Here is a 72,089-nt window from a genome sequence, read left to right as displayed (position 1 = left end):
ACTATTGTACCAGCAAGGCTGGTACAATATTCGTAAATCAATCAATGTGATTCATCACATAAACAAAATGAAGGAGAAAAACCATATGAAAATTTCAATAGCAGGTTGTTAAATAATGAATGGATTAAAAAAAATGAGATCAAAGAAGAAATAAAAAAATTCCTAGAAACAAATGACAATGAGCATACAACAACTCAAAATTTATGGGACACAGCAAAAGCAATACTGAGAGGGAAGTTCATAGTACTAGAGGCACACTTTAAGAAGCTAGAAAAAGCTCAAATAAACAACTTAACCCAGAATCTAAATGAACTAGAAAAAGAACAGCAAGTAAAGCCCAAATGTAGTAGAAGGAAGGAAATAATAAAGATCAGAGCAGAAATAAATGACATAGAGGCTAAAGAAACAATACAGAATATCAATGAAACTAAGAGCTGGTTCTTTGAAAAGGTAAACAAGATTGATGAACCTTTAAGTAGACTCACTAAGAAAAAGAGAGAGAGGACTCAAATAAATAAAATTAAAAATGAGAATGGAGAAATAACAACTGATACATTAGAAATACAAAATATTGTAGGAAAATACTATGAAGAACTGTATGCCAAAAAACTAGACAACCTAGATGAAATGGACAAATTCCTTGAAACATACAATCTTCCAAAAAATTAATCTAAAAGAATCAGAAAACCAAAACAGACCAATTACACCAAATGAGATCAAAACAATTATCAAAAAACTCCCAACAAAGGAAAGTCCAGGGCCTGATGGCTTCACAACTGAATTCTACCAAATATTCAAAGAAGATCTAATTCCTATCCTTCTCAAACTATTTCAAAAAATTCAAGAGGAAGGAAGACTTCCAAGCTACTTTTATGAGGTGAGCATAATTCTGATTCCAAAACCAGGCAAAGACAACACAAAGAAAGAAAATTATAGGCCAATATCTCTGATGAATATAGATGCTAAAATCCTCAACAAAATATTAGCAAACCGGATCCAACAATATATAGAAAAAATCATACACCATGATCAAGTGGGATTTATTCTGGGGAGCAAGGCTGGTACAATATTCGTAAATCAATCAATGTGATTCATCACATAAACAAAAAGAAGGAGAAAAATCACATGATAATTTCAATAGATGCAGAAAAAGCATTTGATAAAATCCAGCACCCTTTCATGATCAAAACTCTCAGCAAAGTGGGAATACAGGGAACATACCTCAACATGATAAAAGCCATCTATGGGAAACCCACAGCCAACATCATACTCAATGGGCAAAAATTAAAAGCAATACCCTTAAGATCAGGAACAAGGCAGGGGTGCCCCCTTTCACCACTCTTATTTAACATAGTCCTGGAAGTCCTAGCCACATCAATCAGACAAGAAGAAGAAATAAAAGGCATTCAAGTTGGAAAAGAAGAAGTAAAATTATCATTATTTGCAGATGATATGATATTGTATATAGAAAATCCTAAAATCTCAGTCAAAAAACTACTGGACCTGATAAATGAATTCAGCAAAGTGGCAGGATATAAAATCAATACTCAGAAATCAGAGGCATTTTTATATGCCAACAATGAACAGTCAGAAAGAGAAATTAAGGAAACAATCCCCTTCACAATTACAACCAAAAAAATAAAGTACCTAGGAGTAAACTTAACCAAGGAGACTAAAGACTTGTACTCAGAAAATTACAAAGCATTGATAAAAGAAATCAAGGAAGATACAAACAAGTGGAAGCATATACCGTGCTCATGGTTAGGAAGAATAAACATCATTAAAATGTCTATATTACCCAAAGCAATTTATAAATTCAATGCAATACCAATTAAAATACCAATTACATACTTCAAAGATATAGATCACATATTCCAAAAATTTATATGGAACCAAAAAAGAACACGAATAGCCTCAGCAATCTTAAAAAAGAAGAATAAAGGGGGAGGTATCACACTTCCTGATATCAAGTTATACTACAAGGCCATTGTACTCAAAACAGCCTGGTACTGGCATAAGAACAGATATAGATCTATGGAACAGAACAGAGAACCCAGAAATAAACCCACAGTTCTATGGACAACTGATATTTGACAAAGGAGGTAAGGAAATACAATGGAGTAAAGACAGCCTCTTTAACAAATGGTGTTGGGAAAATTGGACAGCTACCTGCAAAAAAATAAAACTAAATCACCAGCTTACACCACTCACAAAAATAAACTCAAAATGGATAAAAGACTTAAATATAAGCCTTAAAACTATAGGCATATTAGAAGAAAACATAGGCAGTAAGCTCTCTGATATCTCTTGGAGCAATATATTTGCTGATTTGTCTCCACGGGGAAGTGAAATAAAAGACAGGATAAACAAATGAGACTATATCAAACTAAAGACAACTAGAACAGAATAAAAAGAGAAACTAGACAATGGGAGAATATATTTGACAATACGTCTGATAAGGGGTTAATAACCAAAATTTATAAAGAACTTGTAAAACTTAATACCAGGAAGACAAACAATCCAATCCAAAAATGGGCAAAAGAAATGAATAGACACTTCTCCAAAGAGGACATACAGATGGCCAATAGGCATATGAAAAAATGCCCAACATCACTAATCATTAGAGAAATGCAAATTAAAACCACAAGGAGATATCACCTCACACCAGTCAGAATGGCGCTCATCAGCAAAACAACACAGAATAAGTGCTGCAAGGATGTGGAGAAAAGGGAACCCTCCTGCACTGCTGGTGGGAATGCAGACTGGTGCAGCCACTGTGGAAAACAGTATGGAGATTCCTCAAGAAATTAAAAATCGAACTGCCTTTTGACCCAGCTATACCACTGTTAGGAATATACCCCAAGAACACCATAGCACTGTATGAAAAGAAGAAATGCACCCCCATGTTTATGGCAGCATTGTTCACAATAGCAAAGATCTGGAAACAGCCCAAGTGTCCGTCAGAAGATGAGTGGATAAAAAAGCTTTGGTATATATATATACTATGGAATACTACTCAGCCATAAGAAATGATGACATCGGATCATTTACAATAACATGGATGGACCTTGATAACGTTATACGGAGTGAAATAAGTAAATCAGAAAAAAACTAAGAACTATATGAATCCATACATAGATGGGACATAAAAATGAGACTCAGAGACATGAACAAGAATGTGATGGCAACGGGGGTGGGGGGGGGGTGGGGAGAGGGAATGGGGCGAAGAAGGAGAGAGGGGTTGAGTGAGAGGAAGGGCAAAAAGAAAACCAGATAGAAGGTGACAGAGGAAAATTTGACATTGGGGGAGGGGAATACAGCACAATTAAATGTCAAAATAATCTGGAGATGTTTTCTCTCAACATATGTACCCTGATTTATCATTGTCACTGCATTAAATTTAATAAATAAATTAAAAAAAAAAGATCATCTATGTTATAATTCTCAGCAGATAAATTATCATACCATTCAAAAGTTAAATGCCTGGCACACCATTTAAAAAAAATTATTGATTGATTTAAAGAGACAGAAACATTGACCTGTTCCTGTATGTGCCCTGATGGGGGATCGAACCCACAGCCTTTATGTATGGGTATGACAACTAGCCAACTGTGCTGTCCAGCCAGGGCTCCTGGTGCATCATTTTGAAGACATATCACAGTCTAGAATAAAAATCTGGTCTCTATTTCTGGACCTTAGTCTCTGGGGCAAGGAACATAAAGACACCATAAAGTTTATCCCATTCCTTATGATGTCACTGGCTGATAAAAAAAATGAGTGCCGTCTTCTGTTAGAAGTCACTCTTGTGTTAACTCTACCTGCAGTCCTCAGTCCAGGACAAATGACTGTGTTGAAGGGAAGTTCCACTTCTGATGAGCACACTAACACTACCAGACTACACAGGACAATGTCTCATTATGGTGACTGCTCCTGTGAGGTGTTTGTGCTAAATGCATAAAAGGTCATTCTGTGGTGGCACCTGAGCCCTGCATCCCCCAGCAAGTCCCTGAGCAGTTCAGTGCATGATTACATTCTGCTCTTGCTATGAGAAAAGCGGCCAGCATGAGAGGATTTTGTCACTTCCTTTATAAATTTAGAGCCCAAAGGAAGTCCAAAATTGTTAGGAGCATCTAAGAGATGAAATCTGCACTTTAACCAGTGTCGCCCTGCATAACTAAGGGTCCGGGAATCGGTGATACTGCACTTATGTGATTAAACACAATGCCAGGTGATCAGATATAGTTGTTACCATACAAAGTGTCCCCAATAAAAGAGGTATCTTCCTGCTACAGAAAGGCTCAGCTGGTCCAAGCTTCTAGAACCCTTCAGGAGGGGTGATTGTCCTCATCTGGCAGCAAGTTGCTGAGGCAAACACCATGATGTCATGTGATGTCCCCCATCTGGCTTTATTGTGAAATTTACAAACATGTGCTCAGCAGATCCAAGACCCCTCTGCTCTCTCCTGAGAAGCAGACATGGGCGTGGCCAGGGGCCCCGGAATGGATTTGCGGTTTTCTCTTGGAGTTCCAGCCTGAACTGCTTTCACTGTAGTAAATGAAGTGGTGGGAGTTTGTGCAGGGAGACGCGATGGAGGAGAGTCAGCAGCAGCTCAGGGGAGGTGTGAGGCTGTGACTGACGTCTGTGTTCATGGCATCTGGAGACTCAAGGGAGTTAGGTCAACAGGAGAGGCAGACAGCATTCCAGGCCAGCTCAGCTCAGCCCATGCTGATCAAGAGCTTTGAGACACCTACAGAGGATTGTTTCACATATGTAAGATTTGAAGCCAGTGCAATAGCCAAACTGTACTAGCAGACAGAAAAGAGGAACAGTGATGGTGCTTCTGCTGAGCCATCACCAGGAATCTCTCAGCTCCGAACTGTAGCATCCACCGGGTACGAGAACAAACATCGGAGACTTTCAGGAGTTTAGATGTTACTTTATTGGCCAGTTTAACCTGCGCAGGGGTGAACTCCCAAGATGTCCGGAGACACCGTGCTCACAAGGAGCTGCAAACGGAAGCCGCGCCTGGCGCTTACAGCCAGGTCCTTATATATCCTAAGTGAGCAAGCATTATACAGAAGCAGATGTGGCAGTTTAGCTATTGGCTAGGGAGGTCACACGCAGCATAGCAACAGGGGCCGGCATAGCAACAGGGGCCGGTTTTAGCTTAGTGGCGAATTTCAAACATAAACTTCTGATAAGGGTCTCTGACCTTCTTTGTTCTCAGCCTCACAGGGCCATATCAGCACTACCTGTTCCTTCAATAGTTACACTCTTGGCAGCCCCAGAATATCAGTACCCCTGAATCTAACATTCCCCCATCTCTTTTGGGCATAAATCAAACCCTTGATTCTTTATTAGTGGGGAGACTGGTATAAGGCTGGGGCTCATGAGAATTTTCTACTTTAGCTGTAGCTATAAGTTAATTGGGTCAGGAGTCCTCCCTAGTATGTGCTGGCATGCTGATAGTGTGCCCTTAGTACTGCAAGCTTTACAGACTAATTTCTTTCTGCCTTGCATTTTTTTTCTCTGTACTAACTTCTTACAACTTGCACAAACCTTCTGCAACTTACATAAACCTTCAACTTTTATGCACTTTCTTATCCAGAAATAACTGGCCTTCATAACAACTTGCTTTTCCTTTTTCTTTTCAACAGTACCTCTACACCTTATACCTCCTATTATCAAAACTATACAATTCCTTTCTAACTAATCAAAATTCTTAATTCCTAAAAACCTTAACCTTTAGTGACAATTAAGGTGACTTTCTTTTTATCCTAGTTTCCCTTTTCCTAAAGCCTGATTAAAAGAGTCCTTAGTTTTTGTTTGTTTTTTTTTACTCTAGGCATTAGCCATGCGTGGACCAGTTAACTTCTGGTTTGTGGCTGAAGCAGGGCATGCTGTCCTTCTTCTAGGTTCCTATTCTTTAATCTGTTTGCAAGTATCTTAATATTCTCTCTAATTACTCTAGAGTGGTTAGCGTAAAAACAACATTCTTCTCTTAAAGCAGCACACAGTCCTCCTTGCTGAAGAAGGAGGAGGTCTAGCCCTCTCCTATTCTGAAGGGTTACCTTGGCTAGGGAGTCTATTTGCTTCTTGAAGTATATTACCTGGTTTAGGTGGACTCTATTGAAATTCACTGACTAGGGTCTCACAACCCTACTTTTTACAAAAATAACCTGAGTGAGACCCGTATATGCGACGCTGTTCGAAAGAGGGTTCAGGACAAGCATAGTGTGGAGTATACTATAAAGCCCTATTTTTTTTACATTGAGGTTACACCTATTACCTAAGGTGTATGAGCTAGGCAAATCACGAGCGAGAGGGCTCCTGGCTGAATCAGAATGTCTCTAAGCTGCTCGTGAATCACAGAACTTGTCTTCAAAGAAGTTTGATAAGTCAGCTTGGGGAGTTATGGGGTTGTTATTATCCCAGGTGTTATTCTGTGCTATAACTGTGTTATCTGCTGTCCTGATTAAAACTTATTCCTGCAACTCTAGTCCCTTGCTGGGTAAACAATCAGTCCTAAGTGGAGGAGAAGGTGAGCTTTAGTGGCTCTCCAGGGGTCCGCTTGACTTGCCATCTCCGAGATCCTTCGTCAGGTGGTTGGGCCAGCTTCACGTGGGAGAGGTGGATCCAGTAGGGCTTTTCAGCTACCTTAATAGCTGTGAGTGTACTTAGGATCACCTAAAATGGTCTATTCCACCGCGGCTCGAGGTTGCCTCATCGGTGGTTGAGAATCCACTGTCCAGGCTCCGGTGGCTCCGGTAGTCAGGAGCTGTGTTCTGCATTCGATTGGGCTGATCTCTGGAGGGCCTGCACCTCACTTCTGATGTGTTGCAGGGCCTGCAAGGACTTGAGGAAATTATAATTAGAAATCTCTAGTTCTCCTCTGGTCAATTGAGGTACAAGGGGCACAGGTTGCCCAAATAAGATTTCATAAGGGGTCTATTTATTGAGATAGGGGGTACATCTCGTTCTAAAAAGGGCAAAAGAAAGGAGCTCAACCCAGTTTTTGCCGGTCTCCCCTCTCAACTTAATTATAGTTTCCTTCAGAGTCCTGTTCATTCTTTCTACCTGTCCTGAACTTTGGAGCCTATAAATGCGATGCAATTTCTAATTAATACCTAACTTAGTGGCTAATTCCCAATTCTTTGAGAAAGCAGGGAAATAATGACATATTCATCTGACAAATAAGATGAAAATGAAAAGTTCAAACCACCCATAACATGAAATACTGATGGAAATGTTCTAAGTACTAACTAACGATTCCAGTATCAGATTAAAACTTGACACACCATTCTCATAAGTGATTTATTACATACAGTCTTTCAAGCTGGATTCCAAACTGATCAACCCTTTAATATCATAGATCATATTAGTAGATAAACAGATGAACAATATTATCTGAATACATCTGAATGAGCCTTTGAACAAATTTAAATAATTGTAAGAAAAAATACATACAGATAGAAACAGACAGAGGCATTTACACTCTCTTTATACCCATAACACTTAACCCAAAAACCTGAATCTAGGCAAAAGGGATAGGGAGAGAACATTTCCTCAAAGATCAGGAGGAAGCTGATGTGACGTTAACTCCATTATTGTTCAACACAATCCTGCAAGTTTAGACAATGCAATTAAACAAGGACAAGTCAATGGTTAGTCCTTAGCACTGATGGGAATGGACAGGGAGTCGTCCCAAGCCCCACATGTGTGACACAGCCCGAGGTGCCTGGTTTCACCACAGCAGTGACAGCAGAAACCTCCTGTGAGCAAGAAGGACAGTCCTTCATGGTGAAGACTAATGAGAGGATGACAGAGCTCTGGAACATCTGGAACTAGGTCAATGCCAATGATGGGGATGCCGGATTCCTCATCACAGTCCGGCTCTGAGATGACCACAGTCAGAACACCTCTCAAGCCCTGAGCTTCAGTGCATGGAGAGTCTGTGTCTACATGTGACAGGAAGACAGTCCTCTGTTTACTTTAAGTCCTTTTGTCTAGGGATGGGCTGTGAGGAGTGATCTGAGGACAGAGGGAGACAAGGAGCCTACACTCCCAGGTGCTGCCCCTGAATGGACCTGGCCCACAGTGACAGCAACAGAGATAACAGAAGTCACCAGCTGAGCCTGGGCAGGAGGTTACTGGGACATCCCTCACGAAAAAGTGTGCAAGGGGCACTGATGACATTTCCTCACAGGCCTACAGCTCCGTGTGCACACTGAGAACACTGTCACAGGACAGGAGTGGCACTGAGAACCAGCCTTGTCCTTAGACCTCAGCCGAGTGATCGACACACTTGTCACACTTGAGCCAGAGAATCAATCAGAGACCCTGCTGGTCAAGTTCAGAAAACAGCTGAGGGCTTTGGGGCTGCTCCTGGGAACTCTTGTTACTTGGACACATACTGGACACTATCGATGTGTCCTGACTCAGACACGGCTGTATTCTGTGTCCCTTGTTCTGTCCTGACCCATCATGGACTTTGTCCACAGAGCACCCTGCCCCATCATTCAAGAATTTCTGCTCAATTTGAGTTAATGACACAATATGTTGATGCCAAGGACAAGTACAAGGGCAGAAATCAGAGGATGTGGACAGATTGTCTAGACAAGTTCACTGAAGTGGGTCTCAGGCCCCAGTATTTGGCCAAACACAGGAAGCACCTGGGTGTCACAAGAGTGGTTTCAGCTCATGGAGCCCCACATTAAGAGGGGCAGGTGATTTTTGTCTCACTTGCTCACAGGCTGGGAACACTGTGTGACCATTAAGACTGTCATCATAGGACTCGCAGTAATAATCAGCCTCGTCCTCAGCCTGGAGCCCAGTGATGGTCAGCGTGGCTGAGCTGCCAGACTTGGAGGCAGAGAATCTGTCGGGGACCCCTGGGTCACGATTGCTATTACCCCAGATGAGGAGTTTGGGGGCTGTTCCTGGGAGCTGTTGGAACCACTGCACACTATTACCTCCAATGTTGGAGCTACTCCCAGTGCAGGAGATGGTGACCCTCTGTCCCGGGGTCCCAGACACTGAGGGCGGCTGAGTAGGCACAGACTGGGCCCAGGATCCTGGAAGAGAGAGAGAAACACAGATATAGTGATTCTGGGTCAGGGGTTAAGAGAAGAAAGCAGGGCCCCAACCATTTTCCCAGGGTCCCTTCTTCAGTCCCCACATCCAGTCACCTGAGCAGTGAGCAATGAGAGTGAGAAGAAGAGGGGACCAGGCCATGGTGGACACTGTCACTGAGTCCTGCCTTCGGTGTCTTCACTGCTAAAGCAGGGCTTCCTCCAATCTGTCCCTTCTCTTCTTTATAATCTGAGAGAATATGATCTCATGCAAATGAGAACCCCCAGCTGCTTGATCCCTCCCTGGGCCCTGGGTCAGGTCCCTCTGCCAGAGGATGGCCGTGGGTGTTTGCAGGGGTGGGGCTGTGTGAGGCCCATGGTTGAGAGGTCACAGCTGTGAGCCTGAGCAGAGCACAAGAGGCAGTGCCAGGAGGCTGGTCTCAGCTCTGATTGCCCCAGGACCCTCAGCAACAAGCCCTGAGCGCCCTCTAGTGTCCATCCCATTGTGTGTCAGGTTGACCAGAACCTACCAGAGCTGACATCTGCCTTCCCACTGCTCTGTCCACTGCCTCCTATCTCAGGGCCTGGCCATGTGTCCACTCTTGTTTCTTCCCCACCACCTCAGGGCCGTTTTTGTTCTCCTCAGGGTCCTCAGGGTGAGTCAGTCCACACCACCCATGGCTGTTCAGTGTTCAGCACTGAGGTGGTGTCTCTTACATAAACCCTGAGACCAGGATCACATCCTGAGCAGTGACTGGCTCATGGAGGCATGTCCCTTTTGGTGCAGGACAACGGTTCTTTCTCCCCTGGTGGCTAAACGTCTCCTTCCTTGTGAGTTTCCATCAGAACTGAGGAAAAAAGGGCCCTTCCCTCTAGGGATGGAAAGTTTGTGGCAAGGAGGCCCTCTCGTCCATTTCTGGTGGCGACATTGTACACATCTTTATTGTCTGTGAATGTCTCCACCTGCAGAAAGCCATAGCTCTCCTCATAATGTGAGCAGTGGGTCCCCCTCAGAGTCAATGCTCAAGCTCACAGTCAAGAGTTGGAGGGACTTTACCAAGTGACTCTGTGGGTGGCAATTATCTAAGAGTGAAAAGGGCCAACAGAAACCTGTACTTGGAGCACTGGGTTTTCACATAGATACATAAATAACTTGAGTAAAGAACAGCATGTGCCATTGCAGGTAATGGATAGACACTGACATCAGACAAGGACACTGACATCAGACAAATTGTGTCCAAATATACCCATTTTAAGTTATTTAAAAAATGGATCATTTGTGTGTGAATGTAAAGCTGTGGTTGGCTACAGTAGGTGCTCTGTGCGGTAACTATTGCTTGTATGGAATTCTTAACTATGTTTACAAGAAGGCTGCTCAGGACCTAGAAAAAACTATGTGCAACTTGCAGATCCTCAAGATGGTTAAAAAATAGGGAAATTTACATCAAATCCACAAGGAGGTACCACTGTATCCCCACTAGGATAGCTATATTTAAAATTGTATATAATCACCAATGCTGATGAGCATGTGGAGAAGTAGAACCCTCACACAGCATTGGTGGAAGTGCCAATGGGTGAAGCCACTTTGGAAAACATTCTGGCAGTTCCTCAAAAAGTGTGTCTTACAATGACCATGTGATCCTGCAGTTTCACTCCCAGGTAACTACTCGAGAAAAATAAAAACTGGTGTGCCCACAAGAACATGTACATAACTGTTTGTGGTAATCATATGCATAATTACTGAAATTTGTAAACACCCAAAATGTCCATCACTGATGAACAGATGAACAAACTGTGTCATGTTCGTAGGATGGAGCATGATCTGGCTATAAAAAGAAAAGGGACACATCCCCCCACAGCATCAGTGAGTCCAGAGTCACCATGTGAAAGCACTAAATGAAGGCACCATGTGCACAGGCCCACATATTATATGACTTAATGTGTGAACTGCACAGAAAGGTAAATTCCTAGAGATGGAAACAGATCAGTGGTTACTAACTGCTGGGTGGAGGGGGGTGCGGAGTGACTGTTATTTTGTGAGTTGTCTCCCCTTCTACAAATGATACAACTGTCAGATTCTACCACATACGCAGATTCAGGAAGGATGATTGAATTCATTTGGCACCAAGTGCAAATGCAAACACCCCAATGTCAGGTGGTATCTACCCACCCCCTGCAATTTATTGGAGAAATTTACAAGAATGGGAAAAGAAAAATCCATGGCTCTTATACCCTCTCTTGAGCCTCCTGAGAAGCAGATGAAGTAGGACCAGGAGCAGCAGGGTGGATGTGGGGTTGTCCTTCCGGACAAGTACCTGCACCTGAGATGCTGTGTCTTTAATAAATAAAGTGGGTGAGAGGTCATGACGTGAGACCTGGAGAGAAACTCAGCGGCAGCTGTAAGGAGATGTGACCATGATGGATCCATGTTCACGGCACCTGGAGACCCGGGGATTTAGGTCACCAGGGGAGACACAGCCAGCAGTCCGACCAGGTGAGGGCAGAGGACCCTGAGAGAGACTGGAGTTACCTGCAGACGGCTGCTTCACTCTAAGCAGGAAATGAAGACAGTGCAGGAGCTGACCCTGTACTAGGGGGGAAAAAGAGGAATGGGGACGATGCCCCTGATGACCATTCCAAACATCACTGAGTCCTTGACCTGTGCAGAGAGAAGGGTGAGGTGGGAGCAGCCCTGGTGAGACCGGGATTGGGTTTACGACAACTCCCATCACCTTCACGATCCTCCTTCAAACCTTAGTGGTGTGGATCTCCATCATCTGATGTTCCTAAACTTTAAATGTCCCCAGCTTTGTCAACATCTTGACATGAACCTAAATGGATCACCTAAAATGGAGAAGAGGGGGAGATCCTACAGAACCTGCACGGGTGTGAGGAAGCTGACACTGGTGTCCTGTGTGCACAAGGAGGTCACACACAGTCACATCTCACTCGGGAAAAGACGTTTTCCCCTCAGCATTCCTGTAGATGTAGAGAGTTGCATTCTCTGAGCTTTAGGAGGGACATGACAGTCCCACAGACAGGCCACAGTGAGCAGATGAAGAGGGAAGGTGACAGAACTCTTAGTGCTGGTCCCTGAGGGATTCACGTGGGGCAACTGGACCCAGTGATCGACTGGAAACACTCAGATCATCCCCTTCTGTGAGTCAGACTTTGACCCTGACTTGGTGAGAAAAGAGACCTCATCTTCACCATCATACCCAAGGGAGGTCACTGCCTTAAATCTAATGCATGCCTCTGTGGACATGATCAGAGTAAGAAGGTGTTAGTAACGAGTGAATGAATGTTTCAAATAAGAAAAATGAGAAGACATTTGTGAACCCACAGCTATAAGGAAAAAAGTTGCTGACTAAAGAGGTGACAATTCATGTCACTCTGAGTTAGACTTGGTCCCAGCCAGGGAGAGCACAGAGAGGTTTTAGTCTCACTTCTCCATGACCCTAGAGCACTGTGGTACTATTGTTGTCATCATGCCATGTGTAACAGTAATAGTTCGCCTCGTCCTCAGGCGGGAGCCCAGAGATGAGCAGGAACCCTGTATTGGCCGAGGCATCTTTGGATCCAGAGAAGCAGCTGGGGACCCCAGAGCCCTGGTGCTTATCTGAGTCTGATTTGTAACTCAGGAAATGCCTGGGAGTGCTCCGTGGCTTCTGTTGGTACCAGAGTATCTTGTACCCACCAACACTGAATCCACTGCTCAGGGTGTAGGTGAGTCTGGCTGATGCTCCAGGAGATGCAGAGAGGGAGGGCAGCTGAGTCATCACAGGCTGGGACAGGGAACCTGCAGACACAAATGGCACATGGGGCAAGAACCAAAGGAAAGTTCCTTAGGGTCTGAGCCAAAGTGGCTGATCCAGGTTGGACAGCTGCCCTTGTCTGTGAGGCAGCTGAATTTCTTGACCCTGGTTCTGCCCCCACCTCTCATGAACTCTGTCCCCAGGGCAGCCTGCCCCATCATTTATGAATTTCTGCTCAATATGAGAAAATCACACAATGTGTTGATGCCAAGGACAGGTGCTGGGGCAGAATATAAACAGTGTGGACAGATTTTCTAGACAAGTTCAGTAAAGAGTGTTTCAGGCCCCAGTCTTTGGCCAAAGGAACACAGGAAGCAGCTGGCTGTCACAGAAGTGGGATCAGCCTTGGGGACCCCATAACAAGAGGGACAGCAGGATCTTTTCTGACTTTCCCACAGGTCTGCAGCACTGTGGGAACACTGAGACTTCTGTCCAATGTGGAGAAATAATAATTGGCCTCGTCCTCAGCCTGGAGCCCAGCGATGGTCAGCGTGGCTGAGCTGCCAGACTTGGAGCCAGAGAATCGATCAGGGACCCCCGGGTCATGATTGCTATCACCATAGATGAGGCGTGTAGGGGCTGTTTCTGGGAAATGTTGGAACCACTGCACAGCATAACTTCCAATGTTGTCACTTCTCCCGGTGCAGGAGATGGTGACCCTCTGTCCCGCAGACCCAGACACTGAGGGCAGCTGAGTCAGCACAGCCTGGGCCCAGGATTGTGGAAGAGGGAGAGACACAGAGATGGTGATTCTGGGTAGAGAGACAAGACAGGGAAGCAGGGCACTACCCATATTCCCAGGTTCCCTTTTTCAGTCCCCACATCCAGTCACCTAAGCAGTGAGCAAAAAGAGTGAGGAGAAGAAAGGACCAGGGCATGGTGGACATTGTCTTGCGTCCTGCCTTCAGTGTCTTCACTGCTAAAGCAGAACTTCCTCCGATCTCTCCCTTCTCTTCTTTATAATCTGAGAGAGGGTGACCCACTCATGTAAACGAGAACTCCCAGCTACTTGATCCCTCCCTGGGCCCTGGGTCAGGTCCCTCTGCCTGAGGATGGCCATGGGTGTTTGCAGGGTGGGGCTGTGTGAGGCCCGTGGTTGGGAGGTCTCAGCTGTGAGCCTGAGCAGAGAGCACTAGGCAGGGCCAGGAGGCTGGTCTCAGCTCTCATCACCCCAGATCCCTCAGCAATATGCTCCGAGCACCCTCTAGTGTCTAGGCCCAGACACACCATTGTGTGATATGGTGACTAGAACCCATCAAATAGAACTTCTTTCTTATTATGTTCTGCTCTCTGTCCCCTGCATTAGGTCCAGGCCAGGTGTCTCCTCTTGTTTCCTCTCCATCACCGCAGTGCAGTTTTTGCTCTACTCAGGGTCCTCAGGGTGAGTCTACTGACACCTCTTTTGACCGTTCAGTGGTTAGGACAGAGATTGTGTTTCTTACATAAACCCAGAGACCAGCATCAAGTCCAGAGCAGTGACTGGCCCATGGAGGCATGTCCCCTTCTGCGCAGGAAATGGGTTCTTTTTTCCCTAGTAGATAAAAGCCTCCTTTCTTTGAGTCCCCAGGAGAAGAGAAGAGAACAGGGCCGTTCTCTCTAGGGATGTGGTGGTGTGAGGAGAAGTCCTCACGTCCATTTCTGATGGGCGACGCTGTGTACATATGCCTTTATAGTCTGTCAATGTCCCCACCTGCAGGAAGTCATGGCTCTCCTCATACTATGAGCAGCGGGTCCCCCTAGGATTCTATTATCCTGTTCACAGTAAAATTTTGTCAGAGTGTCTTGCCAAGTAACCTTGTGTGTGGCATTTATCTAAGAATAAAAACAGCAAACATGCAGAAATTTTAAGCAAAAACTTTAAATTGCTGCGATAGAGTTTTATTATAACAGTTTACATTAGTCATCACTTACCTAACTTAAAATGCATGTATGTTATTGTATATAAATGCCACCTCAATAAGATTTATTCAACAATTCAATGATGAATAATATAAATTTGCTTAAAATAGAAATAAAAGAGCATTGGAAATACAATGCCTTCTGTATTTGGTTGAAAATGTATATATACAATATAAAATTTTCCAAAATCATGAGTTCATCATGAGTGTATGATCTGTTTACCGGGGTCTGGTCTTACAGTCGGGACCTCGAGCTGGTGCCAGTGAAACCCCACGGAGGGTTCTTTCCGTGAGCTTCAGGTCCATCCCAGTAACAGGAACTCCAGCCACAGAGAGAGGTGCCAGGGCAGAGTGGTGCTGGTTCAGACCTGTGTGTGGGGTGGGCACAGCTACAGTCCCTGTACTTGTGTCCAGCATATTCACAAGAGAAAAATTGTTCATTCAGCCACCCGGTGACAGCCACCCTAGGACAACTGGTGTCATAACTTTCTGTCAATGATCTCATACCTGGGTCACAAAAAGGTCGAGACAAGATGGGAATATTCCCTTATGTCACAAGCCCTGTGCCTGTAATTGGGACAGAAGACTCCTCAGACAACCCAGCCCTGAGAACAAGGCCCCATGAACAGTGAGGACCTGTGAGCAACACTGAAGGTCTCTCAACATTGATTATCGAGGTCACCTCTGATCACTTCATTAAGCAACATTAGAGCCGTTACCTCAAATGAGGTCATCTTTTCTATGAAGATATTTATACAAATATCAGATTGTTTCTAAACATCATGGCTAATATATGATCCCATTGGTGGAATTTAAAATGTTTATGTTTTTTTAAAATCCCTTTTTATTGTTCAAATACAGTTGACATGAAATATTATATTAGTTCAAGTGTATACCCAGTAATTACAGATTATATAAACTTATTAAGTGATCATCCCGATAAATCGTGTACCCATCTGACACGATAACTAGTTAGTAGATATTATTGACTATATTCCTTTTGCTGTACTTTACATCCTTATGGATGCTTGTTTAAAGGTTATCCATTTAGAAAGTTTTTCTTTTATATTAAAATAATTTATTTGACCAACTCTTTGATAATTTTTTCTAATATTTATGATTTTTGTAACAGTTTACCCACTGAAAAACATTTTCAATTCCTAGCTATTTGTGAGCCATTTAAGCAGTGGCTATAATCTTTTTATCAGTATAAAGCACATTTGTCCTTCAATACTATATATATTTAATAGAAAAAAACATTTTTGGACTAAAAGTTTTTAAAGATTATTTATTGATTGAGTTTAGAGAGAGGTGCAAAAAAGAAAGAGGGAGGAGCAGGAAGCATCAACTCATATCAGTTGCTTCTCACATGCGCCTTGACCAGGCATGCCCAGGGTTTCATACCAGTAACCTCAGCATTGCAGGCTGATGCTATGTCCACTGCGCGACCACAGGTCATGCTGGACAAACATTTTTAATTAAAAGTTACAACCAAGCAGCTTTCTGAAAGTAAACACGTAGCTCATGGAACGAACCCATAATGAACATTGTACATTTACTACTGAAATATCGTCCAGCAATCCAGAATCAGGATCCTTCACCAGGAAGACAGCAAAAGCCCCCTTTCCCCCTTTCACGGCCTTGGATTTGAGAGACTGCAGAGCTCTTGGTCTCTGAATATTTGGGAAGAAGTGATGAGAGTATTTGCAGTACTTTGTAAGATCTTTTTCTTTAAGACTCTTTTAAACTGTTATGTTGTAAATATTAAAAATAAAACCTTACAATTCAACTTAATTTTTTATGCTTAAATATCCAGTATAAAAATATGCACAAATACATAAAAATATGAGTACGTAGAAATATTTACATCAACTACAACAGATAAAATGCCAGCATTTTTTTTTTACTAAATAATTTACTAGTTTAGTACCATTTATTAAGTGATCTCAGCTGTTGTTGCAGCTTCTGCGTGTCAGCCTGCTCTTAAAACATAAAATACGCTTCCAATTTCTCTTGTCCAGGACAGAAGGATCTTCCAGGTAGCACGCCAACAGAACAAGAGCCTCCGATGATACCAGCTTCAATGATGGTGCCATCCAGAGGGGGAGAGGGTCATGGCACATTCAACCGCGGCTTCCAGAGGTTTTGAAAAAGGAGACTTTGGGGGCTCAGCCTGCCTGGCATTTTGATGCTGTCGGTGTGGGTTTTGTATTTCATAATGGTGTTGGGAGGTAGGCTAAGCACTTGCCGAAGTGTATCCCGGATACGGGCTGTGGTTGGTTGCTGGCCGTCTTATTCCATATTGAAATGATGACCTCCTGGAAGTGGACAGAGACCATGGCCCCACAGATCTCCTTCCCGACCATGAACTTCTCGACCAGCATGGCCAGGATGAGGTTCTCCCAGCAGTGGGACGGCAGGCCCTTCCGCAGCCGGATAACCCAGTGCCGCCGTTCTTATTTGCATCATCCTCCCACATGGGTTTAATTCCTTCTTTGAAGAGATGGAAGTCACTGTGGCCTGTCAGGTACCCGGGATGCACCATGTGGCTGTAGAACCTCCAGAACTGCTCCACAGAGGCAAAGGTGCCAATCTGTTTGATGTTCTGCTCATAGCTCTGGGAGCTGGTGGGCCAGCTGGGGGTTCTCCTGGAGTACCAGAAAGTGTAGTTGTACTGCAAGGGGTGCTCCACAGGACCAGGGACAATGCCTTCCTCTTGCCCTTTGTCTCATTCTGTTTTTTCCTTCTCACCATCTTTCTGTGTGCTGTTTTCTTCATTTTGGTCATGGTCCCCACTGTCATCATCTTTCAATGCGTCAAACTTGTTGTTCATCCTCTCATCGTCGCCACTGCCTCCTGGAGTCCCAAGCAGTTTTTGATTTTTTTTACAGAGACAGAGAAAGAGTCAGAGAGTGGGATAGATAGGGACAGACAGACAGGAACGGAGAGAGACAAGAAGCACCAATCATCCGTTTTGCATTACAACACCTTAGTTATTCATTGATTGCTTTCTCATATGTGCCTTGACCGTGGGCCTTCAGCAGACCGAGTAACCCCTCGCTCAAGCCAGTGACCTTGGGTCCAAGCAGGTGAGCTTTGCTCAAACCACATAAACCTGCGCTCAAGCTGGAGACCTCAGGGTCTCGAACCTGGGTTCTCCGCATCCCAGTCCAATGCTCTATCCACTGCACCACTGCCTGGTCAGGCTAAAACGCCAGTATTTAACTAAGCATTTCAATGTACATAAATACGAAGACCTACTGGGCGAACAGGCAGAAGTTACCAAGTCAGAAGACAACTTTAAATTATTTCAGAAGATTTACTCTTATTAAAATATAATAATTTCAAATTAATAAGTATCTTTTAAATTTTATAAACTTAACCACTACTAATTTAAAAATAATATTATTGATGATAGGAATTACATGCTGGCAAAATGTGTTGACACCAATGTAGACTTATGTTTCTGATGACAGTTTAATATGGTTACCGTGTTTTAGAAGACATAATAATAAAAATAAAAGTCCTCCATTATAACATTTTGTAGATACAGAGGTCTTCAGGCTCTGTAATCTTATGTGTAAATTTTTTTCTTAAAAGCCTAAAACAAACAGGTCAAGAGAAATGGAAAATTTATATACCGGTATTCTGTTCACACAGTTCCCCCACCCCACACCCCTGTCCTCTGGCAACATTTCTCAGGTCAGACTCTGGAAGGAAAGTGTCCCAAATAGGAAGGCAATGATGGCAGCAGGATGGTCAAGCTGTGGTCCTGGGGCAGGAGGAAGGCGTCCTGGAGGGCGGAGGGAGAGCAGGTGCAGCTCAGCGTCTGCCGTGAACCCTGGACAAACAAGTACAACACATGGCACCGCCCTCTGCGCTCCCTGCTCCTCATGGGGCAGAGGGAGGGACCCTGATCCTGGATGTGCTCCAGCCTCCAGACCTTTGGGGGCCTAGAAGCAGGACCCAGGACCCAGTCCCACATCTTTCCTGTATCCTGTGAGAAGGGCTTTAGACCCAAGGCCCTGCTTCCAGCACCAAGTGACCCTGTCTCCCGTGGACAAGACCTTCCTGGGTAGAGCAGCACTACTGTCCCTTCATAAACTGCTTCACAGGCTCCTGCTGAGCCCTGTTCTGAGGGCCAAGCTCTCCTGAGCGGGACGGACACGATTCCCGGAATGGAACTTCCTGCCCAGTGCAGCATTTTCTAGCTCTGGATTCTGTAAGCACCACAGAGATATTAGGAGGACATGGAAACATGCACTTAGAGGTAGTGGTTTCCACATTTATTATATAAGCAATTAATTTGATTAAAGAACATTATTTAGCATTGTAGTTAATGGATAGACACTGACATCAGACAAACTGAGTCCAAACATACCTATTTCTAATGATTTAACAAAGATATCATGTGTGTGTGAATGGTACTTAGACCTGTGGTTGGCTTGCAGTAGGAGCTCTGAACATTAACTATCACCTGTATGGAATTCTTAACAATGGTTAAGTCACTGCTGCTCAGGACTTGAGAAATACTATGTCGTACTTGTAGATCCTCAACATGATCAGTAACTAGGGAAATTCATATCGAGTCCACAGTGAGATACCATATTACCTCCACTAAGATAGCTATCCTTAAAAATATATATATATAAATGTTGGTGAGTATATGGAAAAAAGAACCCTCACACAGCATTGGTGGAAATGTCAACAGATGAAGCCACTTTGGGAAACAGACTGAGAGTTGCTCAAAAAGTGTATTTTACACTGACAATGTGATCCAGCCATTCCACTCTTGAGTAACTACTCAAGAAAAACAAAAACATATGTGCACACAATAAAGTATATATAAATGTTCATGGCATCCATATTCTAATTTCTAAAAAGTGTAAGTAATTCACAATGTCCATGAGTGATGAACGGATACACTAATTGTGCCATGTCGGAACCATGGGGCCTTGTGTGGCAATAAAAATTAAGAGGCACACATCCCTCCACAACATGGTGCCTCCAACGCTGTCATGTGAAAGCACTCAATAAAGGAACCAACGTGCAGAGGACCACATGTTATATAGCTTAACAGTGTAAACTGCACAAAAAAGTAAATTTGTGGACATGGAAATAGATCAGTAATTACTGAGTGCCGGGTGAAGGTGGCAATGGCAGTGACTGTTAATTTGTGAGTTGTCTCCCCTTCCTCAAAAGACACAACAGAAAGATTCTACAAATACCCACATTATGCAGGGGTCATTGAACTCATATGGTCACAAGTGAAAACACAAACACCATAATGAGAACAGGTGACCCTTCCATCTGACATTACTGGGGAAATTTACAATGGATTCAACAAAATCCATGGCCCTTTCTCCTCTCTTCTGAGTCTTATGAAAAGCACACATGGGTGTGACCAGGGCAGCATGGTGGATGTCAGGTTTCCCTTCCAGACAAGAACTAAAACCTGAGATGCCGTGTCTTTAATAAATGAAAAAGGTGAGTGGCCATGATGTGAGACCTGGAGAAAGAGACTCAGCAGTGGATCCAAGGAGATGCGTGACCATGATGGATCCGTGTTCATGGCACCTGGTATCCCGGGTAGTTAGGTCACTGGGGGAGGCACAGACAGCAGTCTGGCCCAGCTCAGGGCAGGGCACCCTGAGAGAGACTAGTGAGTCACCTGCAGACGTCTGCTTCACTCTAAGTAGAAAGTGAACATGCACAAGGGCTGATCTGGTACTAGGGACAGGAAAAGAGGGACAGGGACGGGGTCCTGGTGACCATTTCCAGAACGCCCTCAGCCCTTCACCTGTGCAGAGAGAAGGGTAAGGAGAGAGGACCCTGGGTCAGGGCTGCAGTGTCCCCAGAGTTGGGACCCTACAACTCTCCAATTTTCATTATCCTTCTTTAAAGCTTTGTGGGGTGGATCTCCGTCACCTGATGTTCCTAAACCTTAATTGTTCTCAGCTCCTTTGACATCTTGGCATGAGTTTCAGATCACCTTGAGATAGAGAAGAGAGGGGACTCTCACAGAACCTGCACGGGTGTGAGGAAGCTGACACTGGTGTCCCTTGTGCACAAAGAGGTCACACACGTCTCACGTCTTACTCTGGAAAAGTGACTCAGCATCCCTGGAGCCACAGGCACATGCTTCCTCTGAGCCTCAGGAGGAAAATGACAGTTCCCACAGACAGGCCACAATGAGCAGATATAAGGAGAAGATGAGAGAACTCTTTGGACTGGTCCCTGAGAGATAAGTGAGGCATAATCTGCACCCAGTGACCAACCAGAAGCACTCAGACCAAACCCTTCTGTGAGTCAGACTTCAACCCTGAATTGGGCATGGGTGAGGTCAGACACATCCTTCCTCAGCTGTCATCCCCAAGGAGAGGAGCACAGCCCCAGACCTGGTGTAAGCCTGTGTGCACATGATCAGGGTGAGGAGGTGTTAGCAATAAATGAATAAATATTTTGACTTAGGAAAATGAGAAGACATTGCCCAGGCACAGGTACAAGGTAAGGAGTTGCTCAGAACAGTCACTCTGAATTAGACTTTAACACAAGTAGAGCAATGTTGACAGCCTCAGGCAGGGAGAGCACACTGAGGTTTTAGTATCACTTCCCCATGACTCTGGAGCACTGTGTAACTCTTACTGTCACTGTGCCAGATCACACAGTAATAGTCTGCCTCATCCTCAGGCTGGAGCCCAGAGATGAGCAGGAGCCCCGCATTGGCCGAGGCATCTTTGGATCCAGAGAAGCGGCTGGGGACCCCGGAGCCCTGGTTTTTATCTGAGTCTGACTTGTAACTCAGGAGATACCTGGGAGAGCTCCCTGGCTTCTGCTGGAGCCAGTTTATCCAGTACCCACTAACACTGAAGCCACTGCTCAGGGTGCAGGTGAGTCTGGCTGATGCTCCCGGAGAGGCAGAGAGGGAGGGCGGCTGAGTCAGCACAGGCTGGGACAGGGAACCTGCAGACACAAATGGCACATGGGGCAAGAAACCAAGTGAAGCTTAGGATCTGAACCAAAGAAGCTGATACACGATTAAGGCTGCTGTGTGTCTGTGAAGGCTGTTCCTACCTGTGCAGTGAGAGAGGAGCACGAGGAGGAGAGGGGTCCAAGCCATGGTGCTCACAGCCCTGAGCCCACAGTGGGGCTGGGCTGCCCCAGGCCTCCTTTTCTTCTCCCCCCTCTGCCAGAGGAGGGGCTGTCCATGCAAATGTGTGCCCCTCAGTTACTGCCCAGCCCCTCCCTGAGCTCAGTTCACACCCCCATTGATAAAACAGATTGGCTCCGCCTCTTGCGAGAGTCCTTGGAGGAAGCACCTGCTAAGACCACACCAAGTCGTGTTCAGAGGATCTGCCAGGAAGGAGAAGACAGAGCAGCTTGACACCGTCCATGACCTCAGGGTTCAGCCTTGATAGAGGCCCAGGGGTTTTTATTTTTAAGTGAATGGTCCTCACAGAGTAGTTGTGTAGTGGTTAAAGGGCAGCATAACAATGTCCTCTCCTGGTCAAACATGTAAATATAGAAAATTCATAAAAATTGACATAACATCAATTAAAAATAGAAAAAAATACACACTTTTTTGGAATATAAAACATTGGCATTAGAAGAAACAAAATATTAAAAAGATCAATTTTCATAGAAAACTAAAAACTGTAAAGAAACCACTGCTCTGAAGAGCATACGACACAGAGATTTTCACAGGAAACCAACAAAAACTTCAGAAATTAGGTGGGTCCGACTTAATTGCTTCATATTTTTCCATAATATCTAAAAAAAACCAGAGTGTTGTAATTTTTTATAATATTTAGATACACACTTTACACATATACAGAGAGAAATATTAGATTAATAAATTAAATATTAGATATGTTTCATATATTTAAAATAAAATATTAACCAATAACCTAGTACCAGATAAATAATTTCTGTTGTATTATGAAATGTGATCTATACCAATGATACAAGTTTTGCACATATTAATAAATTTTATATAATATTATATGTTAATACATCAATATATTTGCTCATATTGTCTCTATTGACATAGAAAAAGACTTTGGGCAGATTTAACTCCAATTCCTAAAAAGCCATATAAAATGCAAATATATGTTATGGCCTTAGACATGCTGGTGCTGGTGCATAAGTGAGAGCAGAGACTTCCCCGCAACAAGTATTGGTAACTGGGTGACAGATGCATGATGGGGGGAACAAGAAGAGTGACAGGTGATCTTGGCCCTCCTCCCAGGAGGAAGAGCATGTTGAGGGACCTGAGGCATCACCCAATCTGATGTCATAATCTGCCGTTCACGCGGGCTGCATCACATTCATGAGGCTTCTGTCCCAGAGTCGTCCCCGCACTGCAGAGGCTCCCGGTGCAGACAGGGGGAGCTTCTTCCCAAGGGACCAACAGGCTGACACAGAAGGATGGGAGTCTGTTGTCACAGGACCTGCTCTGTGAGACATCAGATCTTGACTGACGCCAGGTGCTCCTTTCTCTAAGTCTGATGTAAGCTCAATATTTAAGGGAATAAAATTGAAAGACTGCACAACACAGTGGAGACACCTCGAGCTCTGTGTCCTGAGGAAATATAACAATGAGCTGATTCTTATCTTGCACAGACATTCTTAGCAACCCGTCTCCCTCGTAAATTCACTGTGGGTCCTCATTGTCTATCAGCTCCATATGTATCAGATTTTGCCAAAGATGCCATAGAGAACAAGTAGATGACAGCAATTTAGAGCCATGTGACGAGAAAGCCATACTCAGGACCTCATGAGGTGATGAGGACCTCACAGGGCCAGGAAAGTCACACATCAGTGAGGACACAGTTTGCTCAGTTGCCCTCGATGAAGCTAAGTGGGTTCTCCACAGTCTGACGTGCTGGCCACAGCGACCACACCCTCCACAGGGTGAGACAGGAGTAAGGAACAGTTTCTCAGGAAGGGCCGAGCTGAACGTGCACCGGGGCAATGGCATTTCTGGGGAAATTGACCAAAGGGACAAGGGGTGCCTCGTGGAATCACAAGTGCAGGTCAGAGTTCCTTCTTGTCCTCAGAGAATAAGAGGTTCATAATTTGGGGAGAAATAGGTAAATTACACTGAAGAACAAGAGCTCAAGGTATTGGGTTCAACTGGGGAGGTAGAGACGGTCACCAAGAAAGAGTTGGAGAGGGAGGTCACTAAGGCAGAGAGAATGAACCCCTCTGCTTGTCTCTCGTGGGTCCGACACAGAGCCCTCACCCTCCACACAGCTTGTCTCTGCAGAACCCGGAGGTGTGCTGGAATGAGTGACAGAGGACACGAGGAAGCTGAGAGGACAGAGAACCTGCGAGAAGACTGGTCCAGTCACAGTGCGGCCCAGTCTCAGCTCAGAGCAGTCTCTATGAGCTCAGGCTCCTGGCCCCTGTCATCCACCTCGTGTCTTTTAATCTGAATAGCCCTTCCTTCCCTTCTCGCAGGGCCCCTACATGCCTCCTTCCCATCAGAAGAGCACTGTCCTCCCTGCCTTCCTTGACATTTTTCATTAGGGCAGGGAAGTACATTGTGCTGAAAAATTTGGCTGCTCCTGCTGCTGCTCCAGTCCTGACAGAGAGTTGGGGACAGTCTTGGGACCCACACAGGATGGGCTGGTGGGCAGCGCCTCATGGCAGGTGAGGGTCAGAACGGGTTTCTAAGCTGCACTTGCACAGCTGGCAGTGTTCCCAGGGTTCTCACGTGGCTGCTCTTTGTGCATGAACATGGAGCCCTGTGGGAGACCCTCATAGCACAGCCTGCTGATGTCCACGGGGACATAAGAATATTGAGTTTCTCTCCTTCTTAACCTTTATTTTTAATAATAAAGTAAATTTTTACAAATATATTGCTGTTTCTCCACATACCAGTCTTTGGATTATTCTGTGCTGAGTAATGATACTACTTACATGGGGAAGGCAGAGAGGACCTGGGGTTCCCATGGGCGGAGAGAGACCAGCACCCGGGTTCTCCTTGGGTTTAGAGCAGTCACAGCTGCAGGAGACTCACACATGGGTGACGTTTACTGCTCCCAGTCCCACATGAGCAGACCCAGGCTTCTCCCACATGGGAGTGAAGTCTGGGCATTGGCAGCCTCTCACACCCTTGTGAGACCCACGGGGCCACACTGCGGGCAGCAGAACCACAGCCTTGTGTTTATAGTGCACAGTGTGCTCTTTAATCAGAGTAGTGGTAGATGACATCTTTTCCTGCATCTAGGGAGGGAAGTTTGGGTTCCTCAGGTGCCCTCTCCCTGGAGATCCCACAGCCTGGAGGATGCCCAGTTGGCCAATTTCATTAACTGCCAACCAATGTGTCCTGCCTCAGACACAGCTGGATTTTTTGTCCCTGGTTCTGCCCTGACCCATCATAAACTCTACCATTAACTAAGTTTCTTTTCTGTAGTGGCCATGAGCAAATAATGTTGTTGAGTAAATATTTCATGCCATGAGAGAGACAAAATTACCTCATAGAATTGTATCCTAGAGAGTCTCTGTGTTCTAGTCTATGAATCGATGTCCTCATAAAGGTGGACAGAATGTCCTATAGTACTATTGTAGACATTCTCTAAGTGACAGTTCCATTACAGGGCTGCAGAATCTCAGAAGTGAGACATGAGTGACTGGAGTTGTCACCTGAAGCTGGCTGTTCACCCGCAGTGAGGACCCAGTGAGAGGCCTGGCAACACAGGCAGAAGGGTGGCCTCACTTCTCCAGGGATGAGGCACAGTGGTTACAGTGACATCATGAGTGGCTTTATCCTCGGGGAGAAGATCACAGGTGAGCTCACAGCCCGAGTTGCTGAGGCATCTCTGGCCCCAGAGGAGCAGCTGGGACAGCAGCGCCCTGGCTCCCACTGAGCTGAGTGCAGGCTCAGAAGGTACTGGGAGGGGCCCTGGCGTCTGGTGGAGCCCGGTGACAACTGGCAAAGCTGTCAAGAAGGAGACATTGAGCATTCTGCCAGATACTAGAATAGAAAAAGGAAAAGAAGAAAAAACCCCAAAGCTTCCTCATTATGGTAATGTAACAACAAATGAGGGAGACATTACAAAAACAGTAGATCTAATTGACACATCAGAATGTAGTTTTCAAATGACGGAATAGAACAACCACTTACTGACTCTGAATGAAATGGTACTTTGAGATATGAGTTTAATTTTTTCCGGAACCAAGCTCGTAAGTCAGTCAACTCATATATCAAACAAATTTCTCCCATTTAAAGTAACTGAAATAGATTTAATTCGTTCCAGTCCTGTGAAACATCCCAAAACCATCCTAAATTATGAAAAAGACATGTTTATAATAAAGAAACACACATGTATACTTTACCAATGTATAACAAAATATATGAAATAAAAGAAAAAAAGTGTTATTTAGTACTGTATTCTCACCTTGGAGACAGATGAGTGCAGCTAACGGAGGTGAATGGTGGAGGAGGAGGGAGGGAGGGGGAAAGGGATGCAGGCACTGTAGACACATAAACTAAAACTGCAGTTTCTTAACACTAAATGTAAACTAAAACTGCATTTTCTTTAGTTTAAACAAAACTAAAACTGCACTTTCTTTACATAAAATAAAAGCACAAAAACTTAATTGTAAAAAAAATGCACTTTCTTAACTTTAAACTTAAGCTAAGCTTAACATTACTTAATTTTTATTTCATCATCACCTGTTTTTGCCTTTTTGGCTGCACTTTTGGCACTTTCACTTGCAGGACTTTTGAATAAAAATCTATCCAAAGAGGTTTGCTTTTGTCTGCCTTTAAAATGTTGCAGAAATGTGACAAACAAATGTCGCTAAAATGTGCTGAAGCACGACCTGTTGAAACTTTTTCTGGGTGTTTCTTTTCAATGAAACTTGAAAGCTTCTCCCACATTGCCAGCATGTCTTTAATTTCACTTGTAGAAATCACTTCCTCTAACTCTACCTTCTCCTCACTACTAATCTCTTGCAGAAGCTCCGTATGTTGCATCATCTGTAGCTCCTTCAACTCCTCAGTTGAGAGTTCCTCCTCATGTTCCTCGATGAGCTCGTTTAAGTCACCTTCATCTACCTCCAGACCCATTGACTTTCCGAGGGACACAATCTCCTCCAACGCTTCTACCTCAGTCTCGGTCTCTGGTTCAAATACTTCGAAGTCCCTGTCTGCAACAACATCAGGCCATAACTTTTCCATGCCGAGTTCAAGGTTCTTCTTGTAACCTCTTGCCATGTCAAGTCAATACTGCATAAACATATCATGATGTTGTAGTGATCTTTCCAAAAATCTCAAAGGGTTAGAATTGTATTCTCAGTCATCTCAAAGCAGCGGCAGAACAAGTGCTTTGTGTAAAGCTTTTTAAGGTTGGCAATGACCTGCTGATTCATAGGTTGCAAGATTGAAGTCGTGTTGGTTGGGAGGTACAGGACTTTCACGAATTTGAACACATCGAGAATGTCATCTTAAAGACCAGGTGGGTGGGCTGGAGCATTTTCAAGGATTAGTAATGTTTTCATAGGGAGTTTATTTTCTTGAAGATATTTCTTCACTGCAGGACCAAAGATGAAATTTGCCCATTCAATAAAAAACTGCTGTGTAACCCATGCCCTAGCATTGGCGCACCACATAACCTGCAGTTTTTCTTTAAGATTTTTGTGAGTCTTAAAGGCTCGAGGATTTTTGGAATGATACACTAGCAGTGGCTTTACTTTACAGTCACCGCTAGCATTTGCACACAATGCAAGGGTCAGACGTTCCTTCATGGGTTTATGGCCTGGCAGCTTCTTCTCCTCTGTGGTGATGAAAGTCCTCCGGGGCATTTTTTCCAAAACAATCCTGTTTCATCACAGTTGAACACTGTTGGGGGATGTAGCCTTCCTTTGCAATAAGTACAGCAAAACATGCGATGTACTCCTCAGCTGCCTTTATGTCAGCATTCGCAGCTTCACCATGCCTCACCACCGAGTGGATGCCAGATCTCTTGAAATTTTCAAACCAGCTGTGACTTGCCTTAAATATATCTTCTACTGCCTCTTTTGAGGTTGATTGTTCTTTCTTCTTTAAGTTGCCATAAATGATAAGTGCCTTTTTGCATATTACAGTCTTCGTCACTGTATCTCCTGCCAGCTCTTTCTTTTTCGCCCACACCAGCAGAAGCTTCTCCATTTCTTCATGGATATTTGTCCTTAATTGGGACAAAATTGTAGTTCCTTTCTCTGGATTTGTGCTTTTGATGGCACCTTTCTGTTTAAGGATGGTACAAATTGTAGATGTATTGCGGTCTTACAGCCTTGTCAGTTGAATCACTCGTATACCACGCTCATGTTTTTCTATTATTTCTTGCTTTATGTCTATCAACATCACTCTCCTTTTTTTCTCACCACTGTCCTTTACACTCATTTTCTTCGGCCTCATGTTAGCACACACAAGAAGTTAGTAAAAACTGCAAAAATGATGCAAGAATGAGTACAGTGCACGAGATTCAACTTGATTCTGAGGGTAACAGGAGAGAAAGAATGAGATGCTGGTGTTGTGCTGCCGGTACTGGCCCTGTGCACCAACGCGCCAACTAGCAGCAGCTTCCCACATTACAACTTGTATCTCGGAATTTCACTCAGATCTCGAACAAAAATACAGACCGAGTCGCAGCTCATATCTTAAAAAAATTTGTGTGTTGGTCTGCTTGTATCTCAAGGTATCACTGTACACAAAACAAGAAGTAACAAGTAGAAATAATATTTAAAAGTAAATATGTGTTATAACACCATTGGAACTAGACAATAGCATATTTTCCTAATAACATAAAATAAATGCCTACATTTAAAGAAAATGAATAAAATATCAACTTTTAAGAAAAAATAACATTATTATAGATCTCTTTCACAAACATATAAGAATACAGTTAGCATCACAGAAAGTACCTACACAGCTTCCCAATTCAGAGGGTTCTATTTGCTTGATTCACATACATTTTTTTCTTTTAAAATATTAAGAATAGAAAAAATTTTCCAATTCTTTGAGAAAGCAGGACAATAATGACATATTCATCTGACAAAAGAGTCATAGAAAATGAAAATTGCAAACCCACCCATAACATGAAATACTGATAGAAACGTTCTAAACACTCACTAATGGATTCCAATATTAGATTAACAAGTTGACACACCATTCTCATAAGTTATTTATTACATACAGTCTTTCAAGCTGAGTTCCAAACTGATCAATCCTTTAATATCATAGATTATATTGGTAGATAAATAGATGAACAATATTATCTCAATACATCTGAATGAGCCTTTAAACAAATTTAAATAATTGTAAGAAAAAATACATACAGATAGAAACAGAGGCATTTACACTCTCTCTATACCCATAACACTTAATGCAACAACCTGCATCTAGGCAAAAAGGGATGGAGAGAAGACATTTCCACAAATATCAGGAGGAAGCTGATGTGATTAACTCCATTATTGCTCAACACAATTCTGCAAGTTTAGATAGTGCAATTAAACAAGTAGAAATCAATGATTAGTCCTTAGCACTAATGGGAATGGACAGGGAGTTGTCCCAAGCCCCACATGTGTGACACAGCCCAAGGCACCTGGTGCCCCCACAGCAGTGACAGCAGAAACCTCCTGTGAGCGAGAAGGACAGACCTTCATGGTGAAGACTAATGAGAGGATGACAGAGCTCTGGAACATCTGTAACTAGGTCAATGGCCAATGATGGGGATGCCAGCTTTCTCATCACAGTTCAGCTCTGAGATGACCTCAGTCGGAACACCTCTCAAGCCCTGAGCTTCAGTGCATGGAGAGTCTGTGTCTACATGTGACAGGAAGACAGTCCTCTGTTTACTTTAAGTCCTTTTGTCTAGGGATGGGCTGTAAGGAGTGATCTGAGGACAGAGGGAGACAAGGAGCCTTCACTCCCAGATGCTGCCCCTGGATGGTACTGGCCCATGAGGGCAGCAACAGATATAACAGAAGTCACAAGCTGAGCCTGGGAAGGAGGTTGCTGGGACATCCTTCACCAACAAGTGTGCAAGGGGCACTCGTGACATTTCCTCACAGGCCTACAGCTCCGTGTGCACACTGAGAACACTGTCACAGGACAGGAGTGGCACTGAGAACCAGCCTCGTCCTTAGACCTCAGTTGAGTGATGGACACACTTGTCACACTTGAGCCAGAGAATCAATCAGAGACCCTGCTGGTCAAGTTCATAAAATAGCTGAGGGCTTTGGGGCTGCTCCTGGGAACTCTTGTTACCCGGACACACACTGGACACTATCGATGTGTTCCTTGTTCTGCCCTGACCCATCATGGACTCTGTCCTCAGAGCACTTTGCCCCATGTTCCAGGAATTTCTGCTCAGTTTGAGAAAATCATACAATGGGTTTCCAAGGACAGGTGCAGGGGCAGAATGTAAAGGACATGGACAGACTGTCTAGATGAGCTGAATGAAGTAGCTCTCAAGCCCCAGTACTTGGCACACAAACCCAGGAAGCAGCTGCTGTTAGAAGAGCAGGGTCCACTCAGGGAACCCCACTTCAAGAGGGACAGCTGGCTTTTATCTCAATTCCCCACAGGCCTGCAGCACTGTGCGACCATTGAGACCACTGTCCCATGCTAAGCAGTAATAATCAGCCTCGTCCTCAGCCTGGAGCCCAACGATGGTCAGTGTGGCTGAGCTGCCAGACTTGGAGCCAGAGAATCTGTCAGGGACCCCCGGGTCACAATTGCTATTACCCTAGATGAGACATTTGGGGACTGTTCCTGGGAACTGTTGGAACTACTGCACACTATTACTCCCGATGTTGGAGCTGCTCCCAGTGCAGGAGATGGTGACCTGTTGTCCCAGGGCTCCAGACACTGAGGGTGGCTGAGTCAGCACAACCTGGGCCCAGGATCCTGGAAGAGGGAGAGACACAGAGATGATGATTCTGGGTCGGGAGGCAAGAGGAGGAAGCAGACCCCATGTGTCTTCCCAAGGTCCCTTCTTTTGTCCCCTTCCTTATCCAGTCACCTGTGAAGTGAGCAATAAAGGTGAGGAGGAGAGGGGACCAGGCCATGGTGGGGACCATCCCTGAGTCCTGTCTCTGTGGCCCCACAGCTGAAGCAGAGCTTCCCCCACATCTCTCCCTGCCCCTCTTCATGCTCTGCAAGGGGGAGGGGCTACTCATGCAAATGAAACTCCTCCAGATTTTTTTATCCCTCACTGGACTTGGGTCACATTCCTGTGCCAGAGGATGTTAGAGAATGAGTAGGGTGGGGCTCTGTGTTGCCCAGGGGGTGACAAGGTCACAGCTGTGAGTCCTGAGCAGAGAGCCTCAGGCAATGCCATGTAACAGGTCCCAGCACTGATTCCCCCAGACCTTCAGGAACAGTCCTTGTGCGCCCCCTGCTGCCCAGGCCTAGATACAGCATGGTGTAGCATGGTGACTAAGGCCCATTAGAGACAGCCCCTGCTTCCCACAACTATGTTGCTGCAGCTGTCTACTTACCTCAAATTGGGCAGAGGAGACATGCCAAGAGACCCCCCCTGGAAGTCAAACCTAATGTGTTCAAGCAGCATAACTCCCCTTGAGCAGGATCATTTCCTGAAGGTCAACTTCTCACAATGTGTTTCTCTTGACCTGGTGGGGCTGCCCCCACAGTGAGGAGAAGAGTAGTCACTGCCACACTTTGTCTCCCAGGGATTCAGACAGTGTCCCCTTTCAGGACAGAGCACAGCACAGCAGTGATGAGTCACATTTATACACTATGGACTCGGTTCCCTGACCTTCAGATCCTCATGTCGGAGTTGGAACCTCTGCTACACTTGCAACTGCTGTGAACTTGATGCCCTCAGCCCTGTCACTGGCTGTGTGCTATCCTGCTGTCCTATGTCCCAGGGCAGCCGCAACAAAGTACCACGGGCTGAGTGACTTAGAGCACTGGACATGGATTCTTTCTCAGTTGTGGAGTTGAAGTCTGAGATTAAAGTCCAATAACGTTATATATTGCTATAAACGTTTAAAAGAAAATAAAAGAGCTCAGTAACATAAATAATTGTATACATTATTATGAAGTGTGATTTATTCTAATGTAGAAATTGTTTAGTAGTAAGAAATATTTTAATATAAAACAAGGAACCTTGACCAAATCTTCAGAGATTTGATGGTTCCGATTATATTCTTCCTCAATACCCAAAAGTATGTAGACTGTAATATTTTTTGGTTACAGCATTGATAAACACACTTATTCATAAGTTACTCAAAAAGGAAAATCAAAGTCCAATATCATTAAATATTTCTATAAATGTTTAAAATACAATAAGAAAGCTTAGTAACATATAAATAATTCTGTTATAAAGTGTGGTTTATTCTAATGATACTAATTTTGTTTACTATTTGGAAATATTTTAATATAAAACAATACATAAATATATCAATAAATATGACCATGCTGTCTTGATTTATGCTGGCAAAGCCTTTTCCAGTTTAACAACAACTTCTGAAAAGTCATGTAAAAATACCAACATATGCATTTATAATGTGGTAATAAACACTCACACATGTGCATAACTTAGTATTAAATGCAGCATCTTAGTTACTGAAATGCGGAAGGGACATTTCCACAAAAGTCAGCAACAGGAAAAGGTGACCTTTATCTCCATTACTATTCATAGCATTCTGCATGTATTCCTGTCCTCTGTGCTGGGATCCTCACAGACCAGAAGGAGAGGAAGGATGGAGATGAGCCCGGGCCAGAGGCATCTGGCTCTAGATCACCATGGGTCCTGGGGGGACAGCTCACCCAGTGAGTACACTGATACCTGAAGCTCCCAGGTGGCCGTGAGTGATGTGCCAGCTGGTTGGAGCAATCTCAGGATTGTCACACACTGTCCCACTCTGCCCTCAGACCCCAACCCCTTCTGTCCTCTCTGACACACCAGACCCTCCAGTAGAGGAGCACTGCTGTCCTGATCCTCTCTTCTGAAACTCCTTGTGATGTCACAGAGGGAACAGGGGCTGCTGGGATTGTAGACAAAGAGGGCATTGGGCTAAGGTTGTAACTCTCGCTACCAAGAGGTATCAGAGACCTATCACTTTGGCCAGCAATACACACACACCGACGTTTACTACATCATTCATTTCACATCCAAAAATACAGACTATTTTCCCTTTATTTTTTTATAGATCAAATGCCCAAATATATTCTTTTTCTTTAAATTTCTTTTTTTTTTTTACATAGATGCAGGGAGGCAGAGAGGACAAACTCCCACATGTGCCCAGATCAGGATACATCCCTCAAGCCCCCTACTGGTGGCTGCTCTGTTGCTCAGCAACCAAGCTTTCAACAGCCGAGGTGAGACCAGGAGCCATCCTCAGAGCCCAGGGCCACATTGCTGGAATTGAGCCATGGCTACAGGAGGGAGAGAGAGAGAGAGAGAGAGAGAGAGAGAGAGAGAGAGAGAGAGAGAGAGAAGGAGAGAGAGAAGAGGGAAGGTTGGAGGAGCAGATGGTTGCTTCTCCTGCGTGTCCTGACAAGGAATCAAACTGGGGAATTCAACAAGCTGGCTATGCTCTACCACCAGCCAGGGCCCAAATGCCCCAATTTAAAACACCTGTTTTTCCAACATTCTCATCTCCAGTGCCTGGAAACCCAGGAAAGATCTGAGGCTGCTTTGTCCAGACAAGTTCAGTCTCTAAGTCCTTGTTCCTGACACTGGGTGGGATCAAATTCCTCTGTCCCACTGGGGTCTGTCTGGGCACACACTGTGCCCTGTCCAAGGAGCTCCGTCCTGTGTGGTCATGACCAGGCAGTGCAGGTGCCATTAGGAATGGCTTGATGGGGGCACAGAAGGAAACAGTCTTGAATAACCGGACACGTGGGAGGGCATCAGATCCTCAGGTGCTAGTGACAGAGCTGTCAAGAGTCACAGGACAATCACTTTCAGATCAGAGGTCTCAGAGGGGGTTTATGTGTCCCGCTTCCTCCTTAGCACACAGCACTGTGTACATTGAGTCTCATCATCGTTGGGAATGTTGTCATGACCCCATCCTCAGGCCTCCCACTCGCTCATATGCTGAGTGATTCATACGTCTCTCAGTTATGATTATAAATGAGACTGGCTTCTAATTTTCAATCCTGATACTGCCCCTGTTGGGTAGCGATCCTTTGATTTTCTAGAAGGAGAAAATGAGTTTAGGATGCATGAGCTCATTGTAGTAAATACTTTTCAACACATATAAACAAAGACTTCAATACTGTGGATGGCAGAGCCAGCAGCATCTGACCTGGCCCCGGAAGCGGGTTAGACAGAGGCAGACATCCTGGGTGATGAGCACCGGTGCCAGATGATGGAGCTGAGGAGTGCAAACGCCCGCTCCTTCCATTCCGTCTCTTTCCTGTGAAGGAGACTGTTCAGGGAGAGACAAGGTAAGAGGAAATCTCGACCATGTTCATGAATCCCCAGAATCTGTTGCTGAAAACTAACGGTTGACATTTAAAAATCCCTGCTTTGCGGTCTCCTATCTTGTGCCCATGGAGCAGTGTAGATCAAGCTCTTAAAGAAAACATCATTTTGTTTTCTTGTTTCCTATCTCTTTTAAGCTATCAACCAGACTTGGACAATTGAATCCATGAGGGCAGGGGGCTGAGATGAGGTAACTGTGGGAATCAAAGCCAACTGCTCATGTGCCTTTCTGGGTCCTCATCTGTAAACAAGTTACACTTCACTGAGGACACTGCCTGCCCAAGTGTGCAAGAGCCAGTGTAGTATTTTCCCACTGGGCCTGGCCCTGCACCCGAGCTTTCAGGCACAGTTCACAAGCGCCCCCTGCTGGTCACAGAACGTATGTCCTGAAGCCCCTTCCAAACCACCCAGCTCTCTGGAAGAACTCTTTTGGGCAGTTGGATCTTTCTGATGCCACTACCCAGGGCAGTAGAATCAATAGTTCTCATTGTAGTTTAGGGTTGACACATTTATTTTTCTACATCACTAATGATCTGCAGAAAACAATAAAATAAATAAATAAATAAAATACAGGATTGTCTGAGATTTTAATTTGCTTCTATTTTGTCCCTGGGTTCATTTTTGGTATGTGACCACCCTGTACAAGGTCCAGGATTAAGGTTTTTGCGGAGAACCCTGTTAGTTTCTCTTTTATCAGAACAGTGAGAAACAGACATCTTGCCACACAATTAAGTAACCAAATTAAAGAGTCTTTATTTTAAAGCCAGAGATTGCACGGAGACCTAAGTCTATAAATCTAGTGGCTCCAAACACAGTTTGGGGTTAGCTTTTTTTATTGATTTTAATTTTTTATGTTTACATAGATTCTAGTGTTGCCCCAAATGCATCCCCCTTCCACATATTCCCTCAATATCTCCTTTGCCCCCTCCCTGTAGTGCCCTCCCCCCTTCCCTTCAGGTTTATCCCATCCTATCATCCCCTTTCCCTCTGTCCTCTTTTCCTCTGGTCCCTTTGATCCTTCCTCTGTCTCAATTCCATTTCACAGTTCATATTGTTCATTGGATTCCTCAAATGAGTGAGGTCATATGAAATTTTTCTTTTTCTGACTGGCTTATTTCACTTAATATAATAGCTTCCAGGTCCATCCATGTTGTCGCAAATGGTAAGATTTCTTTCTTTTTCATGGCCCTATAGTATTCCATTGTATATATGTACCATTGCTTTTTAATCCACTCGTCCACTGACGGATACTTCGCTATTGTGAACAATGCTGCCATAAACATGGAGGTGCATTTCTCCTTTTCAAACAGTGCTATGGTGTTCTTGGGGTAAATTCCTAAAAGTGGGATAGCTGGGTCAAAAGGCAGTTCAATTTTTAATTTTTTGAGGAATCTCCATACTGTTTTCCACAGTGGCTGCACCAGTCTGCATTCCCATCAGCAGTGCAGGAGGGTTCCGTTTTCTCCACATCCTCGCCACTACTTATTCTATGTTGTTTTGTTGATGAGCGCCATTCTGACTGGTGTGAGGTGATATCTCATGTGGCTTTAATTTGCATTTCTCTTATGATTAGTGATGTTGAGCATTTTTTCATATGCCTATTGCCATCTGTATGTCTTCTTTGGAGAAGTGTTTATCCAGTACTTTTGCCTATTTTTGATTGGATTGTTTGTCTTCCTGGTGTTGAGATTTACAAGTTCTTTATAAGTTTTGGTTATTAACCCCTTATCAGATGTATTGTATAATATGTTCTCCTATTGTGTAGTTTGTCTTTTTATTCTGTTCATGTTGTCTTTAGCTGTGCAATAGCTTTTTAGTTTGATATAGTCCCATCTATTTTTCTTCTCTTTTATTTCACTTGCCCGTGGAGATAAATCAGTACATATATTGCTGCAAGAGATGTCAGAGAGTTTACTGCCTATGTTTTCTCCTAAGATGCTTATGGTTTCACGGCTTACATTTAAGTCTTTTAACCATTTTGAATTTATTTTTGTGAATGTTGTAAGTTGGTGGTCTAGTTTCATTTTTTTGCAGGTAGCTGTCCAATTTTTCCAACACCATTTGTTAAAGAGGCGGTCTTTACTCCGTTGTATGCGCTTACCTCCTTTGTGAAATATCAGTTGTCCATAAAGGTGTAGGTTTATTTCTGGGCTCTCTATTCTCTCTATTCTGTTCCATTGATCTATATGCCTGTTCTTATGCCAGTACCAGGCTGTTTTGAGTACAATGGCCTTGCAGTATAACTTGATATCAGGAAGTGTATTACCTCCCACTTTATCCTTCCTTTTCAAGATTGCTGAGGCTATTCATGTTCTTTTTTTGGTTCCATATACATTTTTGGAATATGTTTTCTATATCTTTGAAGTATGTCATTAGTCTTTTAATTGGTATTGCATTGAATTTATACATTGCTTTGGGTAATATAGACATTTTAATTATGTTTATTCTTCATAACCATGAGCACGGTATATGCTTCCACTTGTTTGTATCTTCCTTAATTTCTTTTATCAATGTTTTATAATTTTCCAAGTACAAGTCTTTAAACTCCTTGGTTAAATTTACTCCTAGATACTTTATTATTTTGGTTGCAATAGTGAAGGGGATTGTTTCCTTAATTTCTCTTTCTGACAGTTCATTGTAGGTGTATAAAAATGCCTCTGAGGCCTGACCTGTGGTGGCGCAGTGGATAAAGCATCTACCTGGAAATGCTGAGGTTGCCGGTTCGAAACTCTGGGCTTGCCTGGTCAAGACACATATGGGAGTTGATGTTTCCAGCTCTTCCCTCCCTTCTCTCTCTCTGTCTCTCTCTCTCTCATCTATAAAATGAATAAATAAAATAAAAATAAAAAAAATGCCTCTGATTTCTGAGTATTAATTTTATATCCTGCCACCTTGCTGAATTCATTTATCAGGTCCAGTAGTTTTTTACTGAGACTTTAGGGTTTTCTATATATAATATCATATCATCTGCAAATAATGATAATTTTACTTCCTCTTTTCCAATTTGGATGCCATTTATTTCTTCTTCTTGTCTCATTGCTGTGGCTAGGACTTCCAGAACTATGTTGAATGAGAGTGGTAAAAGGGGGCACCCCTGCCTTGTTCCTGATCTTAAGAGGATTGCTTTTAATTTTTGCCCATTGAGTGTGATGTTGGCTGTGGATTTGTCATACATGGCCTTTATCATGTTGAGGTATGTTCCCTGTATTCCCACTTTGCTGAGAGTTTTGATCATGAATGGGTGCTGGATTTTATCAAATGTTTTTTCTGCATCTATTCAAATTATCATGTGGTTTTTCTCCTTCCTTTTCTTTATGTGATGAATCACATTGATTGATTTGCAAATATTGTACCAGCCTTGCCTCCCCAGAATAAATCTCACTGATCATGGTGTATGACTTTTTTCATATATTGTTGGATCCAGTTTGCTAATATTTTGTTGAGGATTTTAGCATCTAGATTCATCAGGAATATGGGCCAATAATTTTCTTTCATTGTGTCGTCTTTGCCTGGTTTTGGAATCAGAATTATGCTTGTCTCATAAAAGGAGCTTGGGAGTCTTCCTTCCTCTTGAATTTTTTGAAATAGCTTGAAAAGGATAGGAGTTAGTTCTTCTTTGAATATTTGGTAGAATTCACTTGTGAAACCATCAGTCCCAGGGAGTTTTTTGATAACTATTTTGATCTCATTTGTTGTAATTGGTCTGTTTAGGTTTTCTGATGCTTCCAGATTAATTTTTGGAAGTTTATATGTTTCAAGGAATTTGTCCATTTTATCTACGTTGTCTAGTTTTTTGGCGTACATTTCTTTATAGTATTTTCTTACAATATATTTGTATTTCTGTTGTGTCAGTTGTTATTTCTCCACTCTCATTTCTAATTTTATTTATTTGAGTCCTCTCTTTTTTTCTTGGTGAGTCTGGTTAAAGGTTCATCGATCTTGTTTACCTTTTCAAATAACCAGCTCCTGGTTTCATTGATTCTCTGTAATGTTTCTTTAGCCTCTATGTCAATTATTTCTGCTCTGTTCTTTATTATTTCCTTCCTTCTACTAGCTGTGGGCTTTACTTGCTGTTCTTTTTCTAGTTCTTTTAGATGTAGGGTCAAGTTTTTTATTTGAGCTTTTTCTAGTTTCTTGAGGTATGCCTGTAATGCTATAAACTTCCCTCTCAGAACTGATTTTGCTGTGTCCCATTAATTTTGAGTTGATGTATGCTCATTATCATTTGTTTTTAGGAATTTTTAAATTTCTTCTTTGATCTCATTGTTTACCCATTTGTTATTTAATAACGTGCTATTTAGTTTCCAAGTATTTGAGTATTTTTCAATTTTTCTGTTGTGGTTGATTTCTAGTTTTATGGCATTGTGATCAGAGAAAGTGCTCGATATGATTTCAATCTTCTTAAATTTGTTGAGACCACTTTTGTGCCCTAACATGTGGTCTATTCTAGAGAATATACCATGAGCACTTGAAAAGAATGTATATTCTGCTGCTTTAGGATGAAAGGTTCTGAAGATATCTATTAAATCGAGTTGATCTAGTATGTCCTTTAAGTCTATTGTTTCTTTGTTAATTTTCTTTCTTGAGGATCTATCTAGTGATGTTAGTGGGGTATTAAAATCCCCTACTATTATAGTATTGCTGTTGATCTCACCCTTTAAATCCATCAAAGTCTGCTTTATATATATAGGTGTTCCCATATTAGGTGCGTAGATATTTATAATGGTTATATCTTCCTGTTGGAATGCTCCCTTTATCATTATATAGTGACCTTCTTTATCTCTTACTATAGTCTTTGTTTTAAAGTCCATTTTTTCTGATATAAGTATTGCTACCCCAGCTTTTATTCATTTCCATTTGCGTGAAATATTGTTTTTTCATCCTTTTATTTTCAGTCTATGTGCATCTTTTGTTTTAAGTTGTGTCTCTTGTAGACAACATATGTATGGGTCCTGTTTTCTTATCCACACAGCTACCGTATGTCTTCTGATTGGATCATTTAATCCTTTTACATTTAAGGTTATTATTGATATGTAATTTTTTATTGCAATTTTATTCTTTAAAACTGTATTCCTCTTTTGCTATATTCTTTTTCTCCTTTGATCTGTTTACAACAGGCTCCTTAGCATTTCTTGCAGCCTTGGTTTGGCTGTAGTCAATTCCTTGAGGTTTTTCTGTCTGCAAAGCTTTTTATTTCTCCTTCAATTTTAAATGGTAGCCTTGCTGGAAAAAGTAGTCTTGGTTATAGGCTCTTGTTCTGCATTACTTTTAATATTTCTTGCCATTCCCTTCAGGCCTCAAGTGTTTCTGTTGAGAAGTCAGAAGTCATCCTTATGGGGGCTCCTTTGTAACTGAGAGTCTTTTTTTCTCTAGCAGCTTTTAATATTTTCTCTCCATCACTTAGCTTTGGTATTTTAATTATAATGTGTCTTGGTGTAGGTTTCTTTGGGTTTCTCTTTAATGGAGTTCTCTGTGCTTCTTGAACTTGTGAGATGTTTTCCTGCCTTAATTGAGGGAAGTTTTCAGCTATGATATGTCTGAACAAAGTCTCTATCTCTTGTTCTTTCTCTTCTTCTTCAGGAACCCCTATGATGCGAATGTTATTTCTCTTCATGTTGTCACAGAGCTCTCTTAGAGTTTCCTCAGACTTTTTGAGTCTCTCTTCTTTTTTCTGCTCTGCTTCTGTGCCTTTATTTATCTTGTGCTCTAACTTGCTGATTCGATTATCAGCTTCCTCCATCCTGCTTTTAATTCCTTCCATTGTGTCCTTCATTTCTGATATTATATTTGTCATTTCTGACTGATTCTTTTTTATTATTTTGATGTCCTTTTTTATATTTGCTATCTCTTTATTTAGCTGGTAGTAATGACCATCTATTTTTGTTCTAATATCTTTGAGCATCCTAACAATCGTTATTTTAAACTCTGCATCTGGTTATATCTGATTCATTCACGTTCTTTTCTGGGGATTTCTCTTGATTCACTTGTTTTGCATTTCTCTGCTTTCTTATTTTGTCTGTGTAAAAGAAGGTTTGGCCACTGGAGTCCACTGGGTGTGGCCTCTGTGTTCCCTAGGTGTGGTCTGTTGGCAGGCTTACAACCCCCTCTGCTGTTCCTGCCTAGGGAATTCCCCATGCCTGGCTCCCCATGCCATTTTTAATATCACTGACATGAATTACTTAGACATAAATCTAAGAAAAATATGTATAAGAACCTTGTGCTCCAGCATACAAAAAGCTGATCAAAGACATGGAGGAGCTCAACAAGGGGCCAGAGGTTTAGTGTTAATGGGTTTGAAGACTTGGTATTGATAAGATGTCCATTATCTTTAGCTTAATCTGTACATTCAGTGAGATCTCAATCAAAACTGCAGTCAAGTTTCTTTTTGTTTTTAACTTAGACCTTAATGATTAATGCATTCGATCTTTATTAACAATTTATGGCCACAGGATTGTATATAGTATTTCCTTATTTCCCTTTTAATATCTGAGGGATCAGTAATGATTTCACCTCCTTCATGTCTGGTACTGATTATTTATGCCTTCGTTCTATTTTTCTTATCAGCCTGTCCAACAGTTTATTCATCTTTCTAAAATTGAGTTTTGATTTCATTGATTTTTCTCTACTGTTTATTTTTGTTTTTTGTTTTGTTTTCATTGAATGCTATATGCAGTGTTTCTCTTTTCTGATTACTTTAGATTTGCTATGCTCTTTCTCTAGTTTCTTAAAGTAGAAATTTAGGTAGACAGTGTTATTTTGTTGTTGTTGTTGATATTATTGAGAGAAGAAGGAAAAGAAAAATAGAGGAAGGAAGAGAGCAAGAAGAGACACTGATGTGCTTTTTCCACTTATTTATGAATTTATTGGTATATTCTCATATGAGCCTTGACAGGGGATGGGACCTGCAACCTTGATATATCGGGACAAGACTCTAACCAACTGAGCTGCATGGCCAGGGCAAAAATTGCTCCTTTCAAGTGAGATCTGGGAAGCCCATTCCTGTGTTCATCAAGACATGAGTGGGACAGCCCTGGCCGGTTGGCTCAGTGGTAGAGCATCGGCCTGGCGTGCAGAAGTCCTGGGTTCGATTCCCGGCCAGGGCACACAGGAGAGGCGCCCATCAGCTTCTCCACCCCTCCCCCTCTCCTTCCTCTCTGTCTCTCTCTTCCCCTCCTGCAGCCGAGGCTCCACTGGAGCAAAGATGGCCCGAGCGCTGGGGATGGCTCCTCGGCCTCTGCCCCAGGCGCTAGAGTGGCTCTGGTCGCAACAGAGCGACGCCCCGGAGGGGCAGAGCATCGCCCCCTGGTGGGCAGAGAGTCGCCTCCTGGTGGGCGTGCCGGGTGGATCCCCGTCGGGCACATGCGGGAGTCTGTCTGACTGTCTCGCCCCGTTTCTGGCATCAGAAAAATACAGAAAAAGAAAAAAAAGACATGAGTGGGACACAATCAATTAAATACTTCACTGATGCATGGGACCTGATAGTCTAATTGCTCCTTATTAAAACTCTTGACTAGGACACCTGGTTCCTTTATGATTTGCACACAACCCCTTGGAACCTGAACCCTGTGTTTTTCTGGGATGCAATAGGTAAAAACTGGCTCATAACTCATCCTCCTTGGCAAAATGTTTTCAGAATTTCCATTCTGTCGTGTTTGTTTGCAATGAGAAAATTGTTTATCTCTTCAGTGATTGAAGTGTTTTGTTTTTTAAGATCTTTTTATTCATTTGAGAGAGGAGAGAGAGAGAGAGAGAAAGAGAGAGAGAGGAGACACAAAGGGGGAGGAGCAGGAAACATCAACTTTCATGTGTGCCTTCACTGGGAAAGCCCAGGGTTTTGAACCAGCAACTTCCATGTTCCAGGTTGACACCTTGTCCACTGAGCTACCACAGGTCAGGCCTCAAAGTGTTTTAATATCTCCATTCCAAACTTATTCTCCAGTTCGAAATTTCTGGATATTTTGTTAGTTTATAATTTAAAACATTACCTTGCAGCTCTTTATAAAGAATTTGTTGGTGGGGGGGGAAGTAAAGATAAATCATGTGTGAAACACCCTTGATTTGGAGAAAAATGACACATCTCTGTAGCACAGCTTCCTGCACACTACTGCCCTGTGTCAATGCAATTCCAATCCCCTCAACCCTATGGCCATGCTCCCTGCCTCCCCATCCCCTGCAGGAAACACTGCGGAGTCAGGGGAGTCTCTGGAGGACACCTGCTCTGAGGGCAGAGGAGCCAGTGCAATTCTGCCATTGTGATCTGATTTCTTTTCCTTTTTTTTTTCGGTGTCCAATACATGGGAACCTCAGTTTCAGTAAATCTGATTACGATGTAGGAACAGAAGTTGCGTTCCCTAGAGTATAAACCAGGGGTCCCCAAACTATGGCCCATGGGCTACATGCGGCCCCCTGAGGCCATTTACCGGCCTCTACCGCACTTCCAGAAAGGTCACCTCTTTCATTGGTGGTTAGTGAGAGGAGCATAGTTCCCACTGAAATACTGGTCAGTTTGTTGATTTAAATTTACTTGTTCTTTATTTTAAATATTGTATTTGTTCCTGTTTTGATTTTTTACTTTAAAATAAAATATCTTCAGTGTGCATGAGGATTTGTTCATAGTTTTTTTTTATAGTCTGGCCCTCCAACAGTCTGAGGACAGTGAACTGGCCCCCTGTGTAAAAAGTTTGGGGACCCCTGGTATAAACTATCTTACACTTCCATATATTATTGTAATTATTATTGTATTTTGAAGTTAATACTATTTTGGGGTTGTTTTTATTTTATTTTAGTTTAGTTTTTTCTATAAGCCAGTGAGAGACATTTCATTTTTTCGGTTTTTGTGATATTTTCTCTAGGTTTCTCCTTATGTATTTTGCTAGTATGTTTATCATTAACCATAGAATGATAACTGTGCTATATCAAAACTTTCTCTTGGTAATTAAAGGCTGCTGCCATGAATCTGAACTTGAATATAGTGAGTGTGCCTGTGTGTTTGTGTGTGCATGTGTGTATAACTTTTTATTTTGTCACTACTGACAATAACAGGGCAACTGATATACATATACATATATATAATGTATATACTATATCTTTTAGCTTTTATGAACACACTGTTAGCACTAAATAGTGGATGAAAAATAAAACTTATTTGTCTGACTTGTGGTGGCACAGTGGATAAGGGCGTCGACCTGGAAGGCTGAGGTTGCCAATTTGAAACCCTGTGTTTGCCTGCTCAAGGCACATATAGGAGTTGATGTTCTCTTCTCCTTTTCTCTTTCTTTCTCTCTCTCTCTCTCTCTCTCCTCTCTCTCAAAGAATGAATAAATAAAGTCTTTTTTAAAAAAGAATAATAAAACATTTTGAAGATGAGAACAATAGACTTGACCACTTCCTCTGGAACCATGGAAAACAAGCCCCCAGAGTCCACACCAGTTCCACACAGCCTCCGTGAACAGGAGACAGGGGGACATTAGGACTGAGGGTGCACTGAGCCAACAGGGGTTTTTGTCTCACTTCCCCACCTGCATCTGTCACTGTGGAAATGGTTGCTGAACCACAGAGCACAGTAGTACTCAGCCTCGTCCTCGGGCTGGGCCCCTGTGATGGTGAGGGTGGCCTTGTTTCCAAGCAGGGAGCCAGAGAATCTGGCAGGAACCCCTGGTACCCGGTTGGTGGTATCACCTATTAGACCCCGGGGGCACCTGGTAGGGCTTCTGTTGGACCCAGTGGGCATTGTTATTAGTGGTAACGGCCGCAGAACTGGATCCACAGGTGAGTGTGACTGTTCCCCCAAGACAGTTGTGGATTGTCCCAGGGGTTGTTGATAGTGAAGCTTCCTGAGTCACCACAGCCTGGGAAGTGGCTTCTGAAAACTTGTGAGAGACCAAAGGTCAAGAAAGGGGACTGTTCCAAAGGGATGCAGTGTGACCTCTTTCACCTCCTGCCTCACCCTCAGCCCAAAAAGTCCCCGAACCTGTGCAGTGAGCCAGCAGTGTGAGCAGGAGGGCAGCCCAGGCCATGATGCAGACTCCTCAGTCCTGTGCTCTCAGCAACACCACAGGGTCCCCAGCACAGCTCTCCTTATAGCTCTTATCATGGAGGGGGGGTTGCATGCAAATGAGCTACCCTCCCAGGGACAATCGACAGTATGTCTTGGTCACAGATACTCAGCTGTTCTATGCCAGAGACCAAGTGTCAGTGACCCCCAGGCCCTGGAGGACCCCGGCTGCGCCTCCTCTTCTGAGGTCTGCCCAGGGCCCCTGTGTCCGCAATGACAGAGGGACACACTCCTGAAAACCTTTCCGTTTCTCCCTGCCTAGTCTCAGGTCTGAATGTACAGTTACTGTGGAAGGTGACTCTGGACCTGAGATTCTACACAGGGATCTGGTGCTGGACGTAAGGGACATGGAAGCTGAAATGCTAGTGTTGAGATAAATGAGAAATGAGGGACTAGTAAGAAATCACATCTTAGATGATGACAGATAAAGGGCTGAATGCATTTATTACAAATTTTGTTACTAACATTCTTGCAAGTACTAATTAGCATCAAGGAAGCCTGGTGTTTGCCACGTGTTCCAAACTGTCTCAGACATTCCCCAACAGCACAGGTTACATCATCCTTCCCCTGGGGCAGCTCTGGGTGGGGGTTAGGAGCCAGTGTTGAGTAGAGGGTTTGATGGGATGGATATAGGAGAAGCACCCAGGTCTCAAGAACCCCTCACATGCAGGAAAGAGACAGAGCAGCGCCCCCTGTGGGTGCAGAGAGTCAGGGCCTGCTCAGGCAGGAGCTTCCTCTGAGAGACCTTGCTGTGCGGCTGACCACGCCCCCTCACGTCTGCTTTCCCCGGGTTCCAGGTCAGCCATCACTCAGGGACCACGCACACATCCTGCCTCGGCCCAATCCTCCCTGGGGCTGATGTGAATTTCTCTTGATATGATATTAATTCTTCTTCCTCTTATGTTGTGAAAATATCAGATCATAAATGAGATTGGTTTGTAATTTTTATTTTTATATTATATATAAAGGGAAGAGAGAGAAACTAGAATATCGATCTGTTCCTATAAGTGTCCAGACCAGAGATCGAACCAGCAACCTCTGCACTTTCGTCCTGTGCTCTAACCAACTGAGCCAGCTGGCCAGGTTGAGATTGGCTTGTAATTTATAAAACTGATCCTGTTTCCAGTGGGTTGGGCTCCATTATTTACTAGAATAAGACAATGAGCTTAGGCTACATGCTCTCTATATTCATATATCTATTTTTAACAGTTTAAAACAGCAACTTAGACACCGTGGATGGCCGAGCCAGCAGCATCTGACTGGTAGAGACTAAGAAGGTGGCAGAAATTATGGACAATGACCCTTTGTGCCCACCCTGAAGGAGCAAAAGGCAGAGCCAATACTCCCCCTACCCCATCCTTTCACATTTCCCCAAAGGAATCTCCCTATTCAGGATCTGAGGAGGTGAGGAGAGGAATCCGGGCCTTGGTGGAGGGGCCCCAGAGCTCTGCTTGCTGAGACACAGCTGTTGGCATTGAGACACTCCCTGCCTGGGTGTCACCGATCCTATGCTCAGGGAGCACGGTAGGTCAGGTTTATTCAAGGAGATTTATTTTTGTTGTGTGATTGTCCATTTATCTTTTTCTGTAAATCAGGCCTGGACAATAAATCCATGAGAGGGGATAAGGATGTGATATGAGACACGTGTGTGTCAGAGCTGAATGCTTTTGGGGGACCAGGTGCAGTAAGTCACACTTCAGTGAGGACACTGCCTGCCCAAGTGTGCAAGTCAGTAGAGTATTCTTGAGTGGGCTTGGATCAGAGGCCTGAGCTCTCAGGCTCAGTTCACCAGTGCCCCCTGCTGGTCTCAGAGCTCCTGTCCTCATCCACCTGTCCTGGAAAGGCTCTGATTTGGGGGTTGGATCTTATTGATGTCACTAAAAAGGCAGTGGGAGGAGCAGATCCCCTTGTGGTTTGGGGGTTGATAAAGGTAATATATTTTGAAAAATAAAGTTGAAGCTGTCCACATCCACTTTCAAGTATGGTGCAAAGAGTGTGGTAGCAACAGATAATGTGTGATTTCCTAATAACCCCCGGTCTCTTGGGGCTCACTTGAAAGCAGATGGCCCTGGGGAGCCAAAGCTCAGTCTGTGTAAATTCTGATGATTAATCAGTGTCCACGGGACACATGTCCTCTCTCAGTGCTGTGTCTCCCAGCATGCATTGTGCCACAGTCAACCTATTGTCACAGAAATCCATGACTTCCACATAATGTCCTCTCCCTGCCATTGGGGCAAAGCTCAACATAAATTTTGTTTAATATTACGATCTAGATAGAGAGAAGAAAAACGAATCCAACCTAAATTTCCCTCCCTGCTTTCCCACGTCACTCTCTGTACTGGCCGCCTAAGGGCATGTTCTTACAGGGACACAGTGACTCAGGTTTCAGCAATGGCTCTGGATTGTAAATGTATTTCAGAGTGTCTCTGGGATTTTGAAAGTTAATTGGAGAGTGAATGAGTCCTGGAATCTTACCTCGATTAAAATTTAAACAGAAAGTCTCAAGAAAGACCCTAAAAATAGAAGAAAATGCTTCTCAAATATTGCTGTTTAACCAACTCCTGGAAAGTTCGCTGAACTAGAGATCCTGGGACAACAACACAGGTTTCTGACTCGGTAGGTCCAGTGTGGGAACTGCAGTTCTAATAAGACTCATGGTAATGCTTTCATTTCAATGACAAAAGAAATATTAATTTTCTCTACAGTCAAATGAATGAATGAGGATAGGTGGTTAACGGTCTATGAAGTAGAGGAGTTCTACAGGTGGGTCTCTGAATCTCATGTTTGGTTGATAATTTTTTGAGCTGAGCTTTTCTGCATAATTATAGACACAAAGAAGGAGAAACCTCATTGTTGCAGAAGTCTCATTAAAGAGATGGACACACCCTAAGAGAGACAGGAGGAAGCACATGGTGATGAGGTACTGGGCAGGAGCACAGGGCCATGGAGCCCCTTTCCATGGTGTGTGGATTATTTCGACCCTCTGTCACTTTTCTGCATCTAAGTTAGAGCCACTCTGTGCACATGAGGAGGTTTTGGTTGCACTTCCCCGTGGGTTTACATCACTGTGTAAATGTTACCACCAGTATGCATACTACAGTAATAGGCAGCCTCGTCCTCGGGCTGGGCCCCCGTGATGGTGAGGGCAGCGTTGTTCCCAGAGATGGATCCAGAGAACTGATCAGGGACCCCCGAGGGCCAGCTGCTTGTGTCATAAATGAGCTGGAAGGGAGACTTTCCTGGGGTCTGCTGGTACCAGCAAGGGTAGTTACTACTAGAAACTGACCCTGAGCTGAGGCCACAGGTCAGTGTGACTGTCTCTCCTGGAGACACTGACAATGATGGCTCCTGGGTCACCACAGTCTGAGAAAATGCTCCTAAAACCAAGAAGAGAGAGTCAGGTGTTATGAGAGACAAAGATCACCTTGAAACCCAGCTTTTATGTTTCCCCAAGGATGCAGAGTCCCTTCCCCTGACCTGAGCTGTAAGCCAGGAGCTGGGAGAAGAAGCATCGTCCAGGCCATGGTGGGGACACAGAGGATGTGGGCTCCTCGCCTCCTGCGCTGCAGAGAGGTGTCCTTGGGGCCTTTTCATGCCTCCCAGACCATGAGGAGGAGAAGACGCTTCATGCAAATCAGCTTCCTCTCTCCTCCTGCCGCAGAGTCAACCTGGTGTCCTTTGGGGAAAGCTTGAAACAAACAGATGTTGAGACCTCACATAGACCAGTGACTGCATGGTGACTGAGACGCTGATGGGAGGCGTTAAGGTTTTCACCAAGTAAGGTCCCTGATGACCTTGATGACTTCAAGCCTAATTATTTTTTCCTCTGAAAGGTTGTAGAGCTGAAGGAAGAGATGAGGAAGTTCTCTGCCTCCTGGTTCCAGCAAATCTAACTCCATCTCTGGGACCATTTATTTTTCCTCAGTGAAATCCCCTCTTATCTTCTTCAAGGAATCTTAGCAGCCACTCCTCCCACCAGCAGTGACTTCTCAGGGAATTCACAAGTTTGTCTCTGGGGTGAAGGGACAGGGATCTACCGCTGAATCTGTCCTGACCCTGTCCCAGTAGCAGTGACCGAGGACTCAGGCCTGGGGTGCTGACACAGAGCTGCACTGTCAAGAGGGATGGCACCTCCGCCATCCACTATATGGAGCAGCTCCACATTAAAGGTGGTTTTGAGCAGAAAATTCATGGTGTCAACAAAATTATGAGATACATATTAACAACTGATATAACAAAACAGGAGCATATATCTCATTATCAAAGGTGAGAACAATGTGTGTGAACACGTTGGTGTGAATGTCACAGAACATTTTCTTTACACTCTGCTGTGGAGCAAAGGAGTTGAAAGGGCAGACCAGGGATCTGCGACGTAAGGGGACGGGCAGGGCGACAAAACACCTCCCGTAACTGGGGAGATAACACACACTGGGTGCTCATCAGAGTGCGGCATGAGACTATGAGTTATGCGATTTATTTGGAAACACTGGCCCATCTTCTCTGTATTATAACTTGCATGGTTCATTCTCTTTCTCTTCACACATCTTTGATAGCCACAACTCATAAAATGCTATAAATTCGTAGTAAATTATGTTCCTATTACACAGGCATATAGCTGATAGTGTAGAGAAATAGAAAAAAATTTGATATCAGATTTTAAGATAAAGAGTAAGAACACTGAAGGAAAAGAAGAAAATAGTGTGTTGAAAATGCAAACTATCAGTTTCCATAAGTCATGATAAAATACCCAAGTAAATGAGAACTAACAGACAAGTAATAATAACAGCTTACAGCTGCCATGATGCAGATAAAGGACCAATGCACTTAGGACATATTCATGATGAACGCACTGGCGGTCACGTTAGCAGCGGGATCCCTGAGGTCCACCATCTTTGCAGACTGTCTCAGGCATCTCCAGGCACTGGGAGTTCATACTAATTTTTTCTGTCGGGCAGATCTGGGTGGAACTAGAAGCCAACTAATTCCCATGGAATTAGCACGTATTGAAAGTCTGAATTTGGGAGACATAACCAGGGCCCTAAGAGCCCTTCACATGCAGGAAAGAGACAGAGCAGCGCCCCCTGTGGGTCCTGCGGGACACTGACTGACTCAGACTGGTTGCCTGTGGGCGGTGCTTTTATCTCTGAGAGAACACCTGGCTGCGGGCTGACCACGCCTCCTCATATCTGCTCTCCCCCAGATTCCAGGGCACCATCACCCAGGGAGCATGCAGATATCCTATCCTACCTCGACCTTATCCTCCCTGAGGGATGAAACAGAAGTTTTGTTGATTTGACGCGGATTCTTCTTGCTAGTATGTAGAGGTATTTGTGCAACTATCATCTATAAACATTAGTGAGATGTGTGTGTGTGTGTGTGTGTGTGTGTGTGTGTGTGTGTAATTTTCCAATATTTTCAGTTGTGGCTTTTGCCAAATAAATCTCTATGTCACCATTCCTGTAACAAAGAGCTGTAGTGTTACTACCCTCAAAATCCTCATTTCTCCCCTCTGCATAGCTCCTTCCATCCCCAGACTTCCGGGAAACCACTGACCTTTTTGTTGTCTGCATGATTTGCCTTTCCAGAATGTCATATTGTTGGAGTTATACTATAATTGTGTTTTTCTTCTTTAAGATTGGCTTCTGTCACTTAGCAACATGTATTTAAATGTCCCCATGTTTTTTGTGTCTTGATATCACATTTATTTTTAATCACCGAATCTTATCCCATTGTGGGATTTACCATAGTTTGTCTCTCCATTTGGATATTAGAGGGCATTTCCTTGCTTGAAGAAACAACAATAATGAATAAAGCTGCTAGTAATATTTATATGCAGGTTCTTGAGTGGACACAACTCATTTGGATAAAGACCTAATATAATATGATTGTTGCATCTATGTTATGAGTACGCTTAGCTTTTGAAGAAGTCGGCCATGCTGTCTTCCAAAGTAGCTGACAACATGTTGTCTTCCCACCAGCCTTGAATGATGGTCACTCAAAGGCCAGTCTATTTCTATCAATAGTTTAGTCCATGTGTTTCACAGAGTCTCTCCACCCTGGCAGGTGAAAACCCGGACATCCTCCAAAGTCTTTATAAAAGTTTACGATCAGATCTAGTTCTTTACTTGACATCCCAAATCAATCTAACCCACACAGCTCTGTTATTTTCTTAGCCTGGACAGTGGCTATCTGATGGTGCAAACTTTTTAAGGAGGAAACTTTAATCCCATAGGCTGTGAGTCACTGAAGACATCATACACTAACCTAAATATCTACCCTCCATATTTCTAGGTCAATTCAGATGTTGTCTTTTAATGACTTTCTAATTGTTTATAAGAGATGACCATTTAATTTATAATTGTAATTTACAAATTATAATATGTATATGATATTATCTATGTCATCTTTCTCAGAAGATACATTATCTTGCCATTTGGGAGTTAAATTCTTGGCTCACCATTATGAAGACATACCACAGTCTAGGATGAAAATCTGGTCCCCTTTTCTGGATCTTCCCAATATATCCATTTTCCCAATATATCCATTTTCCATTTCTAGAACCAATCCAAGAATCCAATAATGAATAATGTCTCTGGGGAAGGAAACAAAAAGACACTACAAGGTCTATCACATTCACATGACGTCCTTAGCTGAGAAATATGATCAGTGTTGTCTTCCATTAGAAGTCAGCACTGTGTTAACTCTAACTGCCTCCCTTGTCCAGGTAAATGACTGGGTAGCAGGAAAGTTCCCCTCCTGAGGAGCCCACTAACACCACCAGGCCACATAGGACAGGGTCTCAACATGATGACAGTTCTTGTGCAATGTTTGTACCAGAGCTGGTGAAGAGACAGATAGCACCAAGAGCAGAGCACAGATTTTTGTGTGTATGTGTGGCGGGATTTAGGGAAGATGATAGCCTGACTCAAGATGGCAGGTTAACTTCAAGATGGAGTCAGCCTTGTCAGCACATCCAGGATTCATTTTACTTATAATAGAGATGCTGGGAAGAATAGGAACCTTCATATTGACCAATACTAGACATCTTCATGGAATCGAATCTTAGTGTTTTATTTCAGTAATTGGATTAATGAAAGATTGTGTGGCCTGGCCTGTGGTGGCGCAGTGGATAAAGCATCGACCTGGAACACTGAGGTCGCCGGTTCAAAACCCTTGTCTTGCCCGGCCAAGGCACATATGGGAGTTGATGCTTCCTGCTCCTCCCTCCTTTTCTCTCTCTATCTCTCTTTCTCCTCTCTGTCTCTCTTCTCTAAAATGAATAAATAAAAATAATTTTAAAAAAAGATTGTGTGTATTTGATTAAGCAGAGGTTATTTATATGTATATGTATATATATATATATATATATATATATATATATATACACACACAAAATGTCAGGTAAATATGATTAATTTTTTTCACATATTTCTTTTCTTTAGAAAAGATGAAAATGAAATACAGCACACAAATGTGGCTAGAGTCTGAGATGTTTTACCTGAGCACTGGTCCCTTGTACTGCACATACTGAGGCCTTGGACTTCTATCCTCAGAAGAGAGAATAGAGTGTGCTTTTATTCTAGTGCATGTGTTTTCAAACATTCTGTAATAGTTTTCTGTTTACAGAAAACTTAAAAAGTTAGTACAGAAACCTTTTACGTAACTTCCACCACATCTTTCTAACATTAAAATCTTGCAGAACATAGTCATATTTAAAAACAGAAAACGTAACCTTGGCAAAATAATATTAGTAAGTTGCAAGTTTTATTCAGATTTCAAAAAACTTCCCAATATATCCATTTTCCATTTCTAGAACCAATCCAAGAATCCAATAATGAAGTGGATGTTACAGAAAATATTCATGCACTCAAAAACATAACCATATTCTTAACATAATGCTTGTTTTTTCTAAATTTATTTTGTGTTTCTTCAAAGTAAAAACTGTTAAATATAGTTTTTAGATTTTATTTTTATATTTTTAAAAATTTATTTGTTTTATAGGCGACAGAGAGAGAGAGAGGGTGATGAGAGAAGGGTAGAGAAGCAGGAAGCATCAACTCCCATATGTGCCTTGACCAGGCAAGCCCAGGGTTTTGAACCGGTGACCTCAGCATTCCAGGTTGACATTTTATCCACTGTGCCACTACAGTTCAGGCTCAATATAGTTTATAAATATATATGAAAAAATAAATAAACCAGAAATTTTACATATTTTTCTGCCCCTCACAGCCCAGTCTTAGGGGACGCTCAGGTAGTGACACCACCTCCAGCCCAGCCCCCTGTCCCGGCACCAGGGGAGTCAGCTCAGGGGTGGTAAGATTACTTCTGGAAGCCACTTTTAAATACATACCTGCTAAAAGCATAAATATTCATATCAGCCATCACATAGATCCTCAGAGAATCTATGTTTGTGGATATTCCTCTCAACTTGTGGTTTGAAATCAAGTCAGAGTTTTTTGTGACAACCTGAGATTTTAAGTCTGTTTCTGTGTGGTCCTGGGCATTTGAATGAAATCTGGGAAAGAGTGTGTCCTGAATTTAGCATAAGTGGATTTTAAACAGAAATTCTCAGGAATAGTTTTATATTCATAGAAGTAGAGGTACTTCTGCCTGACCAGGCAGTGGCACAGTGGAGAGAGCATCAGCCTGGGATGCTGAGGACCAGGTTTGAAACCCCGAGGTTCCTGGATTGATGTCGGGAGCCGATCCAGCCTTGCTGTCTGACACAGTCAGAGCAGGGAGGGAGCATCTGCACAGCACATGTCTTTCGGGTTGTATCTGGGCATTTCCTCTGATAATATTCCCCCTGCTGGGATTTTGTGCCATAACCATAGGGACGGGCCCACCGAATGATTCCAATAATACTGAAGACTTCCAACTTATTCGAGACCTAGAAATCAACCAATCTACAAATGTATCTCTCCTTAATGACTCTCATATTAGCCACACGAATAAATATCCCCTTGACCACTCGAGCCCCCTGTGTTCCCTAAAGAAAATTTACTAGCAACTCCATAAACAAGAACTAGAAGCAATGATCAAGGTAACTGTACTTCCCACTATCAAAACACAAAAGCACCTTTCAGCCTTTACTGAACCTTTGCTTAACCCCCCTAGCCTTTTCATACTATATAAGAGTAGAAAAACTTTCCATTCCTCTTACATACCTGACCTTCAGGTAGTGGAAAGCTCTGAGAAAAATGAAGTTAAAATTTAATCAGTAGATGAAAGTAGTAGTCAAACATAATTGTACTAGACAATAGGCCATTAAATAAAGCAGAGTTATTAATCAATAGTGAACCTTTAGAAGCCTGAATAAGGCTAATGCCAATATTGTTACTGCTCAAGGTATTGTGTACTTAGAATGGCTTACCACCTGATTAATAGCTTAAAGAAATGTACTAACCTCTTCCTGGAATATTTACCCATATTAAAGCAAAAATAACTATTAATCAATGTACTCTGCATATCATGTGATTATAGCTTAGTATATAAAAATAAAGCTATACTAGCCATTGGCAGATATGCCTGGCACTTGATTCAAAGAGCAGCTCTCTCATCTCATTCTTTGCTGACATTGTTCTTTCCTTTGGGGACCCCTGGACCAGTTGGAGTGGGACTCTGGCAGATTGAGTTTGGGATCATAAGACATGACTGCTTGGTCAGTGGCTTGAGCCTAAAGATTGCTGGTTTGAAGTCAAAGATTGGTGGCTTGAGCAAGGGGTCACTGGCTTGGGTGAAGCCCCAGGTCAAAGCATGTTTGAGAAAGCAATGAATGAACAACCAAGGTGCCGCAACTATGAGTTGATGATTCTCATAATTTTCCTTTCCTGTCTGTCTGTCCCTGTCTGTCCCTCTCCCTCTCTCAATAAAAAAATGAAAAAAAATTATTAAATTTTCATGGAGAGCCTGTTAAACACAAGTTCTTGCACACAAACACAAGTGTCTGACTCAATAGGTCTAGTGAGGAATCACATTTCCAGCCAGATCCCGGTAACACTGCCATTTCAATGCTAATGAAATATCCGTGTGTCTGCCGGGTCAGATCAGTGAGCAAGAGCATGTCTGTTACTGCTCTTTGAATAAGGAGAGTCTTACAGGCAGGAGATGGGTCTCTGAGAATCATGTTGGTTAAAATATTTCTAATGCTCATCCTGCCACATCTTGAGTTTAAGAAAAGTGGCAGAGAGGAAGTCTATTCTTCCAGGTGTCACAGAGGAGAAATGGACACACCCTGGGAGGGACTGGAGGAGGCACATGGTGCTGAGCCACTGGACACGACAGTGGGGTCAGGTAGCCCGTGCTGTGTTGGCCATTTCCACCTTCTCTTTGTTCTTCTGTCACTGAAGCTGAGCCGTTCTGTGCACATGAGGAGGTTTTGGTTGCACTTCCCCGTGGGTTTACATCACTGTGTAAATGTTACTACCCATGTACAGAGCACAGTGATAGTCGGCCTCGTCCTCAGGCTGGGCCCCCGTGATGGTGAGGGCGGCTTTGTTCCCAGAGATGGATCCAGAGAACCGACCAGGGACCCCCGAGGGCCTGCTGTTTGTGCTGTAGATGAGCATGCGGGGAGGCTTCCCTGGAGTCTGCTGGTACCAGCTGGGGTAATTACTAGTAGTGACTGACCCAGAGCTGAGGCCACAGGTGAGTGTGACTGTCCCTCCTGAAGACACTGACAGTGATGACTCCTGGGTCACCACAGTCTGAGAAGCCACACCTAAAACCAACAGGGAAAAGACGTGTTATGACAAACAAAAGTCACCTTGAGACCCGGCTTCTATGAGTCCCCTAAGGATGCAGAGTCCCTTCCCCTGACCTGAGCTGTAAGCCAGGAGCTGGAGAAGAAGGACAGTCCAGGCCATGGTGGGGACACAGAGGATGTGGCCTCCTCACCTCCTGCGCTGCAGAGAGGTGTCCTTGGGGCTTTTCATGCATCCCTGACCCATGAGGAGGAGATGGTGCTTCATGCAAATCAGCTTCCTCTCTCCTCCTGCCCCAGGGTCACCCTAATGTCTCCAGGGGACATCTTGAAAGAGACCAGTGACTGCACGGTGACTGAGACACTGAAGAGGTGGGTTGAGGTCTTTCACCAAGTCAGCTCCCTGATGCCCTTGGTGACCTCAGTCCTAAATATAATTTGTAGAGGATCGAAGTCTGAAGAATGAGATGTGTGTGTTCTCTCCCTCCTGGTCCCAGCAATCTAGTTCATTTCACATAGAACCCCGTCCCTGAGAACATTTCCTCCTTCCTCAGTGAATCCATGCCTGTCTTCTTCGGAGAATCTTAGAAATCCCTCCTCCCCCCAGCAGTGAGCCCCCTGAGAATTCAGTGTTTGTGTCTGGGGTCAGAAGGAAAGGGTTTCCCCTGACTCTGTCCTGGACCCTGCACCTGTATTAGTGATCGGGGACCAGGGCTGGGGGTGCTGACACACAGCGGCACTGTCAGGAGAGGTGGCAGTTCCTCTTTGTTCTACGACAACATCGATCCTGTGGAGTAGTTTTAAATTAAATGCAGTTTTGAACAGAAATTGTCACAGTATCACCATGAAATTATGCGATAGTTATTAACATCTGATAAAAAATGGAAATATGTATGTCATTATTGGAAATGAGGACAACTGTGTGTACACAATTAGTATGAACATTACAGAACATTTAAAGCTCTCTTTTCAGAAAGACGAAGAGAGAGGAAGGGAGAGAAAGACAGGAAGGGAGAAATAGAGGGATGCAGAGACAGAGAGAAGCATCAACTCCTTGCCTTCACCCGGGATTGGACCTGAAAACTTTGCTAAAGCTGAGCCAGTGATCCAGTGCTCACTGCAACCTTGGGCTCAAGCCAGCGACCTGGGGATTGTATCCACAATCCCTCCCTCAAGCCAGTGATCTTGCATTCAAGCCTGTGACTTCCTAGGTTTTTTTAAATGGTGGCATCACTGTTCCATAACAGTTCCATTTAGTGTATCACCAGGGGTCAGGTAAAACTCCCTTTCTCTTCACACTCTGCAGTGGAGCAGAGGACTGGGAAGGAAGAACAAGGGATTGAGATGTGAGGTGACGATCAGGGATTAAAATATCTCCAGTGATTGGGGGCTATAACACACATGACAGGCGTTCATCAGAGTGTGGAATGAAACTATGACTTATGCTATTTCCTTTGGAATCACTAGCCAATCCTTTAGGTATTAAAATTGCATGATTCACTCTTTTTCTCTTCATGTGTGTTCGAGCCACAACACATAAAATAGAAAAAATTTATAGTAAATTATTTTCTTATTATACAAACATATAGCTGGTAGTGTATAGAAATAGAGAAAATTTAGTATCAAATTGTGAGAGGAAGACTATTAGCACTCAAGAAAAATAATTAGGCTTGACCAGGTGGTGGCACAATGGATAGAGCATCGAACTGGGATGCGGAGGACCCAGGTTCGAGACTCTGAGGTCGCCAACTTGAGTGGGTGCTCATCTGGTTTGAGCAAAGCTCACCAGCTTAAACCCAAGGTTGCTGGCTCGAGCAAGGGGTTATTCAGTCTGCTGAAGGCCCGCAGTCAAGGCACATATGAGAAAGCAATCAATGAACAACTAAGGTGTCACTATGAAAAAGTGATGATTGATGCTTCTCATCTCTCTTTGTTCCTGTCTGTCTGTCCTTGTCTGTTCCTCTCTCTGACTCTCTCTCTCTGTCTCTTTTAAAAAAAAAATAGGAAGCTGAAAATACAAACTCTCAGTTTCCATGAATCAATATAAAATGCTGAAGCAAATGAGAAGTACAGGCAGTAATAACAGCCGACAGGATGCAGTTGAAGGGCTAATGCACTTGGGACACAGTCCACCATGAAGACCCTTGTGCAGCAGGGACCCCTGAGGTCGGCCACTCCTCATACCGTCACAGGCATTCTCCAGGCCATAGAGTCATATTAATTTTTTCTCTGGGGCAGATTTTCGGGAGAATTAGAAGACAACTAATTCCGGTGGAATCAGGAGTTATTGATAGTCAGGATTTGGGAGAAACACACTCGGTCAGGGCATAGGCAGGATGCATTTCCCTCTGATGCAGGAAACAGACAGAGCAGTGCCCCCTGTGGGTCCTGCAGGACACAGCCTGACTCAGAGGAGCATCCTATGCAGGTACTTTCATCTCTGAGAGAACACGTGGCTACAGGCTGACCCTGCCTCCTCACATTTACTCCCCCACAGATTCCAGGGCCACCATCACCCAGGCAGGGCGCTCATATCCTTTATTGACCTAGACCTTCTTGATATGATATGGATTGTTCTTGCTCATATGTTGAGTCATTTGTGCAAGTCTTCACTATTATCATAAGTGATATTTGGGGAGGGGGTAATTTTCTAATAGTTCCTGGTGTGTTAAGCTCCTTTAATTTGCTAGAATGAAAACAATAGCTTAGACTACATTACTCTACCACATTCTCTCTCTCTCTCTCCCTCTCTCTCTCTCTCTTTTTTCTCGCCTAGACAACAGCATCTGACTCAGGACCCAGGGAGCGGGGTTAGAAGGTAGCAGAACACATGGGATGACTCAGCAGCTGGGCCCAGACAGCAGGAGCAAAAGACAGTGCAAATGTCCACACACATCCTTTCACAGTCCACTAAAGAAACTCCCTGTGCAGGGAGTGAGGAGGGGAGGGGGGGAACCCGGGCCATGACAGAGAGCCCAGAGCTCTGCTTGCTGAGGCTGAACTGTTGGCCTTGAGACAGTCCCTCCCCTGGTGTCTCCTATTGATGAGGGAGACATAGAGTTGGAGAGAAAAAGATAGCACTGGAAGTCACGTTTTTTTTCAATCAAATTTATTGTTTATTGTGTGTTTGTCTATCTATCTTTGGCTGTAGATGAAGAATAAACAGTGACTTCGTGAAAGGAAGACTAGACATGAGGCAAGTGTGTGCGTCTCTGCCTAGTGCTCATGTTGTATTAGGGACCAGGTGCAAGAAAGTCACACACTTCAGTGAGGACACTGCCTGACCAAGTGTGCAAGAGCCAGTAGAGTATTTTCCATGTCTCCCAGCCCAGAACCCTAAGCTCTGAGGCACAGTCCACCAGTGCCCCCTGCTGGTCTCAAAACTCATCCTCCAGCCTTCCCTGTGCTTTTATTATTATTATTTACCACCCAACCCTCCTATAAGGGATTTCTGATTTTTGCATTTGCATCTTTCTGATGTCACTACACCAGAGAGGTTTATGTCCTGGTTCCCCATCTGGGTCTCTCACTGTGTCAAGCAGCACTGTAGTGTAGCCAGCAGTGGTACTCAGCCTTGTCCTCGGGCTGGGCCCCCGAGATTGTCAGGGCAGCTTTGCCCCCGATGATGGAGTCTGAGAACCGGGCAGGGGTCCAGGAGGGTTTATTTTTTGTATTATAAATCAGTGTTCTGTGGACTTCGCCAGACTTCTGCTGGAACCAGTATGGATAGTGACCATTGGTGACATCTCCAGTGCTGGAGCCACAGGTGAGAGTGACTGTCCCTCATGGGGACATGGTCAGTGAGGGCTCTTGAGTCACCACAGCCTGAGAACTGCACCCTGAAATGAAAACCGACACATGTCAGGAATAAGGAGCACAAGTGGAGGATCCCTCCAAAGGCTGGTGTGTGACGTCTGTATTCACCAGGGCAGTGAGAGAGGAGGAGGAGGAGGGTCCAGGCCATGGTGCAGAAGAAAGAACTCTCTGTCCCTGAGCTGGGGCGGGACTCTCTGATGCCTCTTTATCTTCTACTGAGCTTGCTGTGAAGGGGTGTGTTTGAGGATTGCATCATGCAAATCTGAGCCCATATCCATTCCCTTCCTCTACCCTGGTCCTCAGCCCCTGAGAGTAGCTACACTGTCAGGGGGTGAGCCAGGGCTGGCTGTGTGGGATCTACTTTGTGGGAGGAGACAGCTGCTCTAAGATATTATTCAACCCAGTGGGCAACTGTTCAGTGTCCATTCAATATCAATTGTTTCAGTTTCAAGTGTTCTGAGAAGATCCATAGCGCCATCTAGTGGCCTTTGTGTGCTAGAGGAGGTGTGGACTCAGATCAGTTATTTAACAAATAATTACTGTACTCATCTGCTGTACACTAAGTATTTTATTTGGATTTAATAGTCTTTTAATATGTTTTAATTAATATTTTTTCTTTTTTCCAAATTTTTAGGCTAAAAATGCTTATTTTACCACAAAAATAATTAAAATAATAAATACATAAAATATCTATATACCACAAAATCCCACAATATAGCAAACAATCCTCAATATAAGATTAGTTATATACAATTTAAAGATCCGTGATACAGTGAAACCATGAAAAGTGAACTGCAATATGGCAAGGGGCGACTGTACTGATTTATCCTTTGACATCGCCACTGTATTTCCCAGGGTATTCCACATTCATAGCCTATCTCTTCCTGATCATTTCTGTTTATATTTATTTTCTAGCTGTTGTCGAAATCCCACCCCTGTGTCAGTTTTAGTGTTACACGGGCTTAGTTATTTTTTACTGATTTCTAGAGTGAGGGAAAATGAGGGAGAGATAGAGATGGAAAGAAAAAAGGAGAGAGAGAGAGAGAGAGGAGAGAGAAACTTTGTTGTGTTGTTACAATTATTCATGCCACCAATGCGTGTGTCTTGTATGTGCCCTGACAGAGGATCAGGTCGAAACCTCAGCACATCTAGATGACGCTCTAACCAACTGAGCTACCTGACCAGGGCCTGCAGTTCGTTTCTTATTTGAGTATTTTGAATGATTAAAAGAACTATTTCATGACCAACTGACCCTATTAAAATATTTATTTTGAGCTTAGTGTTGAACAGAGGCTGTTTTAAGTCATAATTTTTTTATAATTTACATTTTAATAACTTACTTTAGAGAATTTTCAAAAACAAAATGATCAAAGACTGAAGAGTTAAATGTTTTACTCGCAATGTGGTGGAAACTAAAGTCAGCCGTGTGAATGGTTAGCCAATTTTACATGAACCATACAACCATACGACCTGCCCTCCCCCATTAACTTCGGACACGGAGCTGGGTGAACTTTCCTGGGTGGCAGTAATCCATGCAGAGTGTGACATGTTGATGCCAGGGCAGTTAGCATTGTCTGTGAGTTACTCCCCTGGGAGAAGACAATGGGAAACTCACACTTGAAATTCTTCTGGACCCTGCCCGTGTGCCTCTGCCTTTGACTAATTTTAATCTGAAGGTATATATTTTAAATTCCAAGCTTCAGGTAATGAAAAATAGAATAGGGCAAGGATTACTTCTGACAGTTTCCTTTAGGGAACACTACCTGGGTAATACAGATACATGTTCCCCCTGAGATGGAGAGTAAGGTAAATGCTGTCCTCCCTCATCTCTCTATTCAATATTGTGCGGGCAATTTGGCTAATGCCCTGAAGCACTAAAAAGAAATAAAAAGTATCTGATTTACTTATTTCACTTCGTATTATGTTATCAAGATCCTACCATTTTGCTGTAAATGATCCGATGTCATCATTTCTTATGGCTGAGTAGTATTCCATAGTGTATATGTGCCACATCTTCTTTATCCAGTCATCTATTGATGGGTTTTTTGGTGTTTTCATGTCCTGGCCACTGTGAACAATGATGCAATGAATATGGGGCTGCATGTGTCTTTACGTATCAATGTTTCTGAGTTTTTGGGGTATATACCCAGTAGAGGGATTGCTGGGTCATAAGGTAGTTCTAGGAACTGCATTATTCCATACGTAGTTGGGACATAAAGGTGAAACTGAGAGACATTGATAATAGTGTGGTGGTTACGGAGGCAGGGGGGAGAGGGAGAGGGAAAGGGGGAGGGGCACAAAGAAAACTAGATAGAAGGTGACAGAAGACAATCTAACTTTGGGTGATGGGTATGCAACATAATTGAACGACAAGATAACCTGGACATGTTATCTTTGAATATATGTATCCTGATTTATTGATGATGCCCCATTAAAAAAATAAAATTATTAAAAAAAAAGTATCTGAATTGGAAGGGGATACAGACTCCAGACCAACAAATAAACCATATCCCAATAATCTGGAGGAAAAGATTTTGAAAATTGGTGTGTTTAGTACTTTTAGAGTGTACAAAAAATATATAAAAGCCAGCTGTTATTTTGTCGATCACTACAAAGCCTATATAATGGTAAGGAACAATTAACATTTGAAGTAAATAAATGCCATTTACCATATCACCGACATGCATTACTTAGACATAAATCTAAGAAGAATATGTATAAGAACCTCGTGCTTCAGTGTACAAAACACTGATCAAAGACACGGAGGAGCTCAACGAAGGGTGGGAGGTTCAGTGTTAATGGATTTGAGGTCTCAGTATTGATAAGATGTCCATTATCACCAGCTTAATCTATTCATTCAGTGAGATCTCAATCAAAATCCCAGTCAAGTTTCTTTTTGTTTTTAACTTAGACCTTAATGATTAATGCATTCCATCTTTATTATCAAATTTATGGCCACAGGATTGTATATAGTATTTCCTCATTTTCCTTTTAATACCTGAGGGATCAGTAATGATGTCACCTCTTTCATGTCCAGTATTGATTATTTATGCCTTCCCTCTATTTTTCTTATCAGCCTGGCCAACAGTTTATTCATCTTTCTGAAAAAATGAATTTTGATTTCTTAATTTTTCTCGACTGTTAATTTGCTTTTGTTTTCATTGAATGCTATATGTAGTGTTTCTCTTTTCTGATTACTTTAGATTTGCTATGTTCTTCTTTCTCTAGTTTCTCAAAGTGGAAATTTAGGTGGACAGTTTTATGTTTTGTTGTTGTCGTTGATATTATTGAGAGAAGAAGAAAAAGAGAGAGAGAGGAAGGAAGAAAGCAAGAGGAGACAATGATTTGTTGTTCCACTTATTTATGAATTTATTAGTTTATTCTCGTATGAGCTTTGACAGGGAATGGGACCTGCAACCTTGATGTATCGGGACAACACTCTAACCAACTGAGCTGCACGGCTAGGGCAAAAATTTCTCCTTTCAAGTGAGATCTGGGAAGCCCATTCCTGTGTTCATCAAGACATGAGTGGGACACAATCAATGAAATACTTCACTGATGCATGGGACTTGACAGTCTAATTGCTCCTTATTAAAACTCTTGACTAGGACACCTGGTTCCTTTATGATTTGCACACAATCCCTTGGAACCTGAACCCTGTGTATTTCTGGGACGCAATAGGTAAAATCTGGCGCTTAACTTATCCTTCTTGGCAAAAAGTTTGCAGAATTTGCATTCTGTCGTGTTTGTTTGCAATGAGGAAATTGTTTATCTCTTCAGTGATTCAAGTGTTTTTTTTTTAAGATATTATTTATTCATTTGAGAGAAGAGAGAGAGAGAGAGAGGAGACACAAAGGGGGAGGAGCAGGAAGCATCAACTCCCGTGTGTGCCTTGACTGGTCAAGCCCAGGATTTTAAACTGACAACTTCAGTGTTCCAGGTCGACACTTTGTACACTGAGCCACCATAGGTCAGGCCTCAAAGTGTTTTGATATCTCCATTCCACACTTATTCTCCTGTCCAAAATTTCTTGATATCTTGTTATTTTATAATTTGAAACATAAATTGCAGCTCTTTATAAAGCATTTGTTGGGGGGGAGAAATAAAGATAAATCATGTGAAACACCCCTGATTTGGAGAGAAATGACACATCTCTCTAGCACAGCTTCCTGCAGACTCCTGTCCTGTGTCAGTGCAGTTCCACTCCCCTCCACCCGATGGCCACGCTCCCTGCCTCACCCTCCCCTGCAGGAAACACTGTGGAGTCAGGGGAGTCTCTGGAGGACACCTGCTCTGAGGGCAGAGGGCCAGTGTAGTTCTGTCTTTGTGATCTGATTTCTTTTCCTCTTTTTTTTCTGTGTCCAACACATGGGAACCTCAGTTTCAGTAAATGTGATTGAGATGTAGGGACAGAAGTTGCATTCCCGAGTATAAACTATCTTATACTTCCATATATTATTGTGATTATTATTGTATTTTAAAATTAATATTATTTTTTGGATTGTTTTTATTTTAGTTTAGTTTTTTCTATAAGCCAGTGAGAGAGAGATTTAATTTTTTCAGTATTTGTGGCATTTTCACTAGGTTTCACCTTATCTTTTTTGCTAGTATGTTTATTATTACCCATAGAATCATAACTGTGCAATATCAAAACTTTCTCTTGGTAACTAAATGCTGCTGCCATGAATCTGAACTTGAGTATAGTGAGTGAGCTTGTGTGTTTGTGTGTGCATGTGTGTATAACTTTTTATTGTCATTACTGACAATAGCAGAGCAACTGATATATATATATATACATATATATAATGTATATACTATATCTATTAGCTTTTATGAACACACTGTTAGCACTAAATAGTGGATGGAAAATAGAACATTTTTGTCTGACCTGTGGTGGCACAGTGGATAAGGGCGTCGACCTGGAAGGCTGAGGTTGCCAATTTAAAACCCTGTGTTTGCCTGGTCAAGGCACATATGTGAGTTGATGCTCTCTTCTCCTCCTCTTCCTCCTACTCTCTCTCTCAAAAAAGTGAATAAATAAAACCTTTAAAGAAAAGGATACATTTTGAAGATGAGAACAATAGACTTGACCATGTCCTCTGGAACCATGGAAAACAAGCCCCCTGAGTCCACACCAGTTCCACACAGCCTCCGTGAACAGGAGACAGGGGGACATTAGGAGTGAGGGTGCACTGAGCCAACAGGGGATTTTGTCTCGCTTCCCCACCTGCATCTGCCACTGTGGAAATGGTTGCTGAACCACAGAGCACAGTAGTACTCAGCCTCGTCCTCGGGCTGGGTGCCCGTGATGGTGAGGGCGGCCTTGTTTCCAAGCAGGGAGCCTGAGAATCTGGCAGGAACCCCTGGTACCCGGTTGTTGGTATCACCTATTAGACCCGGGGGCACCTGGTAGGGCTTCTGTTGGACCCAGTCAGCATAGTTACTAGTGGTGACAGCCCCAGCACTGGAGACACAGGTGAGTGTGACTGTCTCCCCAGGGTTTGTGGACAGTGAAGCTTCCTGAGTCACCACAGCCTGGGAAGTGGCTCCTGAAAACAGATGCGAGACCAAAGGTCAGGAAAGGGGACTGGTCCAAAGGAATGCAGTGTGATCTTTCTCACCTCCTGCTTCACCCCCAGCCCAGAGAGTCCCCTGGACCTGTGCAGTGAACCAGCAGTGTGAGCAGGAGGGGAGCCCAGGCCATGGTGCAGACGTCTCAGTCCTGTGCTCTCAGCAACCCCACAGGGTCCCCAGCACAGCTCTCCTTATAGCTCCTATCACTGTGGGGGAGGGGCTGCCATGCAAATGAGCTCCCCTCCCAGGGACACTCAACAGTGTGTCTTGGTCACATCTAGTCAGATGTTCCATGCCAGTGACCAAGTGTCAGTGGCCCTTAGGCCCTGGATGACCCCAACTGCTCCTCCTCTTCCGGGGTCTGCCCGGGGCCCCTGTGTCCGCTCTGGCGGAGGGCCGCACTCCTGCAGACCTTTCAGTTTCTCCCTCTCTGATCTCGGGTCTGAAGGTGCAGTTACTGTGGGAGGTGACTCTGGGCCTGAGAGTCTGCACAGGGAACCTGGTGCTGGACGTAAGGGATGTGGAGGCTGAAATGCTAGTGTTGAGATAAATGAGAAATGAGGGACTAGTAAGAAATCGCATCTTAGATGATGACAGATAAAGGGTGAATACATTTATTACAAATTTTATTACTAACACTCTTGCAAGTACTAATTAGCATCAAGGAAGCCTGGTGTTTGCCACGTGTTTCAAACTGTCTCAGACATTCCCCAACAGCACAGGTTACATCATCCTTCCCCTGGGGCAGCTCTGGGTGGGGATTAGGAGCCAGTGTTGAGTAGAGGATTTGATGGGATGGATATGGGAGAAGCACCCAGGTCCCAAGAACCCCTCACATGCAGGAAAGAGACAGAGCAGCGCCCCCTGCGGGTGCAGAGAGTCAGGGCCTGCTCAGGCAGGAGCTTCCTCTGAGAGACCTTGCTGTGTGGGCTGACCACGCCCCCTCACATCTGCTCTCCTCGGGTTCCAGGTCAGCCATCACTCAGGGACCACGCACACATCCCGCCTCAGTCCAATCCCTGGGGCCGAGGGGAATTTCTCTTAATATGACATTAATTCTTCTTCCTCTTATGTTGTGCAAATATCAGATCATAAATGAGATTGGCTTGTAATTTATAAAACTGATCCTGTTTCCAGTGTGTTGGGTTCCATTATTTACTAGAGAAAGACAATGAGCTTAGGCTACATGCTCTCTGTATTCACATATCAATTTCCCACAGCTTAAAACAGCAACTTAGACACCGTGGATGGCCGAGCCAGCAGCATCTAACTGACACTGGTAGGAGACTTAGACGGTGGCAGAAGTTATGGACAATGACCCTTTGTGCCCACCCGGAAGGAGCAAAAGGCAGTGCCAGTACTCCCCCTGCCCCCATCCTTTCACATTTCCCCAAAGGAAACTCCCTGTTCAGGGGCTGAGGAGGTGAGGAGAGGAATCCAGGCCATGGTGAGGGCTCCAGAGCTCTGCTTGCTGAGACAAAGCTGTTGGCATTGAGACACTCCCTGCTCCAGGTGTCGCCAATCCTATGCTCAGGGAGCGCGGTAGGTCAAGTTTATTCAAGAAGATTTATTTCTGTTGTGTGATTGTTCGTCTATCCTTTTCTATAAATCAGGCCTGGACAATAACTCCACGAGAGAAGGATGAGATATGAGACATGTGTGTGTGTCAGAGCTGAGCACTCATGTGGCTATTGGGGGACCAGGTGCCAAAAAAGTTACGTTTCAGTGAAGACACTGCCTGCCCAAGCATTCAAGAGCTATTAGAGTGTTTTTCGAGGGGGCCTGGTTCAGACTCTGAGCTCTCAGGCACAGTCCACCAGCGCCCCCTGCTGGTCTCAGAACACACATTCCGCAGCTCTTCACACCACCCATTCTTTCTGGAAGAGCTCTGGTTTTGCAGTTGGATGTTGCTGATGTCACTAAACAGGGCAGTGGAATGAGTAGGTCCCCTCTGTGGTTTTGGGATTAAACCATTAATTTTTGCAAATCATTGATGACCTCTGGACAGTTAAATGAAACACTAAATACTCTGTTACCAGATATTAAAATATAACCTGATTGTTGAGTTTGTTCTTACCCTTCCCCTGAGCTCATTACTGATACATGGAAACCTTGAACCAACTTACTCATTTTAACCAGTTTATCTGCAAATAACCTATTTCTAAGTGAGATCACATTCTGAGGTTCCAGGTGGATATGAATTTTGAGATCACACTGGCCTGGGATGGACATCCTTGTTTGAGGACACTTCATAGCTGAGGCTAGCCCCTGGATCGCTGACAACGGGAGCCCTCCCAACAACCGGGACAGAACTCACTCTTGAGAGGCAGACCTGGTACCACTTGACTGCGTCCACCTCATGTTGTGTGAGGCACAATCACAGAACAGACTGGCTATGGCAGTGGCCCAGGTACAGTAGCTCATCATTCAGACTCTTGACCAGGACCCTCTTTGAATTATCATTGTCACTCTCTTCTTTGGACACTCAAATCTAAGGCTTTTAGGGATAATGTGGGAGAAAAGTGGCTGAAAACTCATGGACACCGGCCTGGTAGACATGAAGATTTCAGAATTTCCACTCTGCTGAGGTCATAGAGAGTGAGGTATTGTTGGAATGCTTTGATTGTTGAAAATAATTAGATAGAAGATACCACAATCATTCTTCTCTCTAATATTCCTTATCTCAGTATTTTATCATTTTAAATATTTTCACAGCTATTGAGTGAAATTCTAGTTAGAAAAATGAGGAAAATTGTGTTGAAATGAGAGTTGATCTGAATCTGACCCTGATCCTGACGAGTGTGTCTGTGTATGTTTGTGTTTGTATGTTTGTATAATTTTTTTGTCACTCCTGATATATATTATTAGTTGTCCAGTTATTATATATATATATATGTATAAATACATGTGTATATATGCACACACACATACATATATATTTGTATTTATTCTTAGGAACACATTGTTATCACAAAATAGTGGATGAAAAATAAAACATTTTGAAGATGAGAACAATGAACATGTCCTCTCAGACTGGAAAAGAAGTCCCCTGAGTCCACACCAGTCAGACACAGCCTCTGTGAGCAGGAGATGGGGGGCATTAGGAGTGAGGATGTACTGAGCCAACAGGGGTTTTTGTCTCACTTCCCCACCTGCATCTGTCACTGTGGAAATGGCCACTGTAATCCAGAGCACAGTAATACTCGGCCTCATCCTCAGGCTGGGCCCCATGATGGTGAGTGTGGCTTTGCCCCCAAGCACGGAGCCAGATAATCGGACAGGAATTCCTGGGTCCAGATTGCTGTTGTCACCTATTAGACACTGGGGTACCTGGTAGGGCTTCTGTTGGAACCAGTTAGCATAGTTCCTAGTTGTGATGGTCCCAGCACTGGAGCTGCAGGTAAGTGTGACTGTCCCTCGAGGGGTTGTGGACAGTGAAGTTTCCTGAGTCACCACAGCCTGGGAAGTGCCTCCTGAAAACAGGTGAGAGACCAAAGGTCAGGAGATGCAACTGGTCTGAAGAGATGCAGTGTGATGTCTCTATCTCCTGCCTCACCCCCAGCCCGGAGAGTCCCCCTGACCTGTGCAGTGAGCCAGAACTGTGAGCAGGAGGAGGGCACAGGCCATGGTGCAGAGGTCTCAGTCCTGTGCTCTCAGCAACCCCACAGGGTCCCCCAGCACAGCTCTCCTTATAGCTCCTATCACTGTGGGGGAGGGGCTGCCATGCAAATGAGCTCCCTTCTGAGGGGCACTCAGCAAGGGGGTCGGGTCATAGCTACTCAGCTGTTCCATATCAGTGACCAAGTGTGAGTGGCCCCAAGGCTCTGGAGGACCTCGACTGCTCTTCCTCTTCTGGGGTCTGCCAAGAGCCCCTGTGTCCGCACTGGTGGAGGGACACACTCCTGCAGACCTTTCCGTTTCTCCCTTCCTGGTCTCAGGTCTGAATGTGCTGTTACTGTGGGAGGTGACTCTGGGCCTGAGATTCTGCACAGGGAACCTGGTGCTGGCAGTAGGGAACGTGGAGGCTGAAATGCACAATCAGCTCCTCCCTCCTTTAGTCCAGTTTACAGGGTGAGTGAACAGCTGGGATCTTGGGTTCTCCTTCAGTTCTCCAATTTAGCTGCCCCTTATAACCTGCGGATGTTATGTCTATCTCGCCAAACGATCTGTGAACCATCCCATAGTCAGAAGCCTGGTCTCTTCCCAGGGCCCAGAAACATTCCGGAACTTTTGAATGGTTTATACTTAGGTACTGCTCCAGAACCCTAGAAGTCCACATTATAACAATAATAATGCTTGCAAAATATCTCACAGGATGTTTTACTTATTCCGTCTCTCTCATGACGGTAGGTCACTAACACAGGCAGGACGGCTCTAATGCAGGAGCTCCACCTTGTTGAGAGTGAGCAGAACCCCTGTTTTCTCTGATGCATCAACCACGTGTCAAATTGGGTCTCAGCAGTTTTCCCAATTTTAGAACATGTGCTTCTAGAAACAGGGTGTTGTTATTCTTTTATGGGATTGAAAATTGTGATATAATTATTATTATTTTTTAATTTTTGAAGGTAATCCAAAAAGTGTCACAGACTGGCAAATCCCTACTGGATAGTGGACTCACTGGTGTGATGAGTAAATGGTTTAACACACATATGAAGGCAGTAGATGTTTTGTGTGTTTTTTTTTCATTTTTGTACTCTGTCTCATCTATTCTTCTTCCAGCCAACATGTCTAGCAAATTAATTCTTTGTTTCATCGTTTATGCATTGTGTGTCAAGAATAATGTACTAAAGGCTTTTCACTGAAAATGACATTTCCGTGTCCCTCCCTAGAAGTACCACAAACTAGTGGCTTAAACAATAATGATTTATTGTCTCCCAGTTATGGAGTCTAAAAGTCCAAAATCCATCAGGCAGGGCCACTGTGAAACCTGAAAGGGAACCTCCCTTGCTTCTCCATGACTAGTAGTGGCCTGAGGGCAATTTCTGGCATTACTTGGCTGGCAGCTGCAGGACCCCATTCTCTGCCTCCATCTTCCCATGACACTCTCCTTTCTTCACACGGTTGTCTTGTTATAAGGATGCTAGTCGTATGGATTTAGAGTCCAGCCTAGTCCAGTATGGCCTCATCTTAACTAATTACATCTGCAAAAACTTTGTTTTCAAATACGGTCACATTCTTAGGTACTGAGGGTTATACTGTTAGCCTACTGTCTTTGGGGTCATGAAGGACAAAATTTATCCAAAACCATTAGGGATGAGTGTTGGGCAGATAAAATATATTATGCTCATTTTGTTAAAGATGGCGCTGCCCATGTGGAGGCCATCGCCCAGGTGATATTAATGTGTGTTGGGGGCAGGCTGTGGGCAGGCAGGATCATTGTAGCCTGGGGCTTGGTTTTGGGATTAAGCCTTTCCCACCCTTTTTCATGTGGGGTGGCACAATCCCATCATATCTCTGAGAAGTGACTTTGTATTAGAGACTTCCCTATTTTGTATATTGGATTAAAGGTTTGGATTGCTACACTTATAAAATGGGGGCAGAACAGGAGCTTGCTCTCTTGGTTCCTGAGATTAACATTAGAGGAGACAGCAGAGAGCAGAGAGAGGCCACGTGGAGGAGGCCAGGAGAAGCAGCCAAGATGGCGGAGTGTTGAGTGAGAAGCCAGTTAGTGCAGTTTGTGCAGGGAGAAGGAAGGAGATGGGGAACAGAGGTGAATAAGTCTGGTGAGCTAGAAACCTTTGATTCTAGGAAACTCGGATAAGTCAGTAGCTTTGTTAGCACTGAATGTGAGTGGGTTTTGGAGCCCAGTGTGTGTTTTTACTTGCCCGCCAGGTGCAAGCTAGGATTAAAGATGTTGGCCCATCAGTTTTTGCTCCGTTGTTTCTTTACTGACTGTCGGAATCCAATGCGAACCTGCATGGGCCGGGCTGCTGTGATGATGGTGGCCGTGGATACTGGCTTTACAGATGAGTAATCCTTTTGCGTTTATAATTTTTAATGTATTTTAAATATATGTAATATATTGCATTTTTTGCTCCATAAGACACTTTTTCCCCCAAAAGTAAAGGGGAAAATGTCCGTGTGTCTTATGGAGTGAAAAATATGGTATTTTATTAAATATTTTAACACACAGTTTGGTTCAGAATATTTTTTTTCTTATTCTCCTCCTTAAAACTCTGGGTGTGTTCTATGGTTAGGTGCATCTTATGGAGTGAAGAATATGGTATTTATTAAATAATGACTTAGGTTAAATAGAACCTAATAAAATCAACTTAAGTACCATACAAAAGAAGGGTTTTCCCTTTTGCTCATAGCTGGCAAAGCTTTGGAGATACTTTTATCTGGAGGAAATGTGTTTGACCATAAGCCTTAGTTCTGATCTAGCTAATACTATTCCTTTTGTAAAATTAAGATAAGAAACCCCCCTTTTACTAAGAGGCTTAAAAGGTGTTTTATGATTTAGGTCAAGAGTTCAGAGAGATTTTGTAAATATGACTTATACTTGTGTGTGATTTATACCAGCTCAGGATGGAGGATCTCATTCCTGCTTAGGAAGGACTGTTATATTGTAAATGGAGAGGTTTTCCTACTGGAAGGTTTTGAGAGGAAGGAGGAAGAAGACTCAGACCACCTCCCTTCCCCACACCTGTGAGGAAGAAGGTAAACAGCCAGGAGTGCAGGAGGGGGAAGGGAGATTGGAGTAGCCCTTTTCTCTCCCCTTTCTTCTCCTTAATGGGCGACTTACAAAAGCTTATCCTCTGTGTGTGGCCAGTAGCCATGGCCTCCATCACAGCTGCCTGGCCCATGCAGGTTCGCATTAGATTCGGACAGAGAGTAATGAAACTGTTATAAAGTACTGCACCCTAGATTCTGAAAGGTACTGTATTTCACTTAATCTAGTCCACATAGAGACACCCAGTCCAGATGAATTTTAAAGAGTTTTATTAAAGAAGGAAATTTGTTAAGTATGCCATCTGCATATGGCTGACAGGGGGCAATTGCAGACCCAAATCGTGCTCCCTGAGGATATTTCAGAGGCTGGTTATATACCCTTTGACACATACAGGCTGGGGGGCATGACAGCAGGACACAATCATTAACAAGATTAAAACGTTTGTCTAGGGGATTTACATGAAATGTTAACCTTCAAGGTAATACAATCAAAGACCTTCACAAATCCTTTTAGTATCTATCTCTCATTTGCCTAGAGGTACACATTAATCTCAGAATTCCAGGAAGGGAGGGAGAGCTAAGATCAGTGTAGGGTGGTATGTTAATTTTGTCTCTCATTGATATAGAAAGGGAGTTCTTCAGATAACCTTAATTCTTTCACAGAACTTAAAACCAAATGACCCTAGTTGTCCTTGTAATTCAGGAGACTTCTATATTCTTTTTCATCCATTTTCCAAGGAACGGACAGGAAATCCTGACCTTTTCTTCCTAGAATAACAATATTAATTTGCAGCTTTTTGGTACCTTACAACCAAACAACGGAGCCAAAAACTGGTGGGCCATCAGCTTTAATCCTAGCTCACACCCAGTGGGTGAGAAATACTGTTGGTCAAATAAGTTTGTAAATATGATATATATGTTTGCTCGCTTGTGACTTATATTGGGTGTGGGGGACAGGCTATAAGCAGGCCAGGTCGTTGTAGCCTAAGGTTTGGTTTTGGGACTAAGCTTTTCCCCACACCCTTGACTGATTGTA

At 43.6% G+C, this 72,089-nt stretch overlaps 1 protein-coding gene, 1 pseudogene and 2 gene segments (V, D, J or C); all 4 read right to left on the bottom strand.

Moving 5' to 3' along the window:
- Positions 1 to 8,672: 8,672 nt before the first annotated feature.
- On the bottom strand, positions 8,673 to 9,303 carry LOC136387041 (immunoglobulin lambda variable 1-40-like). The segment is given in 2 exon segments: positions 8,673 to 9,074; positions 9,189 to 9,303. Coding segments are annotated over 2 exon segments (441 nt in total).
- A 7,526-nt stretch (positions 9,304 to 16,829) lies between these two features.
- LOC136387040 (eukaryotic translation initiation factor 4E type 2 pseudogene) lies at positions 16,830 to 17,617 on the bottom strand (annotated as a pseudogene).
- Positions 17,618 to 30,344: 12,727 nt separating this feature from the next.
- LOC136387038 (uncharacterized) lies at positions 30,345 to 55,221 on the bottom strand. The gene is made up of 7 exons (XM_066358107.1): positions 55,109 to 55,221; positions 54,724 to 55,009; positions 50,759 to 50,768; positions 47,351 to 47,652; positions 43,746 to 43,945; positions 30,571 to 30,685; positions 30,345 to 30,489 (listed from the first exon to the last, which is right to left on the bottom strand). Exons 1-7 carry the CDS (start codon positions 55,152 to 55,154, stop codon positions 30,345 to 30,347), a joined length of 1,104 nt encoding a protein of 367 aa, XP_066214204.1. The 5' UTR covers positions 55,155 to 55,221.
- A 3,304-nt stretch (positions 55,222 to 58,525) lies between these two features.
- LOC136387037 (Ig lambda-1 chain V region-like) lies at positions 58,526 to 64,548 on the bottom strand. The segment is given in 3 exon segments: positions 58,526 to 58,810; positions 64,058 to 64,356; positions 64,466 to 64,548. Coding segments are annotated over 3 exon segments (630 nt in total).
- Between the last annotated feature and the right edge of the window lie 7,541 nt (positions 64,549 to 72,089).

The sequence above is a fragment of the Saccopteryx leptura genome, unplaced genomic scaffold (assembly GCF_036850995.1).
Source record: "Saccopteryx leptura isolate mSacLep1 unplaced genomic scaffold, mSacLep1_pri_phased_curated manual_scaffold_52, whole genome shotgun sequence".
Classification (NCBI taxonomy): Eukaryota; Metazoa; Chordata; class Mammalia; order Chiroptera; family Emballonuridae; genus Saccopteryx; species Saccopteryx leptura.
The sequence above is the reverse complement of the archived record's forward strand: the minus strand, read 5'-3'. Positions and strand labels throughout refer to the sequence as shown.

What these genes read in the sequence shown, in the direction of transcription:
- LOC136387038 (XM_066358107.1), bottom strand. Translation starts at nt 55,154, where the DNA reads ATGGCCTGGACTGTCCTTCTTCTCCAGCTCCTGGCTTACAGCTCAG. An exon ending in GGTAACATTTACACAGTGAT is followed by an intron (nt 43,946 to 47,350) that starts GTAAACCCACGG and finishes TGGGTCCAACAG; the next exon opens with AAGCCCTACCAGGTGCCCCC. An exon ending in TGACAGATGCAGGTGGGGAA is followed by an intron (nt 30,686 to 43,745) that starts GTGAGACAAAAA and finishes TCCCTCTTCCAG; the next exon opens with GATCCTGGGCCCAGGTTGTG.